At 42.8% G+C, this 71,932-nt stretch overlaps 2 protein-coding genes and 1 long non-coding RNA gene across 5 annotated transcripts in view; 2 read left to right on the top strand and 1 right to left on the bottom strand.

Moving 5' to 3' along the window:
• The window catches only part of LOC142450806 (uncharacterized), a 1,663-nt gene extending 1,540 nt beyond the window's left edge, over positions 1-123 (top strand). For all 3 annotated transcript variants that reach the window (XR_012784962.1, XR_012784960.1, XR_012784961.1), the window contains exon 3: positions 1-123. This exon is cut by the window's left edge. This is a non-coding gene — a long non-coding RNA (uncharacterized LOC142450806).
• A 16,636-nt stretch (positions 124-16,759) lies between these two features.
• Positions 16,760-41,396, bottom strand: CSRP2 (cysteine and glycine rich protein 2). The gene is made up of 6 exons (XM_075551250.1): positions 41,282-41,396; positions 28,995-29,107; positions 23,570-23,738; positions 19,561-19,690; positions 17,921-18,014; positions 16,760-17,462 (listed from the first exon to the last, which is right to left on the bottom strand). Exons 2-6 carry the CDS (start codon positions 29,104-29,106, stop codon positions 17,386-17,388), a joined length of 582 nt encoding a protein of 193 aa, XP_075407365.1. The 5' UTR covers position 29,107; positions 41,282-41,396; the 3' UTR covers positions 16,760-17,385.
• On the top strand, positions 31,490-33,435 carry LOC142451400 (translationally-controlled tumor protein-like). The gene is made up of 2 exons (XM_075553224.1): positions 31,490-31,553; positions 32,828-33,435. The coding sequence occupies exons 1-2, from the start codon at positions 31,490-31,492 to the stop codon at positions 33,433-33,435; spliced, it is 672 nt and encodes a 223-aa protein (XP_075409339.1).
• Positions 41,397-71,932: the final 30,536 nt, after the last annotated feature.

Below are 71,932 nucleotides of genomic sequence, written 5' to 3'. Positions count from 1 at the left end.
ATCAGCATGATGACAATGAGTTTGGGTTTTGGTTTGGTACTTTGTGTCATTTTCTAAATGATTTTTAATTGAAAAAAATCCTTGCCTCCCCATTTGTTTCTTAAGTTAATTTCTCTTCATGTAATAGAGCTCTATATAAAAGTTTTAATAAATTCTATCTTAAAAAATTCTAGCACTTTTCACAAGTCCAAAAAATGGAAACAGCCAAAATTTCCATCAACATATAATAAACAAAATATTATATAAATATACAGTGGAATACTTTTATCCATAAAAATAAGTGAAGTCCAAATTACTAATACTAGACTAAGAGATAAAAAACAAACAATATGACTTTTGTCTCTAGCGGGGTTACAGTCTGCGGAGAGGATAAGAGAATAGACTTATACCACAGTGTGATAAGGGTTTAAATATAGGTTGCTGGCTAGGTTGCCCAAAAAATATGCCAGCAGAAGGACACCTAACATACATGGAAAGTCAAAGTGAGGGAAGCTTTCTAAAGTGAAGCCCAGTTAGGCAGACCAGGAAGTCTGAGTGGCCCATGACTGGAGCAGCCAGCCAAAGAGAAAGGTGATCAGTGGTAAAAACTAAGAACTGTAAGAATCTGAAAGGTCAGCCAAGGTTGGGGCAGGAGGTTCTGAAGGAAGATGGAGAAAGAATAAGCAATAAAAGTAGATTATGACGAGTCATATTAAAACTGGATGGTGACGGTGATGGTTGTTAGATGTCATTGAGTCAGTTCTGACGCAAAATGACCCAACGTACAACAGAACAAAGCACTGCTGGTCCTGTGCCAACCTCACGAGTGTCATGTTTCAGCTCATTGTTGGAGCCACTGTGTTAATCAACCTTGTAAAGGTTCTTCTTTGTCACTATTTTACCAATCAGGAAGTTCTTCTCCAGAAATTGGTCTCTCCTGGCAGTATGTCCAAAGTGTGAGATGAAGTCTCACCATCTCTGCTTTTCGGGAGCATTCTTCCAATACAGATTTGTTTGATCTTTTGGAAGTCCATGGTACTTTAAATATTCTTCACCAACAACATAATTCAAATGCATTGATTCTTCTTTGGTCTTCCTTATTCAATGTCCACCTTTCACATGCATATGAGGCATTAAAACAGCAATGGCTCTGCAGTCCAGCCATTTTGAATCAGAAACTTACATGTTTTACCATGCCAGAATGACAGATCCAAGAAGAATGGGGTTGTATTCATCATCAAAAAGGACATTTCAAGATCTATGTTGAAGTACCATATATACTTGAATATAAACTGACCCAAATAGCCACGGAGGCACCTAATTTTGCCACGAAAAACTGCATAAAAGTGCTGAAAATTCAGCTTATACTCTAGTATGTACAGTACAGTGTTGTCTTTGGCAAGGTAATGTCTGTGCTCCTAAAAAGAAGCCCAGTCAATGCAATTATTATTCACATTTATGTACCAACCCCTGAAGCAAGTGATGAAGAACTTGAAGAACTCTACTAATGTCTTCAGTCTGAAATTAATCAAGCATCCAGTCAAGATGCATTGATAAATATTGGTGATTGGAATGCAAAAGTTGGAAACAAAAAGGAAAGAACAGTAGTTGGAAATTTTCCCCCAAATGTTTTAATATGCAGTCAAGGTTGAAAAGTAGTGCTGTAGGGGATGGGTGCCCAGCACTCACACGGCTCCTTAGGAGCAACGTTTCAACTTTGGAAAATAAGAAAGGTAGACATTGGGGCACAGGGGCTCCCTGCCCCTGTGTCAGGAACAAGAGAGTGAATGATTTTCCATTGGGTATATATAATGGGGCTTACAGATCTTTTTGAAAGGCATATGTGTCATACGACATACACATAATCAGTGAGTAATGTAATAAGTGGGTAACATAATGAACAGGCAATGAAAATGACTCAGTGACCTCAGATGCCCCTGAACCCTCCCCAGAGGAGCAATCTGATTAGTATCAGCAAGAGATGTCAGAAAAGAGTTTGTTCCATTTAGCAGTGGGTTGGGTTATAGAACCTGATTGCTCTTAGCTACCGATAACTTTCAGGCATAGTGACTAGCCACATGCAGGAATGAGACATTTTTTATGGTAGCCCCTTTATGACTGCTCCTTAGGAGGGCTATTACAGGGAGCACATTTTCAGCCTGGAGAGTGTGTATTTGAAAACATTTCTGTCTCAGAATGATAGAGCTCTTTCTCAAAATAGGGCTAGTTTTCCATATCCGTGGCTGTGAGTATAGACATAAGGCCAAACACTCATCCAACTCCGCAATTTACCGCATACTTTCAGCTTGATTAAGGGCTGGGCACCTAAAATGTAACCGTCTTCTGACAGCTACCCTGGGACTATAATTCCATATGAAGTACTTGGACTAGGAGAATAAGTAAAAAAATATTGCTATAAAATCATAAACACATTTAGTAAACAAAGTCTCAGTATGTGAAGCTATCGTTTCTTGACAAGTAGGTCTATGTACTTCTAAGGCCTGTTACCATCTCTATAAGCCCTCCCTGAAGTATTTGTACTCTTAGATTTGCACCATGTCACACGAACAGTTCTGACATCCTCAAAGGCCTTGAATGGTACTCTTTTTCAATGTTTGAGGGGTTTGGGTTTGTTTGTTTTTTAGTTTATAGCACAAAAATAAACCTGAAAAGAGAAACTCAGGGCTTTAAGGTAGGTAGTGCAGCTCTTGCAATCCCTGAAGAATGAGTAGCACACTGTCTTGATGAACAACAACAAAATATCTTTAGCAAGATTTACTTACTTTTTTCCAATTTCTTAAGATTTCTTCATAATAAGCTCACATGATTATCCTGTGTCCTTTGAAAAAATTCTATCAAGATTACACCTTTGGAATCCAAAAACCCACCAACATTATCTTCTGAGCTGACTTCTTTCCCTAGAGATCACCCTTGAATGGCCCATCCATCTAAAAACTGCTCTTTTCGTTTGGGTGTGGCATTCCCCTAAACCTGTTGCAAAGCTGCAAAGATTTGGAAAGATGTCCATCACTTGTATTTTGCTAAAAACTTGATATTAGCCCTTACCTCAGTTTTTTCCCCATGCACACAAAGTATCCTTTTCATTCTTTCTTTTTAAATAACTTTATTGTTGTGCGGGCACATGGCCCAGTGGATTCTTACCCACACACTGAGCTCAAAGTATCCTTTTGCTTTTTTGTGAACGCACCCTAATGAGAGTCAGACAAGCATATTACTGAGAGAACGTGTCTGCTGCCATCCACTGCTTACAGAGATCTCTTTAAACACATTTCATTTAGTTAGGAATAAACTCATGTATGTGTGAACTGAGACCCTAGTAGCAAAGAATTTCCGAAGATGTGGAGCAGCTGTCCTCACGTGTGCGGTGGTGCAGTTCCTCTTGAGCCTCATCTCATTACTCCAGTTGACATTGGAGCAGAGCTCATTCAGCTCAATCAAAATGGCCAGTTCTTTTTTCTGCTTGGATCATCAATCAACAAATTTACTGTTTGAGCCTTACATCTATTTCCATCAATACTTGAATGAGACCAACTCCTCAAGACACAAGTTTTCATTATGTTAGTGTACCTACTATGCAGTATTCCCATGTTCTGTTTGCACAACTGCCTCTTGATCCATGCACAAATTCCACATGAACACAAGGAGGTGTTCTGGAATTCCCATTCTTCTCAAGGCTATCCATAGTTTGCTGTGATCCACACAGTTAAATGCCTTGGTATAGTCAATAAAACATAAGTAAACATCTCTGATAGGGTTTATTGTGCCAACCTGGCCATGTCTTTCTGCTCTCTTTCTCTCTGATGGTCGGACAAGGGTGCAGCTGCCTTAGCTAGTTCCCTGCTTTAACTGCAAGACATCCCTGAGGAGAAGCCACATGGTCTTCCTCTGATGCAGCCCTGGGTGCTGGAGAGGCTACGTGGAGACCCCTGCCACCACTGAGATGCTTACACGCTCACTTATTTTGTTTTCCTCCTGCATTCAGTGTGATTGTGTGTGTTTTGTGAGTTTGAGGACTTTGTAGATTGGTGTTGGACATATGGGCTAATGTTGAACTTATGGACTTGGACTGGACTGGGCTGGGAAGCTTTCTTAATGTACACTTATCCTTTATATAAAACACTTATAAAATATGAGTGTCTATGAATTTTGTTTCTAGTCTTCCCAGACTAACACAAATCTTTCTAGTATTCTCTGCTTTCAATTAATATCCATCTGACATCAGTGATGATATCCCTTGGTCCATGTCCTCTTCTGAGTCCTCTTGAGAGTCTGAGATTTTGTCCTGTGCTCGTGCCCCAAAGACCCCAGGGCACTGATCTCTAATGAGCTTCCCTGATAGATAGCGGTTCACACATGTTGGCACAAACCATTGTAGGGGGCACAGAGCCCGTCTTCTGTGACTGCATTGGGAGAGGACTCTTGCAAGCTGGAGCTTTGTCTGATCTGGTTGTCCTCCCTTGCAGGTTTTGCTTTATAACCTTTCACTATAATGAAACACTCCGCGGGTACTACAATGTTCTGAGGCCAAGAGTCCTCCTAGTATGTTTTTTGATCTGGGAATGATCTAGGTGACCCCTATCACAGTTCATGTCAGAAATAGAATTTGCTAGGACAAGACCGATGTATTGAAATATGGTAAAAACCATTGTTTGGGAAAAGGAAGAATGGAGGGGTGACGTTCAGCAAAGCCTTGGTGCCCAGTGGCTGTGGCATCATCATGGGAAAAATGGCCGCAGGGCAGCTTTCTGTTGTGAGAGAGCAGAGTCCCTATAGAATGCGAAAATGGAAGATCCAACTGGAGAAGAGTTTCCTCACCGCATGTCCAGACTTGGCTGCCTAACAGGAAGGAGGCCTTCAAGGTACAGGGCGTGGCTCTGCCGGAGTCCCTGTGAGAGATAGTCTCAGACAGGAAGAAGGACACAGTTCTGGAGTTGGGCCGCCTAGACTGGAATCCCAGGCCCAGAGGACTGCCCCTTGGACAGCCTGGTGGTAAGAGTGACACGTGGACCTCAAGGAGTGACCACAGTTGGCTTTGTCTGCAGAGCACACAGTGAAGTTCCTGGGAGATGAGGGCAGCACAAGGGGGACTGAGTCATAGTAAGAGTTCAACAATGCCACTGCCGCCGTCTCTGCTGCCCATGACTGGGAGACCCTTGCCAATCCTCCTGCCCTGTTTTCCATTAACTTCACCTCTATTGTTATCATTGAGCAGACTGCTGCTCAGAGAGCTTGTCACTTGCCTTGGTCACCCAAGTCACCAATGGTGGTAACTGGCATGTGACACCACGTCTGTCCTCAGGTCACGTCCTCTCATAATGCCAAGACACTTTCCAAAATGATCTCACCTTTAAAGAAGACAGATGAACCTGCAGCTGAAACGTTCGAAAGGTTCATGCACAAGGTTTGCTCTGCGGGGCTATTGTGCATGGCCTGTATGCAGGGCAGTAGAGCCTGCGCTGCCGATGCAGTGGGGGAGAGACAGACAGAGCTCCCTGGCTGCAGCACCCTGCTCTGCCACCCACAGGCTGCTGACCAATGTCAGCACTCGAGAATGCCAAAAGCTGGGTGTCAGCTCAGCCTGACAGCTGCTGGCCACTCCCCTGGCATTCTCTTTCTCTGCAAAGCTCCCACGGGTATTGGGATCCTCCGAGGGGCACCGTCCCGCAGGGTAGCAGTAGAAAGGCTTCTGCACAGAGTGGCTCTGTGCCGGGCTCCCAGGGAGAGCCAGGGTTCTGACTCCAGCAGGCTTACTAGCCCAACCAAACCACTTGCTGGGTGGTCCAGGTGACAGGGACAGGTAGAGACACTCTGTGCAGAGAGCCTCAGCGATACGAGGCGTGGCCAGAGGGCCGCACTTCTGCCTGTAGTCAGTCATGGTGGAGAGGAGCTCCCAGCAGCAGACTGTGAGCCTGAGTTTAAAAAGGAGCACCCAGTGGAGTGGAGTGGTGCTAGGAACACCCAGAGTCTAGGAGCAAGTACGATGGAAAACCTCACCACATTCAGAGGCAGGGGGTGCTGGACCTCCCAAGATAACAAAGGTGACATGTTGTATGTCACACCGGTCAGATCTGGGAGGACACCAGCGTGCTCCAGCTGACCACGATCACATGGTGGTAGGGCAGTTCAAAACTGCCATTCACTCCACAGGAGAAAGAGGAGGCTTTCTGTCCTTGTAAAGAATTCCCACCTCCGAAGCCCCGAGGAGCAGTTCTGTGCTCTCTTATAAGGTCACTAAGAGTCAGAATCAACTTGATGGCAGTGGGTTTTTGAAGACCAACTCCTTTTGTTGAAGTTGATCAAAGATGCTATCAAGAAGCACTGGTAATTGTTGGCTATTGGAATGTGAAAGTTGAAAACAAAGGAAAAGATCGCTGGTGTTAGAAAAAGCTCCCAAATAAAAATCCATTTTCTAGAGACCCTTTATTATGTCTTAAACAGGCAAAGACAAATCATCCGAAGGGGCAGACCATTGCATGAGGGCATATAATGGTGCCCAAAGAATTCAAAGCCACGGAATCACTTAACTAGGGCCTGGAGACAAAGGAACTTGTCATAAAACCTACATTGGTATCAGATCAAGTCACTGACACAGATAGGACTAGAGAAGCCAGAAAGAGGCCCAAGTCAGATACATTCACTATTGCAGACTAGAAAAGTTCACAGGATCAGTTCTTTTACTCCCTGACCATTGAGATTGGGGTATGACTCCTGTCCACGAGAACCAGGAGCCCTCGTTTCCATGTGCGGAGTCCTAGGCCCAGGCTCTTGAGGGTGAGACTGTCCCTCCTTGGCTGGCAGGGGAAGCTCAGCAAGCACTGTGCTTGAGGGCAAAGCTTTTTACACAGTCGGGTCAGAGAGAGATCTCAATGGAGGCTGAATCCAGGTGGAGACTCAAAATGGGTTTCAGGCTCCGGCTGTAAACCATCGCCTTCTGCAAATCTAGTGCTCCAAATTTAAGCTCTAGTACAGAAGTCGGAAAAGAAGGTCTTGGCGACAGAAACGCAGCTGAGATGGCATGTGAGATGGCTAGCTTCTAGGTGAATAGCAGTCTAATTTGAATCACAGGAAGAGTCGTGATCCCTCAAATAGTTCCCAGCCTTGAGTCGGTTTACACTGCTGCAATCCCTTGAATGAAAGGGGGCCTTTGAGGAAGGACCCTACTACACACCAGCCTTCCCCAAAGAGATCTACAGCCGTTTACCAGAATGACTGTTCCTTGGGAAGTTGGAAGTATGATTTTTCAGGAATTACTGGACACTGACTCTGAATTGACATTTTAGCGTTACTAACTCAGTGACCATGATGTGTTTAGAGACCCATTCAAACATGTGCTCTTTTTCATAATAAATTCGTTTTCATCGAGGTTCAGAGGCTCATCTCTTAGAGCCGGTAGGCTGGAGTAAGTAGATTTCTTTGCTGAATTTAGTGCACTGACTGGTTTTCTCCAGGAGAGGGCAGCAGTGCCTCTGAGTTTAAGTTGGTTAACTCGTTGCCGCTTGATTGATTCCAACTCATACTGACCCTTGAGGCCAGGGGTGTCAAACTGGCGGCCCCCTGCTTTAGGCCATAGAACTGCCGGGAGAGCCCTGGTCGTGTGGTGATTATATGTTGGGCTGCAAATTCCAAGACCAGTCGTTTGAAACCACCAGTCACTCTAGGGGAGAAAGAGGAGGCTGCCTTTATCTTTTCAGGTAAAGAGTTAGAGTCTGGGAAACCCACAGGGGCAGTTCTACTCTGCCATCTGGGGGTGGGAGTGTTCCCTGGCTAACTTCTTACAGAAGCAGAAAGCTTCGTCTCTCTTCCGGGAAGGAGCTAGGGATTTTGAACTGTGGACCTTGAGCTTAAAATCCCAGCTCCTACCCCACTACACCACACCACTACACCACACCACTACACCACACCACTACACCACCAGGGCAGCTGTGAGTTATTCAGGAGAGAGGCCTAGAACTTAACCATTCTTCCCTCTGTCAGCCAACTAGTTAACCCGGTTCTAGGCTGGTCAGGACTGAGGGCAGAGTATACATGGTGATGGGTAAACTAAGGCTGAACTTGGCAGCATCTTCCAGGTGAAGACTGGTGGTAGTAATTGCTTGAAGGCCAGGAAGCCGTTTTAGGTCTCAGTGTCAAGGCCCTTCAAGAAGCAGGCCACTAGTCTTTTCCAGGGGCACAGCCGTTGAGTGAGGACCCTCAGATATGATGCCCTGCTTCTCAGGGACTATGCTTTTGACAGGTTTTGTCAGGTTGGAGAGCTTGAGCTTACTGATGGAACTCAAGAAAGCTGTCTGGCATTCCGGGGTGCTCAAAAGGGAAACGGTGCCTTTCTGGGGCCAAGGTTTGAAACTAGCTATGAGCCACAAATTCATTGAACGCAGTTTCACTTTTTCTCCTTTTATCACCACTCAGAGCAATGTTTGGATCTGATGGGCCAGGTAATTGGAGGTTGTAATCTTTGTCTCCTTTAAAAAAATATAATATGAATTTTTTTTATTTGTGGAGAAAAATACATATAAAGAAAAACACATGAATCGTGGTTGCACAGCCACCGCATAAGCACAACATCACAATAAATTCCCACCCATGCCATGCTTTCTTCTTCCTCGTCTTCTGTTCCCACCCACCCTCCTCGCTGCGTTCCTTCCCTCTCCTTCACCTCCACCCCTCCTCCACCAACTGCTGCCCACATCAGTCTTCAAAAGTTCTTTATTTTCATGTGAAAATATTTGTTCTTGGTTTTCTTCCCACCCCTTTATAACAACGGTGTCATGAAATAGCTATCTTTATGAGTTTGATTAACTTTGTTACACAAAGTGTCTTCCAACTTTGTCCAAATCATGAGGTGTTTGACAATCTCATAATTGCTTTTTTAGCAGTTTCCATCTTTTTGGAATCATGCAATAAACATGGGTGTGCATATATCTGTTCATTTTTTGTTGTTATTTCTTAGAGGTGTGTAGCGACTAGAGTGATTGTGGGATCGTATAGTACTTCTGTTCACATTTGTTTAAGGATATGTCGTTAGTGGGTTCTGACTTATAGAACCTCCTGGAAGGATGGATTCTCACGATTTTCCCCATGCTTGAGCCCATTTTTATAGCCCTGCAGGCAACCCATCTTGTCAAGGCCTTCCCAGGTTTCACTCTCCTGATACTTTACCAAGCTTGAAGTTTCACTGTCCTTGCCTCTAAGGAGAATTCTGCCTGTACTTCTCACAAGACAAATGTGTTCTTCTGGCAGTCCACGGTGCATCAGGTGTACTTCACCAGCATCATACTTCACATGCATCAGTTCTTGTTTGCCTTATACATTGGCGGACTTTCACATGCATATGAGGTCATTGAAAATACCATGGCTTCGGTCAGGCACACCTTGGTCCTGAAAGTAACACCCTTGCTTTTTAACACTTTAAAAGAGGTCTCGTGTAGCAACGTGCCATTTGATCTCAATTGCTGCTCCCATGAGCACCGATTGTGGGTCCAAGGAAGTTTAAAGAAGTCCCTCACTGTTTTAAACCATTCCACATGATCTCCAGCACTTAATATTTCCTGTTCTTTTGAATTTCCCTAGGACTATCGGGGTGTGTGGTAGTACCTCATCAGTTTTAATTTTTATTCCTCTAATAGCTAATGATCACCAGCATTTTTTCCTGATTGTTGGCCACCTGGATGTCATCTTAGTAAATTGTTTATTCATGTCTTGTGCCCATTTAAAAACTTGGGCTATTTGTGTTATTATGGTGGTGTAGTTTTCTATAGATTTTTGAAATTAGCCCTTATCTATCATTGCCAAATGCTCTTTCCAATTATGGATTGTCTTTTTACTCTTGATAAGGTCCTGTACTTATGCCTTGTAGTTTGTCTTTATTTTTTCGTTTGTATTTTTTTGGTTCTGAGGGTTATATTTAGATCTTTAATCCATCTTAAGTACATTTTTATACATGGCATTAGGTATCGGTTCTGTTTCATTCTTTTGCAGGTGATAATCCAGTTTTTCCAGGGATATTTATTGAAAGGGCTATTTCTTCTCCACTCGTTGTGTTTTATAGTTGCTTGGTTGTATTTCTGGATTGTCTGTTCTAATCCATTGGTCTACATATATATATTTTTGTAGCAATACCAGGCTGTTCGATTACCATGGCTATCAATGAGTCAGAGAGAGGCCCCTGCCTTTTTGGTTTTCAGTAGTATTTTGTTTATCCTGACTTTTCTTTCCATATAAAGTTGGTGATTCATTTTCTTTGAAGAGTTGTGCTGGTACTTGGATCTGAATTTCATTGAACTTATAGAATGCTTTTAGCATATTGGCATCTTCACTCTATCGTCTTCCTGTCCACAAGTACGGCACTCTTCATCAGCATAAGTCTCTTGGCATCAGTGTTTTCATCGTCTTCCTATAAGTCTTTTGCTTCTCTAGATTTATTTTTAAGTATTTTCTTTTGGGAAGTTATATAAATGGTATTGTTCTTTTAATTTCTTTTTTAGAGTCCCTTTTCTTCAATATACAAGAATCCAATTAATTTTTTATTATCTTACAGCCTGCTGTAGATTTGGCAATCTATAACATTGCCAAATGATTAGTTGCACTGTTTTTAATGGAATCCGATAAACACATGCGGGGTTAATTAAAGGGCGGAGGGATAAACGGCTCAGTGAGCCTCACCTTTTTAGTTCTAGGGTCTCTTGCTTTCTGGTGGCCGGACCAGGGTGCAGCTGCCTTAGCCAGTTCCCTTCAGCTGGCAAGGCTCACTTCCTGTGAGACATCCCTGAGGAGAAGCCACATGGACCTACCCTGATGCAGCCCTGGGTGCTGGAGGAGCCATGTGGAGATGCCTGCCAGCGCTGAGATGCTTACACATTCACTGACACAGCTTTCGGCATCATTGCATCTGTTTTGTGAGATGGAGGACTTTGTGGACTGGTGTTGGACATATGGGCTAATGTTGGACTTGTGGGCTTAAGCAGCACTGGGTTGGGATGTTTTCTTGATGCGCACTTAACCTTTATATAAAACTCTCTCTTATACATGGGTTTTTGTGGATGTGTTCCTCTAAAGTACCCAGACTAATACAGAATCTTTGGGATTTTCTATATTTAGAATTGTGTCACCAGCAAATAGAATTTTTTTTTTCCTGCGCCAACGATGCCTTTAATATCGTTCTGATGTCTTGCAGTTCTGGATAAGTCTTCCAAGACTATATTAAATAGGAGTGGTGAAAAAGTGCAACACTGTCTGGTTCCCCTTTGGAGGGGGAATTTTTTCCATTAAGTGTGATGTTAGCTGTCAGTTTTTTGCATATATGGGTTTTATTAGGCTGAAGACCTTCCTTTCTATTCTTATTTTATTAAATATTTTTTAAAATCAGGAATGAATGTTGAATTTCATCAAATTCCTTTTCTGCACTGATTGATATAACAAAGAGTCTTTTTGTATCATCTGTGTGGTAGATTACATCAACTTTTTCTAATATTGAACAATCCTTGTATACTTGGTATGAACCATGCTTATATTGTTTCAATGTTTTGTTGAATTTTTGGCTCTAATATTTTGAAAATTTTGGAGTGTATATTCATGAGGTGTTTTTCTACAATTTTTAATTCTGGTGATGTCTTTGCTGGGTTCAGGTATTAGGGTTATGCTTGCTTCATGAGTTTGATACTCTATTATCCTTTTTACATTCTGATATAGTTTGTGTAGGATTGGTTTTAACTATATTTTAAATGGTTACTCAGTAAAATAAGCTGGCCCCAAACATTTTGATGTTGAGAGATTTTTTAGTGACCAGATCTATTTCTGCTTGTTTTATAGGTTTGTCGAGGTTTTCTACCTCAGTCTGTGTTGCTTTAGGGAGGTTGTATGTGTCTCCACCCCTTGTCTGTAAGCTTGTACTGTTCTGGCTTGTGTGTTGCTGTGATGTTGGGGGTTGTGTCACTGGTGTTGCAAACACCAGTAGGGTCACACAAAGTGAATAGCTTCCAACTAAAAACAGATTAAAAAGAAAGAAATCAGCTATCGACCTTCATGGAATAAACAGATCGACTCATTGAATATTAAAGACAGAAGACCTGAGAAGCTGTGGATAACATCAAGAACATCATCCATGAAAAGGTCATTAAAGAGAGGAAAGAAATAAAAGATAAAAGTGGATGTCTAAAGAGACTCTGAAACATGCTTTTAGTCATAGAGCTGTTAAAGCAAATGAAAGAAATCATGAAAAGACACGAAGAGAAAATTTCAAAGAGTAGCTATAGAAGACAAATACAAATATTATAATGTAATATTCACAGGACTTGAGTTAGAAAATCAAAAGGAAATCTTAAACTGAAAGAATGAAAGAAAAAATTCAAGGCTTAGATTGCAATATTGAAAGCTTCTATGGGTACAATGATTTTATGGTCATATGAGCAAGAACCAGTGGTACCGAGAGAAGTAGTTCAAGCTGCACTATGCATTAAGCAAGAAACAAGGCACCAGGTTGATGGCATACCAACTGAAATGTAAGACTTGATCTTATTTACTTTGGACATACTGTCAGGAAAGACCTGTCCCTGGAAAAAGACATCATGCTTGGTGAAGTAGAGGAGCAGTGTAAAAGAGAAAAGCTCTCAATGAGATGGGTTGACACAGTACCACAACAATGGGCCCAAGTGTAGGACCAAACATGAGGATGGTGCAGGGCCAAGCAGTATTTAGTTCTGTTGAGCAGAGGTTCTACGGGTCAGAACCGGATCAACAGCACCTAACAAGAACAGCATGGGCTAAATACCAAAGAATACATCAAACTTAAAAGAAGATGGGAAAGAATACAGTCACTGTACCATAAAGAACTAATGGACTTTAACCACTTCAAGAGGTAGCATGTGATTCAGTACCAATGATAGATACTAAAGAAAGAAGTCCAAGCTCTGCTGAAGGCAGTAGCCGAACTCCAAGAATTGATAGAATACCAACGGAGTATTTCAACAAGCTGATGAAGCACTGGAAACATTGACTTGTCTATGCAAAGAAGTTTGGAAAGTTATTTGGCCAACTGACTGGAAGAGACCCGTATGTGTACCCATCCCAAAGAAAGGTGACTCAAGAGCATGCAAAAATTAGGGCAGCATCATCAACATCACTTGCAAGTAAAATTTTGCTGAAAAACATCCCACAATAGTTGCAGTAGTACAGTGACACAGACAGCTGCCAGAAATTCAGGTCAGATTCTGAAGATGAGAAAAAAGTGTTATCATTGCTAATGTCAGCTGGATCTTAACTGAAAATACCAGAAAGATGTTGCCTTGACTATACAAAGATACGACTGTGTGGACCATAACAAACTATAGGTAGCCTTGGGAAGAATGGCAGTTCCAGAGCACTTCATTTTGCTCATGTGGAACCTATAGATGAATCAAGAGGAACCGAGCCAGGGAATACTGCATGGTTTAAAATCAGGAAAGCTGTGCATTAGTTGTCTCCTCTCACCATACTTATTCAGTCAGAGGCTGGACTGTATGGAGAATGTGGCACCAGGGCTGGAGGCTTACTACAATCTGTGGTATGCAGGTGGCATAACCTTGCTCGCTGAAATTGGCCTAGGAGGTCCAAGCACGTGCTGACGATAATCAAGGTCTGCAGCCTTCAGTATGAATTGCAACCCAAGGTTGTACTTTATTATTGTAAATTGTTCGATGCTGTAAAACAAAATCTTCACAATTGGGCCAATAAGTTACATTGTAATAAATGGAGAAAACATTTGTAAAGGCTTTTGTCTTCCTTGGATCCACACTCAGTGCTCATGGAAACAGTTGAGTTCAAGACTCACTGCTTTGGGTAAATCTGCGGCACTGGACCTCTTTAGATTGTTGAAAAGCAAGGATGTTACTTTGAGAACCAAAGTGTGTCTGACCCAAGTCATATATTTAACATTGTTTCGTGTAATGTACAAGTTGGACACTGAATTAGAAAGACTGAAGAAGAATCAATGCATTTGAATTATTGTGCTGGAGAAGATTGAAAGTACTATGGACTGCCAAAAGAGCAAATAAATCTGTCCTGAAAGAAGTACAACCAGAAAGGTCCTTCGAGCTTTATTGAGAACATTTGACATTTCTAGGAGACCAGTTCTTGGAGAAAGACCTTACACATGCAGTGGCTGCATCAGTGGGCTCAGACATGGGAACAATTTTGAAGATGGTGCAGGACCTGGTGGGTTTTTCCCTAAGTTAGAACTGACTCGATGGTACCTGACAATAACATGTTCCTAGGAATTTATCCATTCCTCCTACATTTTCAAATTTGTTAGAATACAATTTTCATATCATGTAATTTTCTTAATTAGGATTAGTTCTGCTGTGATATTGTCCATTTCATTCTCTTTTCCTTTGTTGTTTTCTAGTGGTTTTTCAATTTTGTTAATCCTTTTTGACAACTTCCTGTCTTGATTTTTTCTATTTTATTTTGATTCATTTATTCTTGCTCTGATTTTAATTTTTTTTATGATCTGAGGGTGTTTTCTATGGCCTAAGGGTCTTGTTCTGATTGTAGTTGATATGTTAAGGGTTTTAATTCTTCCATTTTGATGTGTACATTTATTGGTATAAATTGTTGAGTACTGTTTTTCCTGGGTCTGAGATTTTTAGTATGTTGTAATTTCATTTGTTTCCATGAACTTTGTAATTGTGCTCTTTATATTTCCAATTACCCAGAATTTTTAAGTAATGTTTGTTCAATTTCCAATATTGATTTTTTAGTCTATAGTCCTATGATAGGTTCCTAATTTTATAGCATTATAATCTGAAATACCATATATACTAGTATAAACTGACCCAAATATCAGCTGAGGCACCTAATTTTACCACAAAAACTGCTTTAAAAATGTGCTGAAAAAATTCGGATTACTGGGGACCCAAAGCCCATCTATAGACAACTGGACACCCCCTTACAGAAGGGTTACAGAGAGGAGACAAGAGAGAGGAGACAAGCCAGTCAGGGTGCAGTGTAGCAACAATGAAACATGTTTCCTCTAGTTCTTAAATGCTTCCTCCCCCCACTATCATGATCCCAATTCTACCTTCCAAATCTGGCTAGAACAGAGGATGTACACTGGTACAGACAGGAACTGGAAACACAGGGAATCCAGGACAGATGATCCCTTCAGGACCAGTGGTGAGAATAGCGATACCAGGAGGGTGAAGGGAGGCGAGGGAGAAAGGGGGAACTGATTACAAGGATCTACATATAATCTCCTCCCCCTTGGGGATGGACAATAGAAAAGTAGGTGAAGGGAGATGCTGGACATTGTAAGATATGACCAAATACTTTGTAAATTATGAAGGGTTCATGAGGAAAGGGAAAGCGGGGAGGGAGGGAAACAATGAGGAGCTGATACCAAGGGCTCAGGTAGAAAGCACATGTTTGAGAATGATGATGGCAACATACGTACAAATGTGCTTGACACAATGGATGTATGTATGGATTGTGATGTAAGAGTTGTACAAGCTCCCAATAAAATGGTTTAAAATTAAAAAAAACTTGGCTTACACATGAGTATAATGGTAGTATCTTGATGTTTTAAGTTATTGATGCTTGCTTTAAGGCCTAATGTGTAATGTGTTCTAGAGTATGTTCCATATGCAGTAGGGGGAAAAAGAGCTTTAGTTGGGTAAATTGTTATTGTTCAGTATGCACCAAATTGATTCTGATAGCTGGTGATCCTATAGGACCAATTAGAACTGGCCCTGAGGGTTCCTGAGCCAGTAGCACTTTAAGGGACGAGAAAGGCTCGTCTTTCTTCAGTGGAGCAGCTGATGGTTTTGTATTGCTAAACTTGGGACTAGCAGCACAACCCATAACCCACTGCACTACGAGGATTCTCGTTTGTTGGGTGTTCTGTATATGTCTAGAGATAGCGTTGATTGTGTTGTTCAGTTTTTTGGTATCTTCATTGATTTTCTTTCGCGTTGCTCTGTCTTTGCTTGAAAGTGATGTATTGAAGCTTCCTCACTACCATCAAGTCAATTTTGATGCAGTGACCCCGTAGGTCAGGGTAGATCTCCTGTGGGTTTCTGAGACTCTAACTCTTTACGGGTGTAGAAAGCTTCATCCTTCTTCCTCTATCTCCCCAGGATTCCTTATAGTGATCTGTAAATGCCTGTTTATAATGACCATAGCTCCAGATAGAATAATTTAAGTGTTTTAAGAACTGTACCTAGGCTAAGCAGTGTGCCTCTTTGAGGATCTTCTTAAAGGGATTTTGTCCCCACATCTAGAGAATGTCTCTTGGGACTTAAAGTGGGGCCTCAGAACCCCTGGTGGCACAGCAATTACGTGTTTGGCTGCTATCTTTAAGGTCGGCAGTTCAAAACCACAAGCAACTCCTTTGAAGAATGATTGGGCTTTCTATTTTGTCAAGAGCTAGAGTCTCAGAAACTCACAGGAAGAGTTCTACCCTGTCCCATGGCAGTGAGTGAGAGGTGAAAGTCATACTTCATCTAACTGCCCCAGGCTACATGGAGCGAGCAGGCAGGAGATGTTGTCCTGCTGAGCTGCCAGGCTCGTTCTGAGGAGCTGAAATGGTGATGCCTTTTAGCTAAGAGGCCTCACTCTGGAGACACAGTTATCCCTGCCTACGGCTGAAATGTAAACGTTGACCTAGTGAGCCACCTGTGTAATTGGGTTGATTTCTCTTTAACAAATAAAAGAGGTAGGGAACCTAATTATTTTCCACTACATGAAATCACAGCAGTTACTCCAAAAGGTGAATTGAAACACATTGAACACCTACATGAAGCTCAGTTTTATTTAAACTGTAAAAGATGCCACAAGGACTGGAAACCGTGTAGAGGCCCCAGCAAGAGAGACGGTGTTGCCCATCCTACCACTGATCACAGGAGCACCTGTGCACTGCTGGGCAATAGTGGCTTTGTCAAGGGACATGCAGTCTCTGTGGGCACCATGCACAGAAATGAGGCCACGGGGTAGTAACAATTGCAGGATTCTCTATAGGCAGTTTGTGGGCACCTAAGATGATATACTCTCCCCATGGGGAAGGGTTCTCCAAGGATCTCATCCTGAAGTGATCTGTGAGAAGTTGTTGTCAGTAGAGACTTGGTGGCCAAAGAAGGGCAGGCCTAGTATGCACCAACTGTGGTTTATAAAGAATTAAACCTCTCAGCCTCTCTGAAACAGACAATCTGGAAATAGTTCTTCAAAATGCTAGCAAATAAAGCAAAAAGGGCACAATGCTATCTTCTCCCAAGTTAGCCAGTCTGTCTAAGTAGAGTATCATACAGCACTTCAATGCTGCCAGCATTTCACAGCAGTTTAGTGGTAAGAGAGCTTGAGAGATTATCTGTGCCTACATTATGAAGAGTCTCAGTGTGAGGCCCGGTAATGGGGGTTACACTTTTACTGCGCATGAACGAGGGCCCCTGCTCCTTGGCCGTAGCCAAATCCTTTGGGTCCAAAGTTCTTTGCGTAGCATCCTAAAAAAGAAAAAGAAGAGTATTAAGGGCTAGTCCACTAAGTTTTACTAGCTATACCCGACCACCATAAATTGAAAACCAAATTGTGCAATGTCTTTTAAGGTATCAACTGCCATGTGAAAACTTGTAAAAGCAATTTCAAGTGTTCTAGGGTTCCAGTGTTTAGCTTGTGGGTCCACTGAGTTGCAGGCATAAAAACTGGGCAAGATAAAATGTATATATTTTTAGATTATCTTTATGTGCTTTACTTAAAATAATAGGCTGAAAGAAAACATTTATTTTGTTTTGAAAGGAGTTTTTAGATGATCAAGAACTTTATTGTTTCATATAAAATGGTTCATGTTTACTAAAAGCCTGTTTTTGGAGTTCTTAATGAAAGAAAGGAAAGCTGATGATATTTCTATCACCAATATCTAGCATGGAATAGGTATATGGGTAAGCATTATGAATATTTTTACCTTTGCAATAAATTTCGCCATCCTTCTCAGTCAAAGTTGTGGAGTCAAGACTCTTCCCACACTTGGCACATCGGAAACAGTTTTTATGCCAGGGCTAGAAAAAGAGGTGAATTAATATACTTGAGAGGCCTGGGTTTTTTGGGGCAGTAATTTATATGAAGGGGTATACACGACCCCCTCAAAAAACCCCAAAAAAACAAAACACAGAAAAAAACTCCATTAGGTGGACCTTTCATAGTACGCATTTATCCCACTAAGTGAGCATCAAGCAACGCGCTGTTAGTGCACCCAGTGGAATCGCCTGGGAAGGTTCTCTCTGGTCACAGTGAATTTTTTTGTGAAAACACTTTTGCGCAAAGATGGGTTTTTTTATGATGGGAAATTTAGAACAGTGTGGGGCTGTGAAATGTTATTTCTTGCTTAGGAAAAATACCACAGAAACTGTTGTGATGTTGAACACAGCTTACAAGGACAGCACTATGGGAAAAACCCAAGTGTCCAAGTGGTTTTCTTGGTTCAAAATAGGTGAAATGTCAATTGATGACAAACCTTGTTCTGAACATTCACCTATTTCCCGAATGGATAAAAATGTCAACTCAAAGTGTGTTTGGAGTTTGTTTCATCAGGTCAGACTATTAATCAAGCTTTCTATTTAGAGGTTCTGAAAAGATGCCTAATAGTATCTGACCAAAGAGGCCTGATTTGTGGCAGACTGGGGATTGGCTTGCCACCACCCCAATGCATCTGCTCACACAGTCATCTTAGTGCAAACAGCATGTCTCTCTTGTGCCACGCACCCGCACTCACCTGACCGCACCCCACGTGAATGCAGAGGGACAAGACAGGAGCGATTTGATGATGTAGAAGAGATGAAGAAAAAACAAGGGAGGTGCTTTCAGTTTTCCAACACGAGTTTAAAAAATATTTCCAAGAATGGAATCGCACATTTGACAAATGGATTAAGTGTAATGGAGAGTACTTTGAAGGTGAAAAAGTTGTTTTGTAAAGAAAATTAAATATATAGCTTTGAAGGGGGTGTAAAAAATCTAGGTTTTTTGGGAGGTGTACCCCTCCTTATACTGTGGCAAAATAGAAGCGTAGGAAGATGAAATGTGACTGCTAGTTCCAGGTAGAAGGCTGAAATTAGCTGTCCCCCGTCTCTACATCTCTTGGCCACATACCCATTTGAATTCAAACTACCCACAGGAGCTGTGGGCTGGGGGATGTGCTTAAGAGTACTGCCAGTGCCCATTGCAAACCTAGTCCTACAAAGTGGCATGCTACCTTGTTGGGAAGACAGGCGCTCAAACTCCGCAGTTATAGCACCAGGTCTCCTGACTAGTTTACTGCTGGCTTCACTACATCGCACAGACTGCAGATTCCAGATTTGCTAACATCTGGCCTTTACAGTTGGCAGACTTCTGGAGCTCCCCCTATGAACACAGGTGTCGGGTTTTTTTTGAACATAGAAGATTTGTCAAATCATGGGAGTGACTTCACAAAGGAATTTTTTTTACAGCATTTAATCAAAGGCTCTTATTTATAGAACAGTGCATCTCAGAGAGTTGTGGTGATATTGGAGGGCATGGAAAGGGGACGAAGAGGAACCATCCCGTTATTAATTCAAAATTACACTTTACCTTCCCGGCACCAATGATCTTCTCAGCAGCATACACAGAATCCCCACATCTGGAACACTTCTCAGCACCTCCGTATTTCTGAGCGAACTTAGAAGGGTTTGGATTTGTTGTCGGACTGTGAGGCTGAACACTTGTGGAAAAGAGAAAAGGCTTAGGCATGAGTTTCCAACTACCCAAACTAAACCGACTGCTACGGAATCTACTCGACATATAGTTTCTGAGGCTGTAAATGTTCATAGGAATGGATTGCTTCATCTTTATCCCTTGGAGGGGCTGACAGGTTTGAACTGCTGACCTTGTGGCTATGACCTCCTGCCTATGAATCCACAAGGCAGGAAGTCTAGGGTATAATTGTCAGTGTCTCATGACCGGAGGCCTTCACAGGCCAGCACAGGGAAAGGAAAAAGGAGAAGGTAATCTTAGTGTAGGTGTTATTATGTAACCCAGAGTTATTATCTGACCTATTAGTGGTCTTATGATTACAAGACAGACAAGGTTTCAAGTTGATGTGCCTGTAATCCTGTTTACACACAGATATCTATCCATCCATGTCTGCAACAGTGGCTGCAACAATGCACTCAAGCATAGGAGCTAAGTGTTTCCTTCTGCGGTGCATGGCAGCTATGGGCCAAAACCAACCCAAGGGCACCTAACAGCAACATGTCTAAACCCCGCTAAATGTAGGCATCTTCAGTACGAGGTCTTCAACTAAATAATCATGCTATGCTTTGTAAGCTCCCTCCATTGTACTTATTTGTACCCCAGATAGACTGAACATCATTTGTACCACTGAAATCACACCTAGCTTTACTTTACATATAGTTAAATGCTAACATACAGTTAAAATTTCCTGAAACATGTCCTATTTTCTCAAGTAGGTTGTAATTACAACAGCTAAGCAGGTTTTAACAAATTAATTTCTCAAGATACATTCAGTAGGGTATAATGTGGGTAAATTAAGCTCTCCATTGGAAAATACTTTAGAAAATGTGTCCATTACTATGTAATATACTTCTACTTTTTCTCTGTTAAAAAATAAAAGCAGTTAAATTTTTAAAAAAATCACTAATGACAAGTCACTCGGTAAACTATATTGCTCTTTGTTCTCTGTAGATTACTTTACCATCCAATAAGGCGTCCCCACTATGTACAGAACACTCGGACTTTGAGGACATCTACAGAGCCTTATAAACTAGTTACAAGATACAAAAACAACATTTGACTCTCAGCAGGAGGCACTTAAGTGCCAATTACAGTTTACCTAGTTACATATTATTAAATAAGTTACGTACTTAAGAGCAAATAAAATGATAATTTTAAAATAGTGTATTTTCTTAAAACAATTCCATACTAACTGCATATATCTTCAATTGTCTCCATCTCCACTGTATCTATTTTTAGAATCATGCAAGTTTCCACAGAACATAATCTTCATTTTTACCTACTTAGTTAAAAATATTCACATTTGTTATAGCCACTGGAAATTTTATTCTAACAAATAATTCAGAGTAAGATTTCATAAAATTGCCTTCCTCAATTACCTGTAATTTCAGTATATACTTAATTCATAACTTATTGTAGTTTTAAAAGAGTTCTTTAAAAGATGACCCAGAATTAATTTATACTCACAAAAACAACTTCCAAATCTGCCTAGCATCGATACCTGTTAGCAAGGATTTGACACAGAGTCGCTTCTATCTGTTTTTTATAACTTTGTAAGCTCTGGGTATGCTCATCTCATTACTGTTATTATACAGTTAGACTGTTATTATACAAACAAAAGCAATGGATGCTAGATTACCTGATGAAGGATTAGAGAACTAGGAACTTGGTGAGCCTGAACTGAAGAATGCAGGTCTGTATGCATTCAATATTCCTGCCTACTTGGGTTTGTCTGTCTAGAGGTCCATGTAAAAATGTGTACTTCTCCTGACTAAATCATCCTGTTATGACCACCCATGCTTCATCTAGTTCAGAGTCACTAAGAGGCTTCCAGAGAAAGGAAGTCGATATACCTTTTCCTAAAGGCAAAGAAGGAGAAAAGGCAAGTCTAGCAGGCCAACATGTCTACTCACTCACTGCCACCCAGTCAATACTGATTGATGGTGACCCTATAGGTCGAGTAGAACTGTCCTTATGGGCTTCTAAGACTGTAACTCCTTCCAGAAGTAGAAAGCCTTCTCTCTTTCCCTTGGAGCTGCTGGTTTTGAATTGCCAACCTTGTGGTTAGCAGCCCAACACGTACCCACTATGCCACTTGGGCTCCTAGGCCAATACACAGGGCTCATTATGGGGGAAACAGATAAGTTGGATGTGGGTCTGACTGCAAATGGTCTCGGTTAAAATGCTTTGAATTTATGGTTACAATCATTAACTTACTCTAAGGTTAAGAATGAGTTAGTTTGGCTTGGATGACAGTATACAGGCCTAAATGTTTTTAAGGGGTTGAAAGACAATTTCAGAGACAAGTATTCATTTTAACAAGTTGGATAAATAAGAGTGTAACCAGAGACAATGAATCTTAGACAAAGGTAGCCAGAGCACCAGGGGGTAACTATAAGTTTGCTATTGATGAGTCAGCCCTTGGAAAACTGCTACACAAAGCACTAGGGCCCCAAATCTGTGTGCACAGAAATCCCCCAAAGCACAGAGAGGTGGGTCTTACTTAAACCCACCACACATTGGGAAAGCATAGGGCTGGAGGCAGATGGACATGCTTTCAAATCCTGCCCGTGCTAGTTACCTATGTGACATCTGAGCCTTAGTTTCCTTGGCTATTAAGTGGGGGAACAGAGTACCTATACTTCAGAGTTATGGTGGGAAATAAAGAAAATTTATTTAGCATCCAATAGACACTAAATACAAAATAACAGTTATTTCAGGCATGCCATATAGCATAGTGTTTTAAGATAGTTTAGAGTTAACAGTACCAGTTGCTAAGGAACTGATTCAAACTCATGGTGACCCTGTGGGTAGCTCCCTGGAGTTTCCAGTGGCTTTTTAAAAAGTAAATTGCCAGGCCTGTCTTACAAGGTACCTTGATGTGGACAAACACCTCTCACTTCCTCTTGAGCCGCCAAGCACACTGACAGGATTCAATGCTAGACTTCATCCTAGCACTAGATACAGTGATGCTATGCAAGTTACTTTTCTCTCATAGTCTTAATTTGTTCATGAGGAAGATGGAGAACTGAACCTTCTAAAGTATCAGGGAAGATGACACGAGTTAACATATGTTCACAGTACATGGAACCCAGACCCTTGTAAAGCACAATTAAGGGCTTGCCCAAGGAGAGACCTACCAGTTTCTCTACTGAGACCTTAAACCAATTTTGTCTTCTACAAAATAAATGGATGTGAAAGACGCAAAACTTAACTAGGGGACAAATGCATTAAAAGTAAAAAAAAATTTTTTACATCAGCATCAAGAGGAAATTCCAAAAGAAGAAATTATTTATTTAAAAGATGAAATAAGCACACTCATTTAACAAAAAATTTTAGCACCTTTCTACTTTGATACTAAAACCTTTGAAGTTTAATGCTAGTGTCATAAAAAATGAAAATAAATAATTTTAAGAATTTTTAAGTTCAGGAACATTTTTTTCCTTAGGAAACACTTACATAGCAGTGACTAGAAAATTTTTACAGCTTTAGCACATGAAAATACATGATATTGACTTAAAAAAATTCTCTATCATTTGTTTTCATGCATCTGTGTTCCAAAATGTAATGGTCAATGTAATTTTTTTTTGTTGAGAAAATCATGGCTCGTTGATCAACTCTAAGTGCTACGAAGCCAGGACTAGAAATCACTGGACATATCAGTAAGAACTGTGTTAGGGTCAGAACTATGGTTTGGGCATGAAAGATCAGTCACACTAGGAAACACAAGTCACCTTTTGCTTGTTTACTTTAAACGAAGAGTCCAGAAACTCCCAGGTTCCTGTTCCCCAGGCAACATTAACTGTTCCAAGTGATTTCCTCAAGGTAACACCCTCTCCTGACTCACCTCTCTGGCTTGATGCCCAGCCTCTCGCCGTGGTCCATGTTGAGTGTGCCAGCCCCCTGACCATAGCCATAGCCTTTGGGCCCATACTTCTTCCCATAGCAGGATTTGCAGTAGATCTCTTCATCGTGAATGGCCACGGTTGTACTATCTAAATTTTTCCTGCAAACCACTGAAGGGAAAAAAGTTAATACTTCAGGGTCTTTCAAAGAAAAAAATGTTTGAAAGATGTTGGCTTTCTTAAAACCCATGGTGGCAGTGACACGAAGTCTACAAATATGAAGACATAAGTCCTTTCCCAAAGGCCATCAGGGCCGCCGCATCTTAGCTGCTTCCTGGTTATCTTTGTTTCACAAATGCATTGGAGCTTGAACACCCAGACGCCTCACGCTTTTCAATATGATTTGCAAGAGTGAGAAGTTGCAGAGATGACCATAATTAAATGAATAAATGGAATGTCCTATCAACGCCTTGCTACCAGGGCTTCAACATTCCCTGTCAATCTCCTCGACCTTTGTTTTTTCTCCTTTTATTGGGGGCTCTTACAGTTCTTATAACATTCCATACATTAATTGTATCAAGCATATTTGTACATATGTTGCCATCATTTTCTAAACATTTACTTTCTATTTGAGCCCTTGGTATCAGCTCCTCCCCCCCCTTGTGATCCCTTGATAAATTAGTGTTTTCATATATTACACCAACTGCTGTCTCTCTTCACCTACATTTCTGTTGTTCATTCCCCCTGCGGCAGGGGCTGGGGGTGGGGGATGGGGTGGGTTGTTAATGGGCTAGTTCCCTCTTCCTCCCCTTCTCCCCACTCCTTCCCTCTTCCCTCCTGGTATTGCTACTCCCAATTCTGTTCCTGAGGGGTTTATCTGACCTGGATTCTGTGTGTCGTGAGCTCTTATCTGTACCAGTGCACATGCTCCAGCCTAGCTTCAAAGTGAAAGAAAGGCAGGACTGGAGTCATGATAGTGGGGGGTGAGGAAGCCTCAGAGAACCAGAGGAATATTGTGTTGCATCAGTGTTATTCTGAGCCCTGGTTGACTCATCCCTTCCTTGTGACATTCTGGGAGGGGATGTCCTATTGTCTACAGTTGGGTTTTGGGTCTGTGCTCCGACCTCCCTCATTCTCAACATGTTTGTTTTGGGTCTTCTGGTGCCTGTTACCTGTTTCCAATGACACCCCATGATCGCACCAGTTGGTATGCTTCTTCTATATGAGCTTGTTGCTTCTCTGCTAGATGGCTACTTATTTAATTTAAAGCCTTTAACACTCCAGATGCTATATTTTTTGATAGCTGGGCACCTTCAGCTTTCTTCACCACAATTTTTTTATGCACCCATTTTATCTTCAGTGATCGTGTTGGGAAGGTGAGCATCACAAAATGCCAGATTGTTAGAACAAAGTGTTCTTGCGTTGAGGGAGGGCTTAAGCAGAGGCCCAAAGTCCATCCATTTCCTCAATGTATTGTCATAGAAATATATGTCAATACCTCTATTTTTATGAATTAATGTTTACATAAGTGCACACATATGTTTATACCTCTATCCACAGCTTTGCTTCCTAGATCTTTCCTCTATTTCCTTTTACCTTCCTCCTGTCCCGCCATCACGCTTGCCCTTCTTGTGCCTCTTGGTAATTCTTCTCAGCTAGACTGCTGTTGCTCCAACACCACTGGAATCTCTAGGTCCTCCTCATTGTTGCTGTTAATTCCTTAGTTGTTCCTTTATCTATGGTGTTGTTTGCTCACCACTCCTCCCCCCACTCTCCCCACGGCCCCCCCAGACCCATCATCCTGCCGCTTCCTCCTCGGGCTTGCTTCCCATGCCTATCTTATATTGGTAGGCAAAACATCAATAACAGAGACAAAACAAAGAGAAAACAAAAGATTTAATAAAAGAGAAAAAAACAAAAAACTAGCAACCCCCCCCCCCCAAACATATATATCATATATACTCAAGTGTAAGATGATCCGGATATCAGCCAAGGCATCTAATTTTACCACAAAAACTACATTAAAAGTGTGCTGAAAAATTCAGTTTATACATGAGTATATACTATAATTCCAGGTCTGTCCACGGACATTTATGACTATTTCCTCACTGGTCCTGGGGGTTCCAGGAACTTCCCCTCCTAGCCTAAAGTCTATTTATGAGGCTCTTCAGGGGGTTGTGCTTTTGCTTTGCTCCCATTGGTGATCTGTTCCCTTCTTGGTTCGCCCCATTGTGGGGGTAGTTCAGATAGGACTCATTCCCCAGCTGTGTGTCCCCAGTGTTGCCCTCTGTCCTGGTATGCTCCAGTGAGGGGACATCATGCCTCAAGCTGCTGTCAGCCCTACAAGCCTCTCTGTGCTTTAGCAGCTCCATGCAGGGCCGTCATCCTCAGGGTGTGGTGTGTCAGTATGGGAAGAGAGCCCCTCGCTCTCTTTTTCCTTCTTGGTTTGTTTCTGTATGGCCGGCCCCTCTCCCCAACCTGTAGGTTTAGTGTTGTCCTCTGTAGCACAGACCAAGTGTTGTTAAATCACAACCTAATGAAGAACAGAAGGGTAGCTGGGTGCCTCTGGGGGAGCTGCTGCTGTAACCCTTCCTCCCTGAAAAGCACTCTCCCCAGAAAATAAAAACAGTTTTAAATCTAGAACTCTAGTTTTCATCACTAGTCCACAATGGGGAAAAGCATGATTCCGTCAGCCCTGCAGCACCCCCTCCAGCAGTGACCCGTGTGTCTGAGGAGCGCCTGCATTTGTTTCCCCTTGTCCCAGAGGAGAACGCATTCCTTCTCGATGGATTTCTTGCCACGAGACATTTCCACATATCCCACTTCATAAAACTGCCAGATGTCATCATGTTTTATTCAGACATTATTTCACTTTCTGAAACTTCAATTGGGGGAAAAATAAATTCAGAGGGAGCTCATTGGTAGCACAACAGGACAACTGGAAATCCCTCGCTTGGAAATAAAGATGAGTGGAAAGGGTATTTCTTCCTTCCTTATTTAAAAGAGGGAGGAAAGATGCAAAGGAAGGACTGAAGGAAGGCAAGGCTGGATTAACTGGCTGGTTTAAAATCAAATTAAAATTATGAAGCTTCTAAGATTTCAGATGAAAATCATCTTTATTTGTTTAAAGAGAAAGTTAAGCTAAAACCATACATTGATTGTTGGCAGGGGCAGTGAATTATTTAATGTGGCTCTTCTAGCCAGCATCTCTAACTCCTCCCACCAAACCATCTGTTTTTCCAAGGGTAAAATGCTGATGGAAAGACTGTGATAGGATTCATTGGAATGCCGCCCTGCTGGGTATCAAAGGAGCCCTCTGAGAGCAAGAGGGGAGAATCTCCTCCAAGAGACAGGAGTGGCCATATCCTCTGGATCCTGTGATCCCTGCAGAGTAAATCTCCTGGATTCAGTAGACAGCTGTGATGTCAGAGGAGCAGCATATCAGCATGTAGACAGCATGTGATGTCAGAAGCGGTAGCATGAAACAGAGTGGTGCTCTGGGGCATGAGGTTGGCTTGTGGAGCCTTTGCCTCTGGCCAGTTAATTCAGGGAGTGGGTTTGCTGATCCCTGGAGCTTGAGCTGAAGGACTTCAAAGGCTTGCAACAGAGAGGCGTCTCTTCACACATTTATTAGCAGCCCTACGGGAACTTTGTAATGTACCCTGAGCATTTCTCATGTACATTACACATTGCAATCTGTCGATTTCCTTAATAAACCCTTTAATCATGAATATTTTGAGTTCTGGGTGACTACTGCAATGAATATTAGAACATAACTGAAAAAGTAAATACTGTTGAGACAACTCATGGTTGAAGAATAGCAAGTGCCCTCAACAGCCAGATCAAATACAAAACTGACATTTTGGGAAACAGACCTCTTAACCAAAGCAAGTGGAGGTATGTGAAAATGATCGCAAAACCACCCTCCAACCCCTAGTTCTCACCCCTTTCGAGAAACTAAAGTTCACAGTGGTTTCTAACTACTGAGTTATTTCCTTAAGAGGCTTACGTCACGAGACAACTGTTTAGAGGCAGGAGTAGGAAAAATGATCAGGGAGTGCTGGCGGCCCAGTGGTTAAGGCTTACTCAGCGGCTAACCCAGGGCTGCAGTTCAAACCCATCAGCCGCTCTGCAGACGCAGCCGTCCAGCGACCCTAGAGGGTTATGAGTCGAAATCAACTTGATTACAGTGGGCTTGGTTTGGATTTAGTAAAGATGACCAGTAAAGAACTCGACATACAGCACATGCTACCTTTATGATATAACCTAAAAGGATCTAAGAACAATTCTTTTTAAAAAACCCTTTCATTTCCTCTTTGATGATGCTCTCCTGGTTACAAACTTGGCAATGCACTCCTTAAAAAAAGATCAGTAACTTCTACGTGCAGAAAAGATTCACCCAACTCTGAGAAGAGGCAAAAGCAGCCAACATCCGCTTCATTTCACTCTGTGATTGGAAATTTTTGTTGTCTGTGAGGTAGTAATGCTAGGGAGGTGTCTGGGAGTGCTGCTTCCTAGGGAGAAGGGACCATTCGAATTAGGAGAGTTTTCTGAAGACTACTCACAAATGTAACGACATTGACTTTTAACATTCCTAGTTTCTTACAATAATGTCCACTGCATAAGTATTATAGTGTGGCAAGTACCTACAGATAGAGTGGTAGGCCCTTTTCCTCATTAAGGAAAAACTTATCATTTGAATCAAGAGTAAGGTTAATGAAAGCTTTCTTAAACTGCTGCTCTACCGGTTTAAATTGGAAGCATTAGCTGTCATTAGTGTCTTGGGCTTTTTTTAAACTTGGGGGCTTGCTGTTTCTCTCCTTCCCTGGTATTTACTGTCCTTAGAGCATCGTGGCATGCTGTTTTATGTCTGACTTCCTGTCTAAGGCAGACTCTGCGATGTGATACCAATAGGAACTCCTAACTTGGCTAGCTGGGATTTTCAGCCCACACTAAGTTCCTCAGCCTCAAGTTTAGAATATCAGTAGCCACAAAGTACCTCGGCATATTCACTATGAGAGAAGGCCAGAGTTGGCGCTTCCAGGAAATTAATCTTTCCAACCTCGATCCCTAGCGTGGTAGAAAGCAAGAGCGTAGGTTTCCAGGCGGTGCCCGGCTAGCTGGGAAAAGCTAGGCTGGATGAGGAGCTTCACTCCCGTTAGCAAAGGCGTGCCAGAAACGGGCACCGGACCACACAACAGACAGGCGCTCAGAGCAGCTCTGCGGGGACGCCCCAAACACAGCCCAGAGAGGGTAGAAGGCAGCGTAGGGTTGTGGGGCCCCCACGGAGACAGAAGTGCGCCGAGTCACTCGCTCTACTGTCCTCGCTGCTAGGCTGCGCACTTACACCATCTTAAAAACCACAACCTTTGTTCGCAAGTTTTCCCCGCAAATCCGGTCACACGCCAAGCCCCGGGAGATACTTACTGCACAGAAAGCAGCAGCGGTGGAAGCTTCTCCCATCACACTGCACCTCTTCCGCGTGGTACACGGTCCTCCCACAGGCGCCACACTTGTTTCCTCCTCCCCACACGGGCATCCTAGAGGGGAAAGGGCTTTGTTAACTGTGCGAGGTCCGTGACAGGCTCCCCAGATGGAAGGTTAAACTGGGGGGCCGCTGCCGCGTTCCTTTTAGAGGGCCTGCACTCCTCCAAAAGAGCCTCATCTCTTTTCCCAAATGACGCCTTCCCTAGAAAACTCTGACTTCTCTTGTACACATTGCCTCTGTGCACCCCCCCACCCCCTCAAACAGAGGACCTGCATTTAATAGAAAACTGGAGTTACAATTCCACAGCAACAATCCAAACAATTCAATCAGCATCAGAGAGGTCTGGGGAAGTGTAGAGGCAAACAATGCCGGCCCCGCCCAACCCTCAGTCTCTACCGCTATTAGGAAAAACAAAAACAAAACACCTGGTGTTTGGGTGGAAGTTTTCATTATGTTTAATGCACTGTAACAGCGCATTACACTCTTAGCATTTAACATACACAAGCTATGACACACTTTCTAGGGGAAAAGCAAGTGCTAGATTGCCCTTCAGGAATAAGATTTATATTTGTCTGCCGGAGTTATGTGAGACTGTAGCAGACTAGTACAATTAATTGCATGCATGGGCGCTGGCTGTAACCACAGCAAATACCCCCCAGATGGCTATGATTTAAATGTCAATGCCCCACTAGTCCCAGGGTCTCCCCTCCAGTGGAACACAGCTAGCCAGCCTAAAGTAGGATTTCCCTCTTTGACCGAGCGGACAGTCCACACGTAAAATGTCGTGAATTGTTGTGTAGGTCTGAAGGAAACCTGAACAGGACCTGACATGATGGTGGAGCTAGCAGCTAAATCCTGGGCTGTGGAATAGCTGTGATCTAGGGCCCACATTCTCAGGTTGGTCTGCCTGCACACGGTCAACGTACATTGATGCCCTAGTCAGTAAAGAAAGCTGTCCTCCTACGAAGGCCTATTGTTATGTCTGCCCTACCCGGGGTGTTATCTGAAAATACAGTGAAATAGTTCTATTTTCCCACTCCCCTTTTCAGACTTTCTGTCTCTGTGTTATTATTTTCAGACCTTACCTGCTGAGTCCTCTCAAATGAGCTGCATGTCTCTCTATGAAACAGTTGGTAAAGAAAGCTGAACCCTCTTTCCTAACCCAAACGAGGCTTGATAGGAAAAGGCAAAGGAGGGCAGCTGAGCAGAAAAGACCTCTGAGGAACCTTCGTTCTTTAATATAAAAATGGGGGATGGTGGGAATTCTCATCCTGGTTATTGGGCACCATACAGATCCATAAGGGACAGTCTAATGGATTCACAGACAACTCAAGCACCATTCTCATGGCCTGAGACCAAAAGGCTAACCACCTCCACTGCTCTGAAAGGAAGCCTATTAGAAAGTCCTGGGCAGAGGGGAGGAAAGTGTGGAATAAACTCAGGACCATAAAAGAGACCAGCCTTACTGGTCAGAGACTGCTAAAATCCTCAAGACTATGGCCTTGAGCTACTCTGCAGGTCTGGAAACAAACTCACGCACATGGCTCAATTTTCAGCCTTAAAATAGATGTGTAAGGAGTGTAATTACACCAGTGAACTAGGCACACCTCAGAAAAATCAACCCCCTGAGACCAAAAGGGCGGTGTTTAGTCAAGTACAAGATGCAAAGGTTTAAGAAAGGAGGAAGAGCAGAAACACAGAAAGGATGGGGACACATCATTTTACATTGGGGGGATTGTCATCAATGACATGAAACAATGACATGTTGAATGGAAAGCTGATTAGTTCTGTAAACCTCCATCCAATTCATGATAAAAACGTTTGGTTTTCTTAAAAAAAGGAAGAAGACCCACAAGCCAATAATTTTCCAAAGATAGACCTTTCTGAAAACAAAAATTACAATAGAACCCCGGTACTCGACCACATCAGTACTCGACATAATTGAATTTTGATGCAAAATGTGGAGAAAATTTTGCTTTGGAGCTCGAACAAAACATCAGAATCCATTCCAATGCACGTGATTTTTATCAACAAAAGAAGTTTGTGGTTTGGTCACATGGCGTTAGTTGGTGGTGTTAATATGCCTTGTTTAAACCTTTTGTGGCTGTATTCCAAGCATTTTGCTGTTTAATTTTCTTGGTTTTGTGGCTTTTTGTACTGTTTTTAGATAAAAAACGGGTTCCAAGAGTTTTTTGTTTTTTTAAAGAATCATCATGATAAGGAACTGGCTAACTGTGTTATCTATATTGTTGATGATTATTTAGCAAACCCTTTTAGAAAACAGTTAAGGAAACACCAATGGCAGACCACATTAAACACATTTCTTTTAGAGAAAGCTAGCCGCCAGGTCCTAGTGAAAAAAGGCAAAGAAGGGGAAAAAAAACTCCTAAAAAGCAGCTACCAGTTGATTTTATGGAAGGGGATTCTGCAAACAATGACTCTCTCTCCACACCTACTCTCCATATCCGTGTCTGCAGATCCAGATCCTCAATTTCAAGGTATGTTGTTGTTAAAAACTTTATAAATGTTTCATATTTAAATTATATAATTTAACTCTGGACTTATTTACTTTGAAATTTCTGTGTAATGTTTTTTATAAAAAGGCAAGGTTAGGGTGAAAACTTAAGTGGTCAGGAACGGGATTAATCCATTTTCAGTTATTATGGGAAAGATTGATTCAGAACGCTATAGCATTGCATCTTGACGATCCGTCTAGAATGGATTAGTGTTGAGGTCCGGCTTCCACTGTATTGAATTACATATGGTGGGCATTTTTCCAGCTTCCTTCCTCTTGCTGTTTTCCAGGCAGTATCTCCCCTAGATTTTCTTCTGGAGAAGCACTCATTCCTTTCTTGGTCCATATCACTTAGCAAAGTACTTACCAAAGGGTAACTGTCTACAAGGTGATGGCTTATCATGCTTAGTGCCTATTCATAACAAACTTCAGAGCAAGCATTTAGAAAATTGTCATACAGTTTTATACAACAACCAGGAGCTTGCTTAGCAAACCATCTTACTGAGCAGGGTATACAAATTCAAAACCCTAGAATTTTTGGAGATTAAAACAAAAATAATGGCTTTATGTTTTTTTACTTTTTACCACAAAAGGAGCTCTGATAAGGTAGTGGGTTATGTGCTTGGTGCTAGCACGAGGTTAGCAGTTCAGTCATCTTTCACAGTAGCGAGATATAAACAAAGTGAACCCAAGAGTCCACACGTATTACTAGGGTGCTGTACAGGCATCCACACAGGCTCAATAGCTAGCAGCAGAGCATATTTGCCGCAAGCTTTCCTTTTGTAGTTTCTTACACTGCTGTCCTCGGAGACAGGTGCTCCATTGTTTAAATCTGGAATGAAATTTGAGCCACGCTGTAAAACTAAGACCTAAAACTGGCTTCTGCAACCTGTGCTGGCTTGAGTTTGGAGGGCAATTAGTGATAGTGACTTTTCTCCAAAGTTATCAATGTTCTGGGATGCTCATTGGTTTTAACAAATATCTCTCAAAATTTCTATAGAAACCAAAGGCCAACTCTAGGCCTGTGGACAATGATACCCCAATTACTTAAAATGAAATCCCAAGCTCCAATAGCTCAGTTGGCTTTTAAGATTCTGAGCTTATTGTTCAGACATTTTTCATCGTGTTTGAAAGTGCACTGCTGAATACTAACTTGGTATCTCATGTTTTTACACATAATTACTTTGGCACAATCACCAAGGAGCTAGATTTTAATCAAGGTTAAGGTTAGGCTTTCCGCCTGCTCCCTGCTCCCAGGAGCACCACTCCGGCCAGCTGTGCTGGGCTCGCTCAGAGCTCCAGCTCCTCCTAAGCTAGCGCCCCCGCTGTCTCCCTCTAGCCGCCACCGTGATCATCTACCAGGACCTCATCAGCATGATGAGATGTTCTCCGACATCTACAAGATCTGGGAGATCGCAGACAGGCTGTGTCTGGAAGTGGAGGGGAAGCTGGTCAGTGGGATCGAAGGTAACATCGGTGACTCCCTCATTGGTGGTAACACCTCAGCTGAAGGCCCTGATGGTGATGCAGCAGAAAGCACTGTGGTCACTGGTGTTGACATTATCATGAACCACCAACCGCAGGAAACCAGATTCACAAAAGAAGCTTACAAGAAGTACATCAAAGACTACATGAAATCAATCAAATGCAAACTTGAAGAGCAGAAACCAGAAAGAGTGAAGCCTTTTATGACAGGGGCTGCAGAGCAAACCAAGCACATCCTTGCAAATTTCAAAAACTACCAGTACTTTCTTGGTGAGAACATGAATCCAGATGGCATGGTTGCTCCGCTGGACTACCGTCAAAATGGTGGGACCCCGTACATGAACTTCTTTCAGGATGGCTTAGAGATGGAGACATGTTAACACAGTGGGCAACTCACAACCGATGCCTCTCATCCTAACCGGCTGCTGTTCATCCACATGACACCAGGACTTAGACAAACGGATGTCATCATGAGCTCTTCATTTACCTTTGACCTTGATTTATTTAGTTTGGAGGGTTGTTTTTTTTTTAAAGAAAAAAAAAACATGTGTAGGTGGTCTAAAAATTGCATTTAAACTCCAAGAGAGAGAGAGAGAGAGAGAGAGAGAGAGAGAGAGAGAGAGAGAGAGAGAGAGAGAGAGAGAGAGAGAGAGAGAGAGATTGATTCAGGTTAGACTGGGTAGTCTTTGGAGTTTTGGGTGGTACAAATGTTGCTATGCTCAGCTGCTCACCAAAGGCTGGTGGTTCCAGTCCACTCAGAAGTACCTTGTAGAAGTACCTGGAAATCGACTTCTGAAAAATGAACAACCGAAAGCTTTGTGGATCAGGGTGCTATACTCTGGCCCAGTCAGTCACCTTGAGTCAGTCTCTACTTAAATGGCCACTAGTTTTGTTTTGTATTTTGAGGAGGGGTGGTGGTGGTGGTAGTTGTTGTCTTTGAATACAACTTAAAAAAACTATTTCATAATGTTCATTCTCTCCTATGCCATCAATAAGCAGGCTTGCTATAGGTTTTTTGTTTTTTAAATAGGAAATATCTCCTTTAAAATATAATTCAGGATTACCTTAAATGTACTCATTTTAAGTCTTGTCTAATTTTTATAGTACATGGCACACTAGCCAAATGGGCTGTGTCACTTTTTCAGGAAACACCTATCAAAACAACTTCCAAATGACTCTATTACAAGCTTTTCTCTTCAAGGAGGGGACCCTAACTTTCTATTCCCCAAGCAATAACTAAACTATTGTTCTCAGTAACCTCTCCTTTTTCCTGCTGCTTATATAATCCCCAATTATCATGACAAAAGCTACAGTGTTCTAAAACCTTTGTGACATCTTCAGATTCTAAGTTAAATTTCTAAGTCACCAGACTTTTAAAAAGTCCACCCAGTTGAAATGCTTTTCAAGGGATTTTTTTGGGGGGAGGGGGTGACTTTCTCTGGAATATAGGCAGAAAATGTATGTGAAAGAGCCTCCTCTCGGAAGGCTTCGCCCTAGGTTTGCCATGTTTGATTGTCTAAGATGGATGGGGGCTGCACTGCCACAGAGTTGGTTCTGACTGATAGCAACCCTACAGGACAGGGCAGAACTGCCCCTGTATATTTCTGAGACTGTAACTCTTTACAAGAGTCAAAAATTAGTCTATCTCCTGAGGAGTAGCTGGTGGTTTCGAACTGCTGGCCTCGCGATTTTAGCAGCACAATGCATAATCACTATGCACCAGGGTTCCTGTGTGTGTGTGAGGGGTGGTGGTGGTGGTGGTGGTGCCAATACTTCTATTATTTTCTATTTCATTTATCTGAAATAATAGAAGTCATACAGGAAGGTCGGCAGGCTGGAAACCCAGTGGAACTCTGTGGAAACCTTTGGCTTAGGTTTCTCATCTTTAAAGAAGGGAAAACCGCTCTCTACCTCAGCAGTAATGAAGACAAAACAAGGTAAATAAATGGCCTGGCTTGAGGATGGAAAGGACAGCTCAGATTATCCATCCTGTGATCAGCATCCAAGGAGGAGAAAAACAAAGACTCCTAACGAACAGAGCTGCACGACAACAGGGTAGGAGAAACTTGTCTGATTCGTCACGCAAAAACCACAAGTATTAAAAAAATTCTGCCTTCTCTTACTGGGACACAGAAACAGATGGCAAATATAGCAACTCCACGTAGACAGTAGCAATTGCCTGAGGAATGCAGCTCAAATTTACACTTCTAGGCTTAGTGTCTGTGACCCTATTCTGCATTGATTTGGTAGGTGGAAGTGTGAGGCACTGCTGGGCATATAAGAAAAAAAAAAAATCCAGGCTTCATTCTCCCTGGAGGCCTCGTGGTTGCACTAGCTCACACAGCTGATAGCAGGCACAGCAAACTGTAGTTGCACCGAGCAATCTGCGCTCAATGCTTTCCTCCAACCCCATGCACTACTTTACAAAAAGGGAGAGGAGAAAAGAAATTTCACTCTCCATACATCTCACAGGAGCCCCAGTGGTACAGTGGTTATGTGTTGGACTGGCAAGGTAAGCTGTTCAAAGCCACCAGCTGCTCCGAGGGAGAAAGAGGAGGCTTTCTAATTCTGAAGAGTTACACTCTCGGAAACTCACAAGCGCCGTTCTACCCTGTTCTATACTGTCACTATGAGTCAATATTTGGCAGTGAGTTTGAGTCCTTTAAAAATACAACTCACAAAATAGGCCCTGTAGAGGCTTATTCTCTGCCTTCATCTTGTGCTTGGTTTCCAGTGTATGGAAACAGTTCCAGCACTGGGATTTGTTCCCCTGCATACATTTGAAAAGTTTGGCTTACATCTGAATCAACAGTTTCTCTTTGTTGCTTCTTCCCAATCTAAGACACTACATCAAATTCCCAAGACTTAACCCTCGGGAAAATGTCTGTGGTCTAAATGTGAGTCACCTTATGGTAAAGTTAGCCGTTCTTCTAAGAATCACAGAATGACCACACGGGTCATTTTCATACCACCTGTCTTTCATTTACCATCTCATTTTAGACTCTTAACGACAGAAACCCACAAGTCTCAGGTCTACATTTTACCACCCACAAGATCTGGTGTGCATCTGTCTGTAAATCTTTTAAATGCTTCCAGAAGCTGACATTTTATTACTACAGACAGGGCTGTCTTACTATACTAGACCCAAGTCATAATTCTGTATCGCAAAGTGGAGAATTTCTGATAAGGCAGCCTAATTTTGAATGAAATCCAAGGAACTCACTTGCTAAAGCATTATCCCTGATTGCAACCACTTTGAGCAAGGCCAGGGATTGAGTGCTGTCAATAAATGGAAATTACATTTAGTCGGTGCCTGTTCACGTTTTTTTCCTTCTGTTACCCAAACTTCTTGTTTAGTCTACTTCTTCACCTAAGTGATAACCAGTGATCCACGGATTAAAACAAAACAAAAAAAATAACCCACTGCCATTAAGTTCATTCTGATTTATGGAGACCCGATAAGGTAGGGCAGAATTGCTCCTGGCGGGTTCCGAGACTAGCGTTTCATGTCGAGTAGAAAGTCTCACTGTTCTCTCACAGATCAGCTGGTGGTTTCAAGCTGTTGACCTTGTGGTTAGCAGCCCAAGACTGCTACATCATCAGGGCTCCTACTGATCTGAAGATAGACTTCATATCTTAGTGATTAGCCAGGTGATTCCATTTGGCTGCTTCTATCAAAGCTAAATCCTCAACCTGGTCTTTCTTAAAGAGTTTTGATAATTAAATGAAATACTGTAGCTCTTATCTAGAGTGGACACTCAGTATGGTAGCCTTTGTCCATATTTAGCCATGGCTATTAATGATCACCTTCCCTTGCTCCATCTCCTATCTTCACTCCTCATGGTATCCCTAACTTCTCCATCAAGGCAACTAACTTCCCTCCACTCCTCCCTTATCTAGCTAACTCCTGACTTCACTTCTTTATGTCAAGTGATTGCTGTAGAATAGGGCAGCCTTGTAAACACTGGACGTGTACAACTATTGATGAAGTCCTTAAATAAATGTATTAATTTAAAAACGTTTCATAAGCCATGTGGTAGTACAGGACCTAGTTTTACCCTAAGTAAGGTTGGCCTTCGTCCTTGGCTCTGGAGAAGCAACCAGTGGAGCAAATGCAGTGCCTGGGTCTGGGACGTTGAGGCCACAGCTACGAATGGGTGAGTGGAGGCTGACGAGACCAGCAGAGTTCCACCTGAGGAGGCCAAGATCAGTGAGTCTAAGGAGGCATGATTTAGCACATCAGCAGGACTGGCCAAGAAAAGGTTTCAAGTGTTTTCTAGTCAACAAGAACTTCTGCTTTCTATATCCTTGTGAAAAGGATACAGGAACTCCACAAGGGAATCTGTAGCCATAAGTATGCTTGCTTTAAGTAAATTTTGGAGTCATTCCTGCAAACTAAACATAAAAAGATTCAGCAGTTCAGAAAGTAAGGGTGTTGGATGGCTTTCCCAAGCAGGTGACTCGTGACTTTGGCAGTAAATTCCAAGATCTGACCTATCTTTGAGAATTGGATTCACACAGAGTGGCCCAGGGGTGGCTAGCAACAGGAAAGAAAAACAATGGGAATGTGAACACTAGATTTCCATATTTTGAGGTCCGGACTTATGCTGACTTATACCATACATACTAGCTAAGAGGTGAGGGGAAAAGATGCAAGGGAAGGTACTTGTTTCTCAGAGAGTTCTACTCTGGTGATAGAGATACAGAAACAAATACTAGAGAGACAACATAACAATGACCAGGAGGCACCAGAAGGCTGGATGGTTTGCTTACACAGCAGGTTTCAATTGGCAGATTAATAGTGAGAACCCATAAATAGGTGGAAAAGGATTCTGAAATTCCACCAGATTCCAGTAAGGATTATTGTGATCAATAATGTTTGCTATGGAAATTACAGTACACGTGCCATATCTTAAAACACTCTTGATATATAATAGGAAGAGCAGGAAACTTGGAATCATAGTTTGAAAACTAGCCATCAGCTCTATGATCTTGGCCAAGTTTCTTCACCTCCAAGCTTCAAATTCTCAGCTGTAACTTGGAAATGGATGAGCTCATCTCACAGAGAGTTGTAAAGATTTAATGAGATGTTTGTAAAACTCACCTCAATCAAATCAATTGTGGCTCACGGTAACCCTATAGGCTAGAGTACAACTACCCCCGTGGATTTCCACAGTTGTACGTCACTCTACAAGCAAAAAGCCCGATCTTTCTCTCCTCGAGCACAGAGAGGTTCTGAATCACTAACACTGAGGTTAGCAATCCAACATATGACCGACACGGGCATCTAATGTGTGTAAAGTACCTGGCAAAGAGCCAGTACTTCACAAACACTGCCTTCCTTTTCCTTTGGGCGCACCTAAAACTCTGTCATTAAGTGAATTGCTGAGGTCATGAATCCCCAAAGAAGCAAATCTGGGGCAACCCATTCATATTTTAACTCTAGATACACTAGGAGTCCCCCAAGCAATCCAGTTTCAGATTTTCGACAAAAAACACTATGGGTGGAGACCAAGTCATCTAAGAATGATCCATCAATGAATACTTATATTAACAAAATTCTCTGTTTTCCTGAAATAAGACCACTGCTAGCAACACATACATAGTGTTAACCTTCAAAGTCAGGGCAGAAGATCTTTTAAAGTTGGTTATTTCTGGTCCTGCATACCTCCTGAGGCTGTGATCTTTGAGGGAGCAGACATCATTGTCGTCCCCTCACAGGACTGCTGGTGGGTTCCAACTGCCACCCTTTCAGTTAGCAACTAGCATGTGACCACTGCGCCACCAAGGCTCCTACCTTCTTGTTAGCCAGTCAGCAGTAATACTGGTACAGTGAGATGGCTTAAAAATGCTATAGCCTTTGTAGTGATTCACAATATACTTCCACTACTGTTCCCACATGGTCTTAAAATGTACAATTAAAACAACTGTAAATGATGTACCACCCTTCCACAATCTAGTCTCAAAGATACTGCCATAAATCCAGGGCTCCTAACGCAGGGTCCACAGATTCCTTGGAATGTTTGGGATCAGTGGACTTGGTACCATGTACTTTTCTGCCTTTACAAATGTTTTTGAGATAGCATCAAGGCTTCATTCGAGTGGCAAAGGGGTCCCGGCACAACAAGAGTTGGGGATCCTCATCCAGGCAATCAAAGTTCCAAGGCAGTCTGGGATTCAGCATGCAAAAATGCTCAGAATAGACTCCAAGGAAAAGATTCTCCAACAGGACCCAAACAAGGCTGTACAAACACTAGCCCAATACCCGAGGAAACCTGTGAACATCTGCAATGGGAAGAGAGCTGGCCCTCAGGTAGGGCTTTGGAGGTAAAATTTCAGTCTGAGCTACTAGCTCTCTGTTGGGGGCGGGCTGGTGGTAGGAAAGGCTTCAGAAATTTTCAATTACCAAGAAGCTCTCCCTGGCCAGGCTGGGCTCTGTACAAGCAGAAGCATGCCTCACAGGAAGGTTTGTGCCATCCAACCCGTTTTATAAGATGACATCACTGAGGGCAGAGTAAAGTAGCCTGCCCAAGGTGATTAACCCAATGGATGTTCAAGTTGTGACTTTGGGCCCAATTTTAGTCTAAGGAACCCTGGTGGCGTAGTTGGTCTACTAACTGCAAGGTCAGTAAGTCAAATGCACCAGCTACTCGGAGGAACAGATGAGGCGCTTTTGCTTCCATAAAGATTCACAGCCCTGGAAACCCCAACAAGCAGTTCTACTGTCCTATAAGGTCACTGAGAGTCGGAATTGCCTCCATGTGGGTTTTTGGTTTGTGACTTTGGCTTTGCCCTTCCTGCCATGCTCTGCTTCCTATACCTGGCTTATCTGAATGATCTCATTTTTGATGAAGAAAAACTATGAGGACAGATTTACACAGCGATTTAGTGGCAGGACTGGCTTTTAATTACATCCCATCCCCACCCCCACCCCCACACACAAAACCCACACTTACTGCCCTTGCGTGGTACTGAATCAATGTCGACTTAAAGCGACCTTATAAGGCAGGGTAGAACTGCTCCTGTCCGTTTCTGAAACTGTCACTCTTTAAGAGAGTAGACCGTCGTTCTCCCAAAATCTAAGTGATTTTGATTTTCTTCTAGTTGGGATTCCGATCAAGTATACTCTCAGCACAGGCTCATCAGGGGCTCCATCAATATTTGCAGAATACATTTTTGAGCATTCCATTAATTCAACATAGAAACGTTTAGGTAGAAGCTGTTGGCAAGATCTATTGAGTTAAATTTAAATTCCTTCAGTTAGACCAATGTTTGGTTCAGGTCCAACCACACTCACAACACCCAGGGCAACTCGAGTCTTCAAAGTCTGAAGGAATGCAGATCTTGCCTCTCCAGTAACGGCCCTCTGAAAGATCCGAAGGTACTCGAATGCAGAGGAGAAAGAATACTAAGAAGCACTGATAAAGTATCAGTGACAACCTGAGAGAGAGCTAAGACCCAGTAGTCGGGCCTGCAGGGGCTGCCAACGTGAATCTCCGGATAGGATGTGATTTTCGGAACCTGTTGCAGAATTTCACAAACAGGCACTCTGGTTTCCCGGTTTGTTCCCGAATCGTAGAACGTTCAGGAAAAGGCTGGGATCGAAAGGCTTGGCGTTCACTGCTTTTCTTTCAACATTGAAGGTTCGGTGCCTGGTGGGCAGGGACCACCGAACAATAGGGATGCCTGAGCGCTACAGCACGCACAGCGGCAGGATCCCGAGACGTGCGGGTGGTGAACACCCCACCACCCCCGAGGCCGCGCATCAGCCCCCAGAAAGGGCGCCCTAGGTTCTCGGTGATACGGGGCCAGAGGGGTCCCAGCCTCAGACTTCTGTCCCTCCTCCCCCATCTGCGGATAGCGAACCCACGCCGGTGGGGCGGGAGCCCTGGGCTACTTTCTCACGTCTCCTAAAGGGCGGATTAGCCGCAACATGACACTCGGGAGCCCGCCTTTCTTCCTGAGGAGCAGGTATTGGAAAATCAAAAGGTCACGCGCGGTTATAATCTGCCCCCAGGGGCCGAGGAAGCGAGAGCGGGGCCGGGGCGCATTTTTGGCGGGGCGGGGGATGGCCCAGGCAGGTGTGTGCGGTGACAGGGACGCAGGGAGAGGCGGGCGCTAGGACCCTCCGGCGGGCCGGAGGGCGACATCAGAGGGCTCGGGACGCTATGGCGACGAGGCCACTTCTCTGCGGTCCGCGGAGACACGACACGGGGCCATACTCACGCGAGTCTCGGGCTGGAGCCGGCACGGCAGGACCAGGGGCGCGCAGCGAGTCTTGGGACGGTGGCCGAGCCCGAGCGCGCCGGCGCTTTTTAAGGGCTCCCGGTGGGCGTGGCCGACAAACCCCGCCCCCGCGGCTCCGCCCAGATTCCGAAACTCTCGCTATGGGGGTCCGGGACTCGTGGACGCCGCCGGGCGCCCCGCAGCGCGCCCGGAGACAAAAGGCCGCCCTCCCGCCCCTTCCTGCAGCAGCCCGCCCGCGCTTCTTCCCCGCTCGGGGCTGCTTTGTCCCCAATGGGCCCCAGCTCGGCCTCCCCCACCAGGGGCGAGGGGAGGCTAAAGGGAGCTCTTCCCCACCCGGAGCTCGCTCGCGTCACGCGCCGTCCGCCAGGGACCTCTCCCACCCCGGCCACTGTCCCTCCTCCTCGGAGCCTCCTTCCAGGGGCAGAGAGGCGGCAGCGGTGCAAGGTCGCTCGCCCTCCCCGCCCTCCTCCTCGTTAGGAACCATTCACTGATAACCTCCCTGGTGGACAAGTACGCTGTCTCGGGTCTGACTGCCAGCTCCTCGGAACCCGCCGCCGTCGTGTTCTTACAGAGTGAAAATACTCGTGCGGCCCAAACAACGCCGTTGTAAAGAATGCAGTGCCGAAGGCTTCGGAGCTGCCGCGGGAAAAGAAGTCCGAGGCCCAGCAGGAAGGGCACCAAAGGACCCTGGGTCTCTGTTGTGTCAGAAAAACCAAGGGAGGTCCGTGAAAACTGAAGGGACCTAAACAGCCGCCCATCCCACCCACTGTCGTCAAGTCCTTTCAAACTCAAAACCACCCTGCAGGACGGAGTAGAACTTGAAACACCTCTGTCTGCGCCTCGTCTTCCACGACCGCACCCAGCCTCATCCTCATCCCCATCGGCATCCCAACAGGTCTCCAGGCATTACCAAAGGCCCCTGGGGAGGGCCAGTGGTTGAAAGCCACTGATGTGTTATTATCTGTAAGACAAAGTACAGAACCGCCTTCTATGTCCACTGCTTTATTTCAACTTCTGGTGTTCATCCTCAATCAACTCATAATTCCCTTATTCTCTGTCTGGCTCGCTCTCTCTCTCTCTCTCTCTCTCTCTGTCTCTGTCTCTCTCTCTCTCCCCCCCTCTCCCTCTCCCTTTCTCCCTTCCTCCCTCCCTGATAAACTGTGACAGGAAAGGAAGTATTCCCACCTGCTATGCGTTTTTCTAAATATGAGCAATCCTTATTTTCATGACAGAAGGTAAGGTGACTGGACTCAGGACTGGCATACCAATTCTGTCCCTCAGATGTTACATTTGTATTTAGCTCTGCCGCTGCACGGAGCTGGGTGCTTTTCTTACTGAATAGGGCACCTGTAGCGGTATATTTCACAGCAGTGTGGGTGGGCAACACTGTCTTCTGCCTACTACCCTTGAGTTCTTAATGCGGCTCTGTGGAAGGGACCCCCCTGGCCTGTTTGCTGCTCACCATATTGTCCCTAAAGCTCACAGCCACGTCCTCTTGTTTGAAGTTGTGCTTACTGCTGACTGACCCAAAGTATTCCTGAAATGCTATCTGTCCTTATTAGCGACAGCTTAGTGCCATCTGACCTCAGGTCAAGGGATCCTGCTGGCATTGTCAAGTGTTGGATTACTAACTACCAGGTTCTCTGTTCAAGCTCATCAGTCAGTACTTGGGAGAAAGATGAGGCTGTCTGTTCACTTAAAAGTTTATAGCGTTGGAAATCCTATATCGGGTCGCTATGAGTCAGAATCTACTTGAGGGCAGTGGGTTTGGTTTGGTTGGTAGGTCCTCATTTCAGTGAGTCGGTTACAGTACAACATTTAATTTGCGATAAGTTGATATTACTTATGAACATTCAAAAATTTTATTTATTTTGTTGGGAAATATACAGAGAAACACACACCCATGCATCCAATCCAACCATTTCTGATTGGACAACGAGGGCTTCAAAAAGTTGCTAGAAAAGTGGAGTTCAAAGATAATGGAAAATTTTCACAAACGTTTTAAAACCCAATTCAGTGATCACATTCTCCATCCAAGTTGTGCGTGATGCCTGAAGCATGAATAGACACTACATAAACGAGTGTTGCTTTGTTAAGCAAGGATTCTTGATCTCTTCTGTCTATTGAGAAAGAAATAGAAACTGTGTGTTGTGAATTACTAGTCTTTTGTTGCCTTCAGAAAGGTAGAAAACTCTATTTTCCACTTTAAAATACATTTTTTAGTATGCCTAGGGCCTACCAGCAACTAAAATGTCAATTTATAGATGCTGCTTTTTCTTCAGTTTCATTCTAACTCTTCTCATACATCTTCGACTGTCCCCATCTCCACTATATCTGCTTTTTAAGAAGCATTTAACAGTTTCCATAGACATAATCTTCACTTCTTTAAAAAAATATTAATTGTGACTTAATACATATCATATCTCCCATAAGTTCAATCACATAAAGCAGAATTGTACAAATGTTACCATCATCAGTTTCCAAATATTCTTTTTATTCCTGGACTCATTGACATTGTCTCCCTTTTAACACCGCCCCCCACCCCCACCACCCTGAAACTTTTATTCTGTTTGCCGTCTCTAGGTTCATCAATCCTGGGTTTCATTTACCAAAACACATAACAACTTCATGAGCATGACCACCAATGACATCAAACCTCTGAGATATACTCTAATACAAAGTACAGAAGATGTTGGAAACCAGGTCAGGTCTGCTGTGCATCAGAGAAGGGATCAACTGACAAAGTTTTAAATATCCAAGTGAGATCTATGCCTTTAATCTTCTATACTCATCCCTCCAATTCACCCTGTTTAGTAATTGTGGATAGAGGAAATTCACTGGAGGATTATTTCCTATGGAGTTCCCACTGTCACCCACAGCCTTCTGCAAAGCAGATGATCACAATTTAGGCTCTGATATTAATCCATCCTTCAATTTCGGATACCATAATTTACAGTCTTTGCTGACTGATGATGATGTGCTTCTTCCATGTAGACTTACTTGACAGACTCTCACTTAGATGGCTGCTTTTTTGGAGACAAACCTTTAAGACCACAGACACTATTTTACCTGACAGCCATCTAATTTCTTCACCACACTTTGCTATAGCACCCGTGTCTTCTGTGTTCCCTTCCTGAGGGTGAGTATCAAGCAGGGCGTGATGTAAGAACAGATTGTTCTGACATTGGAGCTAGGATTTAGTGCCAGCCCCATTCCTGGATCTATGTTGTTGTTTTTTTAAATTTATTATTGGGCGTTAATATATCATTCGATAGTTCAATCAGGTCAAGCAGAGTTATACAATTGCTCCCACAGTCTCCAAACATATTTTTCCTTCCTGTGCTCCTTTACCTTGTCTCCCTGTACCCTACCACCACCCTTACCTCTCCCTGCTCCAAACCTTTCTTCTACTTGCGGTCCCTATAGGTTCATCAATCCTGGGTTTCATTTACTGAAAAACAAAAACATAACACTTCAAGAGGGGGACCCCAATGACATAACACCTCTGAGATACATACTAATATGAACAAAATAAAACAGAATGTCTGTCACAGGTTTGCCAGAATAACACATATCTTAATACAGTATATAGGGCATTGATGTAGCAGGACCATGTTTGTCTGCCTCCCAACAAACAGCTCAACAGTCTTGGCATAGCTGTCTTCTGCTTCCACAGACAGCGTGTATTTTCCGACTTAAGTCCCCGGGTGACAGGTGTTGGGGGAAGAGTCCAGCTCACCCAGCGGCGTTTTGGCATGGGACCTCACTGGTGCAGCCTCTGGAGCATGCTGTGCGCCTTGAGGATCAGGATTCAGTGTCCCAGCATTCCACAGCACCCAGCCTGGCTCCCCAGAATGCACCCAGAAGCCCAGGTCAATGTGGCCCATTCGGGGCATACCACCAAAGACACTCCTGCACTACGATCCCCAAAGCATTTTCAGTCTCCTCCCTGCCCCAAACTGGAGGTCGGTCCTCCCTCTTTCTCTACCAACACACATGCATTTGTGTTTCCCCAGATGTGTTTGCTCCCTTTCTCCTCTCCTGCATTGTTGTTTTCTTCATTGGTTTCCTTCATCCCTCTGCTGGGGCTGTCACCTGTCCGGGGGATCTCATCATAGATTTACCTGGCAGCCACTCAGTAACTAACTCCCCTTTCCCTCCCTTGACCATTTGATCCCAGCTGTTGTGAGGCACCCTTCAGCCACGTGACCTTGAAAATGCTTACCTAGAGTGGATAATGTATGGTTAATTGGCACCAGTCAGACTCTCTACCAGACTCTCTACCCCCCAACTAGCAGACTGGGTGCCCTCCAAGCCTGAGCTTGTGCCCGTCCTGTCCTGCTGCTTGCTCCTGCCACAGTAGGTGTCCTTTTGTGATCGATTAACTGCACTCAGCAGAATGTCTTCCAGATCTTGTCACGTATTGAGACGTTTCATGGCTTCATCGCTGCTTTTTAGGGATGTGTAGTATTCCATTGTGTGTATGTACCACAGTTGTTTCTATCCAGTCTCCTAGTGATGGAATTTAAGCTGTTTCCAGCTTCTTGCTATTGTGAACTGTGCTGCAGTGAGCATGGCGGAGCAAACGTCTGTTCATGATCTGTCTCTTATTTCTTTTGGATCATATGGTAGTTCAATTGTCCTCTGTTTCATGTATCGCCATATCGCTTTCCACCGTGGCTGTGCGTATTTACAAGCCCACCACTAGTATATAAGAGTTCCAATCTCACCACACCCTTTCCAACATTTGTTGTTTTAAGTTATTAAAAATTGGGCTACAGTTATGGGTGTTAGATGGTATGTCATGGTTGTTTTCACTTGCATTTCCTGGATGGCTAGTGACATGCTTATTATCCATTTGAGCGCCATCTTTTGTGAATCATCTGTTCAGGTCTTTGCCCACCTTTTTGGGGCTATCAGTTTTTTCTTATCGGCTTGTAAAATTCCGTAGGTTTTAGTAATTAGTCCTTTGTTGTGTCACTACTAAATACATTTTCCCAGTCCGCGGGCTCTCTTTTGACTCTTTTAATGAAGTCTTTTGGTGCATACAGTGGTTTTCTTTTTAATAGGTCCCCCTCATCTATTTTGTCTTCCACGGAGTATGTTTCCTTTGCCATCTCTGATAGTCCACGTATTGCCTGTACTAGGGCTCCCAGCTTTGTCCCAATTTTCCCATCACTTGGGGTTTTAGCAAAGTGGTCTTTGATCCACCTTGAGTTTGCGTTTGTGCATGGGGTGAGCTACGGGTCTTGTTTCATCCGTCTGCAGCTGGCATAATCTACACTTTGAGTAAATTGCTTAATACATCGCTTTTTTCTTTTTTGATTCACATTTGATATAGGCCTTTTCTTCTGAGTCACAAATATTAATTCAGCATAAGAATTCACAAAATTGTCTTCTTCAATTATCTATGATGTTGGCATTTTTAAAAAACATTTTATTAGGGGCTCATATAACTCTTATCACAATCCATGCATATACATACATCAATTGTATAAAACACATCTGTACATTCTTTGCCCTAATCATTTTCTTTTTTTTTTTTTTACATTTTATTAGGGGCTCATACAACTCTTATCACAATCCACACATATACATACATCGATTGTATAAAGCACATCTGTACATTCTTTGCCCTAATCACTCTCAAAGCATTTGCTCTCCACTTAAGCCCTCTGCATCAGGCCCTCTTTTTTATCCCCCTCCCTCCCCGCTCCCCCCGATGTTGGCATTTTTTAAATCTACAACTTATTGTATTTAAAAAATACTTAAGAGATTATTCAGAATTCATTCATACTCATAAAACCAACGTCCAAATATGCCTAGCACAGATGAGGGCTAGTAAGAACAATATGCCCTCGTGAAGAAGAATCAACCCTTTAAAATTTTACTTGGCTCTGCTCTGTTTCACCCCTTCAGCCTTGTAACAGACACGTGTAAAGGTTAAATGTGACTAGCAGCGTGTCTCTTTTTCTTACATTAAATGCACATTCCTTGGTTCTCTGGAACTCACAGGCCAGCTTCCAGTGAAGCCCTTGGTCAAGGTCACTGTCCTAAGGCAAGTTGAATCAACCCCGCCTCTCTTCATGACCTTCTGCTCCACAGTCAGATTTTTCAAATATTTTTACTATTTTCCTTTCATACCATTTTTTCTTAACAAAACTCTGAGTCAGATGTGTGTGACTACGAACACAGGACTCTTTCTTTTATGCTAAGCTAGGGATTCCTTCCCAGAAGCCAGCAAGGCCAATGACAGAGAAAGTTTTTGGTGTATATTAAAAAAAGAAAAATAATTTATCACATTGCTAGTTTGCATGCTCACGAATACAAAAAGCAGCTGCTTCACTGTACTTCTTAGCCAAGATTTAGCAGCAGCATTGGGAATTCAAAATGATTCGTATTCAACCCTAATACTCTGATGCATTTTCTGGCACAGAAAATGTTGCATATCCTTAAATTTTGAAAGGAAGATTAGAGCTATATCTTACTCTTGATAAGACTTGAGTCACTTTTTACATAACCTGCCATAAAGTCTTACTCTATGTAACTTGTTTTATTTCTCTGCTTTTCAACAATAGGTACTATTTCCTCTAAAATGCTATTATTATCTTCTATTACAACATGTTTTATGATTTCTTTACTACTAAAGTTTTCTAGTTTGTCCAACTTTGCCTATACACTCTTATTATACCAGAGTTTTTCCAGCTCTATGAAAGCTCTATTAATTTTAGCCTCCAAGATAGTTCCTTCCATTTAGCCCCTTAAATTCCCTCTTTCTCTTTTCCCATGTATTCTCAGCTGGTGACCCTGCCTTTCCCTTGATGGGCATTCCCAACCACTAGCCAGCATTTTGTCAGCCTCCCTGCACTTTGCTTCTAAAGAGCCCTATTTTCTCCCCAGTTTGTACTTCTCCCTTATCTTCAAGGAACCAGTGGTTCTCTAACTACTTCACAAAGCGATCTACTCCACTATGCTTTTGATAGGTTCTTTATGCTTCCACTTTCCTCAGAGATAAACATACATAATACATACATACATATATAATCATTTTATTGGGAGCTTGTACAATTCTTATCACAATCCATACATCCATCCATGGTGTCAAGCACATTTGTACATATGTTGCCATCATCATTCTCAAAATATTTTCTTACTACTTGAGCCCTTAGCTCCTCATTTCCCCCCCTCCCTCCCCATTCCCTCATGAATCCTTGATAATTTATAATTTATTATTATTTTTTCTTATCTTACACTGTCCAATGTCTCACTTCACCCACTTTTCTGTTGTCCATCCCCTAGGGAGGAGGTTATATGTAGATCCTTGTAATCAGTTCCCCCTTTCTTCTCCCACCTTCCCTCTACCCTCCAGGTATCACCACTCTCACCACTGGTCCTGAAGGGATTATCTGTCCTGAATTCCCTATATTTCCAGTTCCTATCTGTACCAGTGTACATCCTCTGGTCTAGCCAGATTTTTAAAAAAACATTTTATTAGGGGCTCATGCCACTTTTATCACAATCCATACATACAACAATTGTGTAAAGCACATCTGTACATTCTTTGCCTTCATCATTTTCAAAGCATTTGCTCTCCACTTAAGCCCTTTGCATCAGGTCTTCTTTTTTTCCCCCTCCCTCCCACTCCCCCTCCCTCATGAGCCCTTTATAATTTATAAATCATTATTTTGTCATATCTTGCCCTGTCTGATGTCTCCCTTCACCCCCTTTTCTGTTGTCCATCCCCCAGGGAGGAGGTCACCTGTAGATCCTTGTAAACGTTTCCCTCTTTCCAACCCCCTCTCCCTCTACCCTCCCAGTACTGCCACTCACACCCTGATCCTGAAGGAATCATCTGCCCTGGATTCCTTGTGCCTCCAGCTCCTATCTGCACCAGTGTACATCCTCTGCTCTATCCAGACTTCTAAGGTAGAATTCGGTTCATGATAGTGGGGGTGGGGAGGGGGGAAGGAAGCATTTAGGAACTAGAGGAAAGCTGTATTCTTCATCGGTGCTACATCGTACCCTGACTGACTCATCTCCCCTAGACCCCTCTGTGAGGGGATCTCCAGTGGCCGACAAATGGGCTTTGGGTCTCCACTCTGTACTTCCCCCTTCATTCACTCTGGTAAGATTTTTTTTCCTGATGATGTCTTATACCTGATCCTTTTGACACCTTGTGATCGCACAGGCTGGTGTGCTTCTTCCATGTGGGCTTTGTTGCTTCTGAGCTAGATTCTAGCTAGATTTTTAAGATAGAATTGAGATCATGGATAGTAGGGAAAGGAAGCATTAAGAACTAGAGGAAAGTTGTATTTTTCATCGTTGCTACACTGCAACCTGACTGGCTCGTCTCCTCCCCGCAACCCTTCTGTAAGGGGGTGTTCAGTTGCCTACAGATGGGCTTTGGGTCTCCACTCTGCACTCAACCTCATTGAGATTACAAATATTATCTATCCTATATTTTAAAAAGCTGATGAAGTAACGTCTCTCTCTTGTGTAGTAAGTATTTTTAGTTGCCTCTCTAGCATCCATTCCTCTCTTCCCAGGAGACCTTGGTTTCCCCTTGAGTTCCCTGTGGTTTCAGAGACACTGACCCTGTACCCTAGTTCAGGGGACCTAGTTGGCTAAGCCAATCAAGGCTGTCCATCTCCTGGCTTGAATGGGGACTGGGACTGGCCTATGACCTAAAATCCATCTAGTCAGAGTGCAACTCAGAATCCTGCTGGTGTCTTGAGACAGATCCGTGTTCTCCTGTTTGGTAGGGACTGTGTGCCTACATGAGACCTAGCATTGCTGCAGGCAATTCTGCTAGTAGAATTTTAGACTCAGGGCGATTCAATACAGAGAAGAAACCCCAAACTAAACTCACTGAAATCGAGTCAATTCTGATTCATAGCTACTGCATAGGACAGAGTAGACCTGCCCCTTGCGTTTCCAAGGCTGTGAATCTTTACAGGTCAGAAAGTCCCATCTTCCTCGCACCAAGTGCTGACCTTGATGTTAGCAAGCCAACATGCAGCCAGTTATTGCCGCCAGGACTCCTAATAGAGAGGAAAACCCAGAAAGAAAGGACCCCTCGTGTAGTCTCTGCAGGTGGAATTCCTGTGTGCAGCTACTTTCATTGTTGGGGCAAATAAATGCCCACTGACGTTGAATCCATTTTGAGATGGATTTTCTATTACTTTCAGGTAGCTTAAAAAAGATGTCCATCAGTATAAGATATGAAAAAATAATAATTTATAAATTATCAAGGGTTCGTGGGGGGAGGGAGAGTTGACGAAGGAGAGGGAAAAATGAGGAGCTGATACCAAGGACTCAAGTAGAAGGAACATGTTTTGAGAATGATGATGGCAACAAATGTACAAATGTGCTTGACACAGTGTATGTATGTATGAATTGTGATAAGAGTTGTATGAGCCTCCAATAATATGATTTAAAAACAAACAAACAAAACACCCAAACAGAAAGATGTCCACCAATGCTTAGAGACCCCTCTCCTCCAGTGTGCCCTGGATTGGGTGACTTGTTTCCAGTAAATGTTGTTGTTGGGTGTCATTGAGTTGCCTTCAACTGAGAGAGACCCAGTGAATCCTAACAAGTGTGAGACTAAGTCAAAAGTTGGCCGCTTGCTTGGGGGAAGTCAGCTGCCACATGAGGAGGACTCTCAAGCCAACTGGCGAGCCCACCTGGTGAGGATCAGAGGTCTCTGGCGAACAGCCCAGAGAAGCTGAAGCCTTCTGCCAGCAAAAATAGGAGTGGGCTCAGGAGTGAATACTCTAGCCCCGTCGAGCTTGAAATAATTACATCTTCGTAAGGAACCCTGAGACTCTATTAGTGTTGTCATCGGGGACTTCCTAATTGCCAAATGAATTACCATTGTTCAGTCCTGACCCTGTTTGACCCATGGTTATTATGCAAACTGGCACACATACATGACGGTGTGTGTGTGTGCAGAGAGGGTTCTCCTGAGAAAGTTCAATTATACCTAAAGATATCTTGTGGGATGAGAAATGGGAATATTTATTCATATTAAATTCTGAAAGCCACAACTACAAGGAAACTTATTTCTCCCCCTTCTCCACCTTACCCCCACCCCAAAGACAAAAGGAAAAATGAAAACCTTACAATTTGAGGAACATAGGAGAGTATTTAAAAAAAATGCTTTCATTAAGGCGATGTCAACTTATAACAACCCAATAAGACAAGGTAGAACTGCCCCTGTTAGTTTCTGAATTTTTTACTCTTTTTGGGAGTAGAAAGCCCCATCTTTCTTCCATGGGGAGGCTGGTGCTTTTAAACTTCTGACCTTTTGGTTAGCTGCCCAAAGCATAACCACCACACCACCGGGTTCCTCAGAGGATACTATAGGGCGTATTAAATATTTATTCTTATATTCCTTCATTTGTGATAAGCAACTTCATATCTTCCAGAGAAATGCGTGTGTGTATACTTTCTTTCTTTTACATAGCATATATTTTCTTAAATCATGCCCAGTATGATATAGAAAATAAATGTATATTTATCCTACTAAGTATCAAAGGAACTCTGGGGGTAAAGAGTGCCACCCACTGAACTACTAACCACAACCTCAGTGGCTGGAACCGACTAGCCACCCTGAGGAAGGGAGATGAGGCTACCTGCCTAAAGATTTAAAGTCTTCGAAAGCCAAGAAGTTTCTACTCTGCCTACAGGGTCACTGTGAGTCAGAATCAGCTTAATGGCAGTGAGAGTACTAAGTATCAAGGGGAAAAAATTAGAATTTGCAATGATCTTTATCAAAGAATTTGAGTTAGAATTCCCCTCCAAGTTGTTCAGAAATATTAACTAGAAAACTGCCCTTAACCTGAGATTTAAAAGTTAACATTGAGACATATATTTCATTCTTTACTGTAAGATTTTGTCAGCTATTTTGGTCCTTAAAATTCTAAAGAAAAATCTCATAAAAATGTCTCACTGAAAACTATAAGAAAAAAAGGCATCTCTGAGAAGGTTAACTATATTTTAGAAACAATACACAGTGCTATAACCGATAGGCACTTACTTGCTTAGTGTGTATGCCTGCAAATTTTTTTGTGTAAATTTCACATATGGGATTAAAAGTCATTTGCAAAACAAACCCTTCTTGTAAAGAAAGTTAAAACTGCCATTATTTCTGCAGCTCTCACCTCATAAGAGAAGTGTTGAGCTATTTAAAAAAAGTTAATGTTATTTTAAAAAGCTTCTATAAATGCATAGCTATATTTTTATAAGGAGAATTGCCTTAGGTTTTGCTTTAAACACTATTGACTTAAAATGTTCCAAAAAGACTGAGACTCTCTAATTCCCAGTTCTAATTCTTAAATAATATCGTGTGGTGATATTTTTTACAGACTTTTGGTTTATTTGTCCCTATAGCATGTCAGTATAAACTGGGGTGCTGCAAAAAAAGCCAAGATCTATTTAATTGTTAGCAGCAGGGGATTAGCTCAAATGTGCGTTTACATGGATCTGCCAAACTCTCTGGACCCTGTGTGAAGGGACCCTGGGCTACCCTCGGACCATAGTACTTTTCGGTGCAAATTCAGCTTTTCAGTTATAAATGGAGAAGAACCAAAGTACATACCATTTGCTGTTCCTCATACCAAGTAGCATGCATTTCAATCCTAACAGCAGTACTATTTTTCGAATGTCCCTCACGTGTCAAACATCATAGTAATATTATTTTCTGGTCTGAGTAACAGCCTTATTAAGTCATTATCTTTCTAATACTCCTAAGGGGCGTGGGGGTAGGGAGGTACAAGACCAAACAGTTAATAAGTAGCAGAGCTGAGATTCAAATCCAATGTGACCCCACAATTCATACTTTCCCTACTACTGAGTGGAGCTTTTCAGCAGTGACAATTTGCTATCATACTTACAAATCCACAGCCACCGAGTCATCCCAATTCATAGTGACCTTTGAGGAGAGAGTTAAACTACCTAGAGAAGCAAAAATTGTACCTTTGCTCTAAGACAATATTGTTGTCAGTTATTCTTGAACCATTCCGACTCAGTGGCCTTTTGTAAAAGCCCTGCCTGGTCCTGGGCCATTTTCACAGCATCGTTACTTGAGTCTGTTGTAGCCACTGTGATGCCCATTTCACTGGGCATCTAGAACAGCGGTTCTCAATCTGTGGGTTGCGACCCTTTTGGGGTTCAAACAACCCTTTCACAGGGGTCTCCTGATCCATAACAGTAGCAAAATTAGAGTGATGAAGCAGCAACGAAAAGGATTTTATGCTTGGGGTCACCACAACATAACATAAGAATTGTATGAAAGGGTCACGGCATTAGGAAGGTTGAGAACCACTGGTCTAGAGGCTCAACAAAGCAAAAGAGCCCCCCTGCTAACAAGTCTATTTCCACTCAGAGTGACCCTATAGTGCAGGTCAAACCTGCTCCCTGTGTTTTTCAAGGCTATACATCTCTACAGGGGCAAAAAGCCTCATCTTTCTACCACAGAGCACCTAGTGGATTTGAACCACTGCTCTTGCTAAGTTATCAGCCCAACACGTAACCCACTAGACCACCAGGACGCCTTCCAGTTATTAATTCCTTTGGCCAAATCAAACCTAAACCTTTGCAGTCTGTAGAAATGCTCCACACCATGGCTGTTTGAAATGAAGGGTGAGATAAAAATCATTACCACGCAAACACTTAGCTGTGCATCAACCAGAAGAGCAAGCTGGGGAGGAGGCCTGACTAATGGCCTGGGGCTGCATTTTGATTACTCTTTGTGCTGAGGCCTGCCCCAGAAGAACATGTCACAGTGTGCTCACATGTGAGAACAGCAGTACTCAGTTTAACTTGGAGTACAGCCAGGGAGTCATTTTGTACCCTCTCCATGCTCTACCTTCCACTTTTGTCCCATTTTTCTCATACCTTCTACGTTTGTCCCAGAGTTTGGTAGAAAGTAGGTTCCAAGAACTGCAATGGGATCTTGGATAAACATTTCATTTGTGATTAGCAACACCAGATACGTCCAGGAAAAGGGCATGTGTGTGTGTATGTGTTCTATCTTTTATATAAAAGAGATTTTCTTGAATCTTGCTAAAGATTGTATAGAAAATAAAATTTCTATATAGTAGATACTGAGGTAGCTAGCTTATTTTCTATATAGTAGATACTGAGGCAGTTAGCTATATATAGTAGATGTAGTAGATACTGAGGTAGTTAGCTTATTGCACCAACCTGGCCTATAGACACATGTGGGGTTAATAGAAGGCCAAGAGTTAAATGGCTCAGTGAGCCTCACCTTTCTAGTTCTCAGGTAGCTTGCTTTCTAATGGTTGGACCAGGGTTCAGTTGCCTTAACCAGTTCCCTGCATTTAAAATTTTTTTTATTTTATTGGGGACTCTTACAGCTCTTATCAAAATCCATACATATATCCATTGTGTCAAACAAATCTGCACATATGTTATCATCTTTTAAAAAATATTTTCTTTCTACTTGAGCCCCTGGCATCAGAAGCTCTTCCTTCTCCCCTCCCTTTGCCATCCTCCCTCCTTCCCTCATGAACCCTTGATAATTTATAATTTTTTTTTTTCATTTCTTAAGCTGACCAAAGTTTCCCTTCACTCACTTTTCTGTTGTCTGTCCCCCTGGGAGGGGATTATATGTAGATCATTGTGATCAGTTCCCTCTTTCTCCCCCCACCTTACCTCCTGGTATCACTACTCTCATTATTGGTCCAGAGGGGTTTATCTGTCCTGGATTCAATGTGTTTCCAGCTCTTTTATGTACCCATGTACAAGTCTAGCTAGATTTGTAAGGTAGAATTGGGGTCATGATAGTGGGGGGAAGGAAGCATTAAAGAACTACAGGAAAAATGTATGTTTCATCGGTGCTATACTGCATCTTAGCTGGCTTGTGTCTTCCTTGTGACCCTTCTGTAAGGGGATGTCTAGTTGTCTACAGATGGGCTTTGGGTTTCCACTCCACATGCCCCCTTCATTCATGTTGATATGATTTTTTGTTCTGGATCTTTGATGCCTGGTATCTGATCCCATTAACACCTCATGATCACACAGGCTGATGTGCTTCTTCCATGTGGAGTTTGTTGCTTCTCAGCTAGATGGCTGCTTGTTTATCTTCAAGTCTTTAAGACCCCAGTCACTATATCTTTTGATAGCCAGGCACCATCAGCTTTTTTAAATCACATTTGCTTATGCACCCATTTTTCTTCAGCGATCCTCTTGGGAAGCTAAGCATCATGGAATGCCAGGTTATTAGAACAAAGTATTCTTGCATTGAGGGAGTAATTGAGTAGAAACCAATGTCTGTATGCTACCTTAATACTTAACATATAAATATATGTACATAGATTTACTTTCCTATCGTTATATACATATTTACATATGTACATGCCAGTATTTAGACCTCTATAAGTGCCCTTTGCCTCCTAGTTCTTTCCTCTGTTTCCTTTGACTCTCCTCTAAGAGGCCATTTCTAATGTTAGACAGAGTCCTCAGAGAGACACATGTCAGTTGGTTGGCGTTGGGCATTACTGTTGGAAGTTCACTTGCCCAGAGTCGGTCAATGGCAAAGAAGGAACTTGGCTTCAGTAAAGACTACTGTTTTGGAAACCCTCTGGAGCAGTCCTACTCTGCCCTGTAGGGTCATGTTGAGTCATCATCTACTTGATGGCAATATATTCATTTTGGGGAGCTTTGTTTTGTTTTATCAAGTGTAGAGGGTATGGTCCCCAAGACTGCCCTACAGTCTTGGGGATACCAGCAACAAGTTCAGAAGATTCCCCGAACCAGGCTCAAGCTCAACAATTCCCTAGAATTTACAGAACTCACTGACAGCTATGGATTCCACTCATGCCATTTATTTATTTATGTTTATTGTCCAGTCAATATCAGCCCAGGGTGAAGGCTGGAAGAGTTTCCACTTGAAGCTCTGTCATCCTCTCCTGTTGGGTCAGGATGCACTACTCTCCCATGATCAATGTATGAGAGACAATACATGAAGAGGATTGCCAACCAGGCAGCTTGCCAAGGTCTCTGTACTCATGAGTTTTTATTGGGCTCCATTGTGTACATGATTGATTGATTGACTGGTTGAGTGATTGATTGGATTACTTACATTATTGAATTTGGCCTCTAGATTGACTGATGCAGTGTGACCCAAAGCTTCCACCCTGTCTTCTGCTTGATCTTTCTGGGATGGCCAGCTCCTACCCTAAAGCTATCAAGTATGACTGGCTGCCCTCAGCACAAGAGCCCCAGTGACCAATCTCCTCTTTCCCAAACAAAGACACTCTTTTTCAGTATGTGTAGATATCCTCCCAGAAGCTTAGGGAAAAGCCCAAATTCTTTATTAAATAATATCTGTGAGCAATTAAGGATCCTGAGCACATGGTGGGTTACAAATTGGGCTGCTAGTGGCAAGGCCAGGAGTTTGAAAACACCAGCCACTCTGAAGGAGAAAGATGAGGCTGTCTGTTCCCATAAAACTTGATTTTACCAGCTGTACTTAGGCTGGAATGTAACACCTTCTTATTAGCTCTCTCTTTGAACCCATTTTGAATTCTAATTTTTTTTTAATATTCTCCATAGATTGAGGTCTTACTCTGTTTTATATGGTCCTTGTTGCTGAGTCCTTTTAAAAGTTTGATTCTAGTTTTGTGTGTTTATCTGTATAGAGAAGCCAGGAAGGGTGATTTCTGAGGACAGTAAGGACATTAATCTGAGGATTAATGATTGCCTGGGGCACAAAAAAGGAGGGCGGAGGAACTAGGGAGTCAACACTACTGGTTCAAGATGGAAGAAAAGGTTCCCACACTGATTGTGGTGATGTTTGCACACCATTCTGGAAATGATTGGACTATTGAATTGTGTGGTATGTTAATCATAGCGCAATAGAACTATTTTTTTTTAAGTTGCAGTCTAGGAAATGAACTAGAGAAAAGACTTGGGAAGGCACAATTCAGGACGGTTAGAGAAATAAAACAATTGGCATAACTATCCTGTTTTATTTTCTCCCCATCATTCTTCTTATTGCTTTGCAGCATTGCATTGTGCCATCCTACCTTGCTTCACCATCCCTCTGCTCTTGAATATCCCCATGGTTTTCCAACTTTATTGTGAATGTTGGTGTTGTTAGGTGCCAAGGAGTCTGTCCCAGCTCACAGCAGTCCTGTGCACAGCAGGTGGAAGCACTGCTTCTGGGCCAGCCTCACGTGTGTTTTTAGATTGGAGCCCATTGTTGCAGCCACTGTGTCAATTCATCTTGTCGAGGGCCTGCCCCTTTTTCACAAACCCTTCACTTTTCCAAGCAGGATGTCCTTCTCCAGGGACTGGTCTCTCCTGACAAATGTTCAAAGTCTGTCAGACAAAGTCTAGTCATGTTAGTAGCTTGCCTTTACAGACCTTTATGGCTATACTTCTTCCAAAACAAATTTGTTTGTCCTTTTGACAGTTCATGGTACTTTCAAGATTCTTTGATGACTCCATAATTCAAATGAATTGATTCTTCTTCAGTCTTTGTTATTCACTGTCTGACTTTCAAAGGCATATGAGGCCACTGAAAATACCATGGCTTATTTCAGGCACATCTTAGTCCTCAAAGTAACATCCTTGTTTTTCAAAACTTGAAAGACATCATATGCAACAGAGTTACCCAATGCAGTGCATCTTTTGATCTCTTGATGGCTGCTTCTGTGAGCACTGATTGTGGATCCAAGCAAGATGAAATCCTTGACAACTTCAATCAATTCTCCATTTATCATGGTAATATCTATTGGTCTAGTTGTGAGGATTTTGGTCTTCTCTATATTGAGTTGTAATCCATATTGTAGACTGCAATCCTTGATCTTCATCAGTCAGTGCTTCAAGTCCTCCTCACTTTCAGCAAGCAAGTTGTCATCTTCATATTGCAGGTTGTTAATAAACTTCATCTTTCTCTCAGAGTGAAGGTGGGTTTGAACCAGTGACCTTGCAGGTAACAGCCAAATGCTTAGCCAACTGCACCATTTGGTACCCAAATATAACCTCTATTTCTTTACACACTCTCACTTCCATTGAGTCAATGCTGACTCATAGAGATCATATAGGACAGGGTAGAACTTCCACTGTAAATTTCTGAGGCTATAACTGATTATAGGAGTAGAAAGACCAGTCTTGTTTTGAATGGTATAGTATAACCTCTACAACACATTGTGTCACATTATTACTGTAGTAATAACCAACAATAGATAGAATATGTAAAATCCAAGTAGTAGACATGAATACATGTGGTAGCTATTAGTGTGCTTTAACTTTAAAAGGTATTGAAAGGCAGCTGTAGCTTATTTCATAAGCTCTCTCCATGGTTGGGAGAAGTGGTGAGGGATTCAGGTAACTGACTATAAGCTCCTTGTAGACAAGGTACTGGCTTCTTTATAGTCTGGATCAGTGGTAGGATTCTCACTTTTGACAGGGAAGGAACGGGGCCAATTTCCAGCTAATATACCTCATGTTTACCCACCATCCATCTGTCATTGGTGGCTAGTGTATTGAAATGATGCTCAACAAGTTTCAAGGGAGTTTCCAAATGAAGATGAACTATAGAGGAAGGCCTGATGATTCTGCTCCTGAAAACCCCTATTAAAAACCCTGTGGATGACATTGGCTCAATCCACAACCTATCTCGGGGGGTGGCCCGGGGGGCAGTGCGATAGTTCTGTGAGGCACAGCCAGCATGTTAGCCGCTAACGACAACCTGGGCCCCACCACCTCGCATGTAGTACGTGCCAGGGAGAAGTTATTAAGTTTGGGGAGAGAACCCCTGCGTGTAAATGAGGTAACAGGAGGAGTTTCAAAAAATATATATTTTAAATCAACATTGTGATTTGGCAGGACTTCTTCTCTACAAATGTTTGCATGTCCCAAGACATAACATGTATTTCTTCAGCTCAGAAGGAGCCATTTCCTTGCAATACGATCGGCCAAGAAAAGTGCCTCTTTAAATTCTAGAAGCAAGCTACTTCCCACCTGGGGTTCACAGAAACATGGACCCAGGTTCTGGAGTTACATCTCAGTCAACAGTTGCATCTGAAATCTTTTGTCTTGCTGTAGTTTTGCCTCCCAATGAAACGGTTCACGAGTCATTTTTATGGTCTCAATGTAGTCTATAGGATAAGCTCATATCGAGTTTAGGAGATGGCCTTTAAAATTTATCTTAAACTTTTTTTTTCTTGCTGATTCTCCTTTTTAACATTTTCTTTGTGAAGAAAAAAAAGAAAAAGAAACTTCTTTTCATCACCCAAACCAGCCGCTGATAATATTTTTGAGAGTTGTTTTCACAAACAGAGCAAATATTTGTCACTACAAAAGTTACTGCAGCAGCAAACTTCAAAGCTACATTGGAGTGTATATTCTGAGGCGGAGCAGGGCTTGCTTCCTGTGCCATCTTGCTCTACAGGTAAAGACCCTCTGCTGGCAAACAGATGGCATTCACTGTGTTAAACGAACAACATGCAAGCATCTCGTCGTTAGGTGCTGTCGAGTGGACTCTTACTCACAGCAATCCTGTGTAGACCAGGTGGCTGAACGAAACACTGAAGCTCTGCCAGGTCCCAGGCTATGCTTATAATCGGCTGGGTTTGTTTTTGTAAAGCTCGTTGTTGCAGCCACTGTGTCAATCCATCTTGTTGAGTTCCTTCTTTTATGCCGACCCTTGCCTTTACCAAGCGTGATATCTTTTCCCAGGGGAGGATAGATGGTCAAAGTAGTGAGACATATCTCACCTTCCTTGACTCTAAGGCGAATCCTGGCTGTGCTTCCTCCAAGTCGGATTGACTTGTTCTTCTGGCAGTCCATGGTAATTTCAGTATTCTTCACCAACACCATCATTCAAATGCATCAGTTCTGTCCTGTCGGGTTCCTTACTCATGGTTCAACTCTCACAGGGGCACGTTAGTCCTCACAATCATATCTTTGTTTTCTAACACAGGTCTTTTGTAATCCATCATTGATTTCTTGACTACTCTTTGCATGAGCATTGATCGTAGCATTGATTTCAAGCAAGACAAAATGCTTGGCAACTCTAATCTTTTCTCTGTTTATCTTGGTGTTATCTATTGGTTCTCTTGCGAGGATTTTGGCTGTCTTCAAATGGAGGTGTTATCCATACTGAAGGCCCTAGTCATTGATCTTCATCCTTAAGTGCTAAGTCCACTTGGCTTTCAGCAAACAAAGTTGTGTCATTTGCATATCAGTAGTTAATGTGCCTTCCTCCAATCCTGATACCATGTTCTTCCCCGTATGGTCCAGCTTCCCGGATTACTTGCTCAGCATAATGACTGAATAAGTATGGTAAGAGGATACAACTGTAACAAACTTTTTTCCTGATTTTAAAGCATTCAGTATCCCCTTATTATCTTTGAAAAAGCTACTTTTGGGTCTATATCCAGGTTCCACCTGAACATAATTAAGTGTTCTGGGTTTGCTGTTCTTTTCAATGTTACCCAAAGTGTGTTATGATCCACACAGTTGAATGATTTTGCAGTCATAAAACAAACATATTTCTGGCATTCTCTACTCCCAGCCAAGATCCATCTGATAGCAGTAATGTCAAGCTCCTCAAATTGCTAGCAGGTATTTTGAAAAATAAAATGGCTCAATGGTCAAATAACATTGGGAAGTTGGTGTGCACTGAGTCACTTTTATATATCCTTCTTAGCTATGATCTTGTAACGCCCACAAAATGTTTGAGTGGGACTATGGGAATAATGTGCCTACAACTCTTCTAGGGATTGGACAGTCGACTAATGCAAATAAGGCATGCAAATAAGGCACATGAAACCCTTGTAGATCTGGGTTTATTTGTGGTCTCACTGGAGAGCAGAGTACACCTTGGACCTACTAAGGAACTTTCTGTATCGTCTGCTTCCCTGACTGAAGTTTTAGACACAGACACAGACACACACATACACATACACACACACGCACGTGCACACACAGAGGAAGGAGCCACAACACTGAAGACAGTGAGAGCTGGCTTGGCACAACAAAAATGACAAGCAGTTATGAAGGGGCTTGCCCACCTGTGTAGCTAAGAGTGGTAACACAGGCCATGAGTAGGTCACAGCAGCAGCAGCAATGACGAAGCTGTCCTGATTAAAGAACTATATCCTAACTCGGTTGTATTACTACTGAGTTGACCCAGATCCTGTGTTATACCCTGTTACTTCCCTAGTATACCCCATGACCATAAGTATGATTTGAGAGGTCTGTGAGATGTTACAGTGAATTAGCAAGCCCACAGTTAGAGATAAATTACCAAGGGAGGAGGGAGGAATTGGTGCTAGAGGTGATGGAGTTTGAAAAAGCTGGGCATTTAGGCCGGCTTTAATCTCCACTTCATAGGAGCCAGCTTTGGGCTGATTCTTAGAAACTGCTCCTTTGAAAGTGCTTACCGTATATACTTGAGTATAAGCTAACTTGAATATTAGCCGAGGCACCTAATTTTACCACACAAATGGCATTAAAAATGTGCTGGAAAAGCTTAGCTTATACATGAATAGATACGGTATATTCTATCTTCTTGGAAGGGTTATAAAACTCATTAACATTACAGCTTTTTAACTCAGGTTTATTGTAGAAAACTTCTTTCACAAAGTACTCTATTTACAGCTCACAGAGCACTGGTTTTCTAAGAAATATCATTTGGGCAAGATTGGTCTACATGATTTCTATGGAATTGTTTTTACCTCTGATCGATCAGAGCAAAGAGCATTAGCAAGTTTTGGGTTCTTTTTGTATGTGTTATTTTACCTGGTGACATAGTGGGTTATGAGTTCGGTAGGTTGCTAATTGCAATTTCAGCAGTTCAAAACCACTATCCTCTTGCATGAGATAGATGAGGCTTTCTACTCCTGCAAAGAGTTATAATCTCAGAAACCCACAGGGAGAGTTCTAGCCTGTCCTACAGGGTCACTGTGAGTCAGAATCAGCTCGATGGCAGTAAATTATATTAGTCTTCCAATGGATTCAGACAAGTACGTATGATTTTTTTCTATTATTGACAGGCTTTTGCCTTTACTAACCATGAGGTTCGCACTCTATTGATGATCTATTGATGAGCATTATCTGAGATACTCTTTTCGGAATAGTTTAACAATTTCTTGTATTGAAAGTCTACTGATTATTAATCCTTTAAACTTTTGTATGTCTAAAGAAATCTTATTTCAAGCTTCATATGAGTATTTGAAAGATTATTTTCATTGGCTTTAGAATTCTAGATTGAGTGACATTTCTTTTAGTATTTTAAAATGACGGCTTCACTATCTTGTGGCTTGCATCATTTCTGTTGCATGTACTCTAATCCTGATCATTTTCTTCTGCATGTTATTGTTGTTGTTAGGTGCCATCGCATTGGTTCCAGCTCATAGTGACCCTGCACACAACAGAAAGAAACACTGCCTGGTCCTGCGCCGTCCTCACAGATGGTCCAGTGCCTGAGCCTGTGGTTGCAGCCACTGTGTCAGTCCATCTCATTGAGGGCTTTCCCTTCTTTTCCTGCCCTGCAGTTTACCAAGCATGCTGTCCTTTTCCAGGCACCGGAGATAGCACATTAGTTAACTTTTAAAGGTGTTTTCTCCTTATTAACAAAATATTTTAAGATAATTGTTTAAAAAGAAAACAATATGTTTAGAGATTTATATAGTATGTAGATTCAAAATGTATAACAATAACAGCACAGAGACCTGGAGGTGGAATAAAAGTGTATGACTTTGAGGAACTCCGGTGGCACTGTGAGATAAGCAACTGTTGGGCTGCCAATCTTAAGGTTGGTGGTTCAAAACCACTACTTACACTGCAGCAGAAAGACAAGGCTGTTTGCTCCATTGACATTTACAGGCTCAGGAACTCTATGTAGGGTCGTTGGAATTGATTCGATGACAGTGGGCTTTGTTTTGCTTTTATTGTAAGGTGGTTTGTGTATGACTGTGGGATGAAAGCTATGACGGTCGACAGGTCTCTGTGGGGTTTTCAGATGAAAACAGACTAAGAAGAAGGAAGAGGTGGTCTGTTTCTAAGAAAGTAGCCACGGAAAACGTTACAATTAGTAGCAGAATATAGTCTGATAGAGTGCTTAAAGATGAACCTCTTGGGTTGGAAAATGCTCAAAATAAGGCTAAGGAGCAAAGATGTCACTCTGAGGGTGAAGGTGCCTGAGCCCAGTCACTGTGTCTTCAATAGCCTCACACGCATGCGAAAGCTGGAGAGGGATGGAGAAAGGCCAAAGAACGGATGCCTCTGAATGATGGCGCTGGCTAAAGATACTGAAGTGACCATCGACTGCCAGACGAAAAACCCTGGTGCCAATGTCAAGTTAGTGTTGGACCGCTGTCCACAAGGCCAGTGATTCAAAACCACCAGGAACTCCGTGGGAGAAAGACGAGCGACCTGCTCCCATAAAGGTTTATAGGCCCAGGAGCCCTAAAGATGCCTATCAAGATAAAGAAATGACTAAATGACATTGTATTATTGTTGTTGTTGTTCTTTTTGCCAGAAGAATAAACATATCTCTCTTAAAAGAAACAGCCAAAATGCTCCTTAGAAGCAAGGAAGGTGAGTCTAATCTCAAGTGCTCTGGACATTTTATCAGCAGGGCCAGTTCCCTGGCAAATACCTCATGCTTAGCCAGGTGACGGCCAGTGAGAAAGAAGAATATCCTCGCCAAAATAGTGCACCGATGAGCTCCACACGGACACGTCCGAGGGCGTGCAGCACCGAGCAGTGGTCCAGTCCGAGGGCATGCGGCACCGAGCAGTGGCCCAGTCCGTTCTCGGCAGAGTTGCTCTCCCTCAGGACTGATTCAGTGGCACCGAACAAGAAAAAAACTCAAGTTCTTGTGAAGTGGTATATTATTACTTGAAGGTAGAGTGTGTTTGGTTAAAATATATATACTGTAAATCCTAAAGTGACAACTAAATCCAGACAAAGCAAATAATTGCAATGACTAAGCCAATAAAGGAAAATCAACCTTTAAAAAATCATCCATCTGAAAGATAAAAAAGGAAACAAAAAAAATGATGGAACAAATTCAAATGAAAATTGCAAGATGGTAGATTTAAGCCCAACCACGAAAATAAATACTTAGTTTATGTTCTTAGGTCAATAAGCAAGTTAACTGCGATCTATCTGATTTAAATTTCTCTTAATAGTTGTGCAACGCAAGATTAGAAACTTGAGGTAATCATAGTCCTAATCGTAGCAGCAGATGATCTTGCCAGGAATTCTTTTTCTGATTCACACATATCAGACACCAAGTTCAGCCAAGAGACATTGTGAGGAAGCACTTTCATTTCTTCGCAGAACACTTATGTAACTTGATTGCTACAATGTTTCTGTGAGCCGGTGTAGAAACAATGTTCCCTTTCTCACAAGTTGAAGCTTAGGAACATGCTTCCAAGTACCTACTCTCTAGACCAGCGGTTCTCAACCTGTGGGTTGTGACCCCTTTATGGGTAAAATGACCCTTTCACAGGGATCACCCAATTCATAACAGTAGTGATGAAGTGGCAACGAAAATAATTGTATGGTTGGGGTCACCACAACAGGAGGAACTGCATGAAAGGGTCGCATTAGGAAGGTTGAGAACCACTGCTTTAGACCTTATGCTTCAAACTCAGGCTTCCGTTGGTTCTTCTGTGGTTTCTTGCGGAGAATTACCTCGGCTGACCCCTCAACCTCATTCTCTGAACACACTTGCTTCATGCGGAGTCCTCTGAATTGGAGCTAACCCAGCAATTCAGTTGGTTGGTCTTGGATCACTGGCTCCTTCCCTGTCTGAGGTAGGTAGTTTATTGTGCCAGCCTGGCTGATAAACACATGCAGGGTTAATTGAAGGGCCGAGGGATAAATGGCCAGTGAGCCTTGACTTTCTATTTCTCGGGTTTCTTGCTTTGTGATGGTTGGACCAGGGTGCAGCTGTCTTAGCCAGTTCCCTGCTTCAGCTGGCAAGGCTCACTTCCTGCAAGACATCCCCAAGAAGAGCCACATGGGTGCTGGAGCACCTGTGTGGAGACCCCTGCCAGTGCTGAGATGCTTACATGTTGACTGATTCGGCTTTCCTCCTGCAGTTGGCATCATTGTATGTGTTTTGTGAGACGGAGGAGGACTTTGTGGATTGGTGTCGTACATATGGGTTAATGTTGAACTTGTAGGCTTAGGCAGCACTGGGTTGGGATGTTTTCTTGATGTGCATTTACCCTTTATATAAAACTCTCACTTATACATATGAACTTCTGTGGATTTGCTTTTCTAAAGTATCCAGACTAACGCACTGTCCCTTTTTTCAAGGGCATCTCTGAACCTTAGTATGCAAGTGTGAGTAACTTCCAGAACAAAGACTCGGGTCTGAACAATGATGTGCTCTTCTTCCTTGAGCACTGTCTCACCTGCTGGTTCTATTCACTTCGGAGCTTCCTCTTCGTGTTTTAGGCCTTGATTCAGAGGGACAGTCACTGTTCTTCGACCCCCAGCCCAGATTCATCACGCACCGCTCGTGCACTTATCCTGTAGATTGAGGGGTAATTTGGGGTGGTGAAGATGCAAGAATGACTCAGTACATGTTTTTGTTTTTTATCTTCCCCTCTGATTGTCTGAAAGGCAAGAAGTTAAAAGCCACACAAAGACACTTTGGGGGGAAATAGGCCTATGATGTACTTGTAGACCTTATAGCAAAAAGTTCTACTCTGACACTTCAAGAGGATTATGAGTGAAGGGGTAGAGTCTAGTCTGTCAATCAGATCATAGCCAATGAGGCCTCTTTGTGGGCATGGCCTTCTCCTGAGAATTCTGGAAAATCCGGTATTTCCACCTTGGATGTGGGAGACTCTCTGCTCATACCCTGGGAGACACTTCTCTTTCTGACACACCCCAAGAGACATAGCAGCTGACAAGACACATGGACCCCCCCTGATGCAGAGACCCCTGCCAGCGCTGAGATGTTTCCAATGCCACTGGATCCAAAGGATTTTTTTAAACCACTGGCCTGTGATCTTGTACATTCAGCATCATTGCATGTGTTTCGTGAGTCTGAAGAAGACCTTATAGATTGGTATTGGACATATGGGCTAATATCGGATTTATGGACTTGATCTGGACTGGGCTGGGATGTTTCTCAATGTTCACTTGCTCTTGTATATAAATCTCTTTCTCACATACATATGTGTGTCCATGGATTTGTTTCTCTAGTCTGCCCAGACTAACACTCCCATCAATGCAGCCACTGTGTCAATCCATCTTGTTGAAGGTCTTCCTCTATTTTGCTGCCCCAATACTTTACCAAGCGTGATGTCCTTCTCCAGAAACGGGTCTCTGGAGACATCACTTCCAAAGTACATTAGACAAATCTTGCCATCCTTGCCTCTAAGGAGCATGGTGGGTGTACTTCTTCGAAGGTAGATTTGTTTGTTTGTTTTGGCAGTTCATGGTACTTTCGATATTCTTTGCCAGAATCATAATTCAAATTCATTAATTCTTCTGTCTCCTTATTTAATGGCCAACTTTCACATGCATATGAAGAGATTGAAAATTGAGTCAGGTGCACCTTAGTCCTCAATGTAACATGCTTGCTTTTCCACATTTTGACGAGGTCTAGTGCAGCAGATTCATCCAATGAGGTGCATCCTTTATTTTTTTGACTGCCGCTTCTCTCAGCTTTGATTGTGGATCCAAGCAAGATGAAATCTTTGACAGCTTCAATCTCTCCTCCATTTATTACCATGGTACCTACTATTCCAATTGTGAGGATTTGGTTCTCTTTATATTTACTTACAATCCATACTTTAGGCTGAAATCCTTGATCTTCACCAGCCACTGCTTCAAGTCCTCACTTTCAGCAGGCAAGGTGGTGGTATCTGTGTACTTCAGGTTGCTAATAATTCTTCCTCCAATCCTTAGGCTGCATTCTTCTTCATATAATCCAGCTTCCCTGATGATTTGCTTGCAGAATCAAAACATTAACACATAGAGGCCAGGACTTACAGCACACAATACAGAAACTAATCAGATAGTTATATCAGTTCATAAGTGGAGGATCCTAGCCAGATTGACACATGTTTTGGGGGAACACAACCTATGAAATTCATTCCACCTTTTGTCCTCCAAAAATGATGTCCTTGCCACATGGAGAACTTCACATCATCCCCAAAGTCTTAAAACTTGCACCAGTAGTGAAGCTTGTTCACAACAGATTATTAAGCAAGTACAGGTAAGCTCTTGCTTACCTTGCTTACTGGGCATGCCAACTCTGTCAGTGATTGTACATTTAGAAAGAGATTTAGATTCTGTAGGAAGGTGGTAAGGGGGTGAGAGTCTGTTTTCAGTCATACCTAGAAATAGAATCTTTGATGTGGTGGGGAAAAATGTGAAAATGTTCACTATAGATTACTAAGTACAAGTAAGCTCATGTTTATCTTCGTTATTGGGTAATCAGACACTGATCCATGTTAGGAAAAGCCATGGGAAAACCATGGGTGGGAGCTCAGTGGCTGAGGAAGTTAGTTTATTATGCCAATATGGCCGATAGACACATGTGGGGTTAATTGAAGGGCGGGGGGATAAATGGTTCAGTGAGCCTCACCTTTCTAGTTCTGGGAGTCTCTTGCTTTGTGATGGTCGGACTAGGGTGCAGCTGCCTTAGCCAGTTCCCTGCTTTAGCTGGAAATACTCGCTTCCTGCAAGACATCCTTAAGGAGAAGCCACATGGACCTATTCTGATGCAGCCCCGGGTGCTGGAGCACCAATATGGAGACCCCTGCCAGCGCTGAGATGCTTACATATTCACTGACTCGGCTTTCCTCCTGCAGTCAGAGTCATAGTGTGTGTTTTGTGAGATGGAGGAGGACTTTGTGGATTGTTGTTGAACATACGGGTTAATGTTGGACTTGTGGGCTTGGGAAGCACTGGGCTGGGATGTTTTCTTGATGTGCACTTAACCTTTATATAAAATTGTCTCTTATACATGAGTTTTTGTGGATTTGTTTCTCTAAAGTTCCCAGACTAAAACAGTGACTATCTCAAATGCTAGTCAGAATCAAGGAAGCCTATTAGTGAGCAAGCCTTCAAGGTGACGCCAGCCCTGGCCATTGGGCATCTTCTGAACCCAGTAAACCTACAGACCTGTGGGATTCGACACTAAATGGTTATTGTTTTAGCCACTAAGTGATTCATTATGAAGCATTATGTAACTGTTCCAAGGTAGAATGGAGTCCTCTTCAATCCCATTAGTAACCTTTTTGTGGTCGAAAGAACTCACAGCATTTTCTCTATTTCAGGAGATGTCTTCCTTCTGATCATAGACGTTGAAAAGGGAAATGTGCCTGATATGTACACCAATCAATGCTCATCTGAGTTCTTAGTCAAGATTTATAGGAAACCTTGATAAGCCTGATGAAATAGGTGAGATATTAAAAAAAAACAGCACATAGAAAAAAGCCAGTTGAAAACAATATCAATCTGATAGCACTTTTAAATATTTAAAATATGTATTTTTGTGCATGATGGAGCTTTTAATGTGTAGAGATTTGTTTTATTCATGCTGTACTCCAAAGCCTAAAATAATATTTAATCCTTGAAGCTCCATAAATGCATTATAATGGTTGAATGACTGCAAACATCTCTGGCAGCCAAAGCAATAACTAACGAATAAACTCACCTGCTAGTTAATTATAATGTGGCAGGGTGCATGTCGCTGTGGTGCTGGAAGCTGTGCCACAGGTATTTCAAGTGCCAGCAGGGTCACCCATGGGGAATAGGCTCCAGTAGGGCTTCCAGCCTGTGAGAGATTCGGAAGCAGGAATCTGAGGCAGTCCGGAACAAAACAAAAAGATCCCATTGTTCTGACTCATAGTGATCCTTTATCAGGTTCCTAAGACTGCAAACCATTTTTGAACAGTCAGTACCTTCTGTCTCCCAAGGAGAAACTGCTTTTGAACTAACAACCTTGTGGTTAATGACTGCACCACCACAATCATTCACTCCCATAGAGTCAATTCTGACTCATGGAAACCCTGTGGGTTTCCAAGGCAGCAACTCTTTATGGGCATAGAAAGCCTTCCCTTGCTCCCACATGGTGCCTGGTGGTTTCTAAGTCTAACCTCCTGATTAGCAGCCCAATGGGCCACCAGGCTCCTTCATTAGCCACTGAAAATTTGTGAAGCGTGTAGAAGGTCAATGGAAAAAGAGGAAGAACCACAGTGAGCTGGGTTGACACAGCATTGTAACAATGAACTCAAACATCACAGTTGTGAGGGTGCCACAGGCCCGGCTGTGTTTCCCTTCTGTTGTATACACAGTTGCTATGAGTCGAAACTGGTTTGTCACAACCCAGCAACAGCAGCAATATACAAGCTAGTGATTCTGATTAGCTCTGCAGGTTGAATATAAGGTGGCAGGCCCCCTGATCTGATGGCCACCCCAAAGACTCTGAGAAACCAAACTCACTGCCATCAAGTTGATGCTGACTCATAGCAACCCTCTGGGGGTTTTTTGAGACTAAAACTCTGTATGGGAGCAGAAAGCCCATTTATCCGTGGAGCTGCTGGTGGTTTTGAACTGCCATCCATGAGGATCCCAGCCCAGTGGGTAACCACTACATCAGCAGGGCTCTGACGACATCCACAGCTTGATCCCTATAACCTGTGACTCTGTTATACCGCGTGGCAAGGGCAGCGGATGGCATAGGTTTGCTAATCAGCTGAACGGAAAGTAAGGAGATCATCGGGTTTCCCAGGAGGTCCACTGTCCTCACATATTTGTATATGTGTGCATGAACACTTCACTCACAATTAGTCCAATGCCATCAATTTCTGTACATTCTTCATGTGTATCACTAGTACATGTTTACAGAAAGTCTGTGTTTCTAGTCTGTTGCTATTACTGACATTAAAGGCAAATGTACAGAAGCAGGAAAACCTTTAAAAACGTACTGTAAATAAAGGAAATCCAGACAAAGACTCTACCAGTCTTGTGCTCTGAGTTCTTACAGAAGTGCTATAAAACTCGGATCCCAAAGGGGCCAGGCAGGAAATCTAAATAAGTAAAATGGAGCAGTGTTTTTTGAAAGAGAATTCAAGAGAGAACAGAGAAGGTTGCCAGACCTTTCAGTATTTCAAGGGAAGCTAGATCGACTGTTGTCTTTTTAGCTGTCTCTCTTTATTTTAAACATCCGGACAAGCATCTCAGGACCCTGCTATTCACATAAAGCATTTACATGCCCGGGGCTGGGCCCACTGGTCTTCATTGGTAGCAGTATAAGCACAAGCCCTATGTTGGGGAACCCAGGGACCTCACCACACCAGATTCCTCATTAGAGTCTCTGTGGAATCGACCTAATTAGAATGAGAGAAGATGGTGCAACACTAACACCTTCATCCATTTATTACCCTAGAGATAAGACAGCAGTCATAAATATAAAGGTTATTTTGCGTGAACTGCATTAGAGTGTGATGGAATACACATTTTTGTTTGTTTCAAGCATAACTTTGTTCTCATGACCAGATTTATACAATAATGTTCTTTAGTGCTTTAAGCACTACTAAAGAGTGCTGGTACCTTCTGTGTACCTGAACAAAACACTTTGTGATCCTGTGATCTCTTTATGATTGTAGGAGTGTGTGTGTCCATTGTGTTCAGCATGCTGTTAAGTGCCATCCAGTTGGTCTGACGCTCAGCACCACTATGCCCAACAGAAGGAGACCCCTCCTGGTCCTGCACCGTTCCCCCACCGCACACCCCCAATTGTTATGTCTGAGCCCATCATTATCCACCCATCTTAGTAAAGGCCTGCCACCTTTTCCCTGCCTCTGTACATGGCCAAGCAACATGACCTCCTCCATCTCACTGCGACCCTACAGGGCAGAGTAGAATTGCCCGGTGGGTTTCCAAGACCCTAAGTCTAGGGGGTAGAAAACCTCATCTTTTCCCCTCAGAAGAGTTGGTGGTTTCAAACTGTTGACCTTTTGGTTAGCAGTCCAATAAGTAGCCACTCCTCCAGCGGAGCTCCTTTGGTTCTGTCGAGCCAATCCTCATTAATAGCAGAATTGGCCAGTAAAGAATTAAAACTGGCCCAGGTTAGGAGTGAGCTCATGGGGACTTGTGAGAAGCACCAGTGTTGACAGATGGGGTTCATGAGGGAATCAAGGGATGAGAAATCAAGAAAATTATGTTCAAATGTTTTTGTGGGAAAATACAATGATTTACCTTACAGAGGCTTTGCTAAAGGTGGGAGGAATGAAAAAAAATAGGTGGGAGAAGAGTAGCATTCCATTTTTACAAGCATTTTTTATCACTTGTTTTTTTCTAGTCATTGTCTATCAAATTCAAAGCAGAGAGCCCTTTTTTCTTTGTTGATTCATTATGTGCCTCGCACGGATAGGCCAAGTTCATGGTTTCTCGGACATTCTTCCCCATTCCCTTTCAGCTCTCATTTCCTTTGTGCTACACACTTTGAATTACGTGCGACAGTCCAGCCGGGTTACATCGGATTAGTTCTGAAGTTTTGCAGTGTTGGCGACGAGTCCCCTGTGGCTCACAGTGGCTAGAAGCATAAAGAATCTTTTCTTTTAAAAAATTTTTGCTGAGCCACGGACGTGCAAGATGTGACTTATT

Source organism: Tenrec ecaudatus, chromosome 6 (assembly GCF_050624435.1).
Source record: "Tenrec ecaudatus isolate mTenEca1 chromosome 6, mTenEca1.hap1, whole genome shotgun sequence".
In the NCBI taxonomy this organism is placed as follows: domain Eukaryota; kingdom Metazoa; phylum Chordata; class Mammalia; order Afrosoricida; family Tenrecidae; genus Tenrec; species Tenrec ecaudatus.
Note: the sequence above shows the minus strand (reverse complement) of the source record. Positions and strands in the feature narration are given on the sequence as shown.

Coding starts and splice junctions, on each gene's coding strand:
- CSRP2 (XM_075551250.1), bottom strand. CDS start 29,106: ATGCCCGTGTGGGGAGGAGGAAACAAGTGTGGCGCCTGTGGGAGGACC. Junction 19,691..23,569: donor CTGGGCATCAAGCCAGAGAG/GTGAGTCAGGAG, acceptor CTTTTCCACAAG/TGTTCAGCCTCACAGTCCGA. Junction 17,463..17,920: donor TGGCGAAATTTATTGCAAAG/GTAAAAATATTC, acceptor TTTCTTTTTTAG/GATGCTACGCAAAGAACTTT.
- LOC142451400 (XM_075553224.1), top strand. CDS start 31,490: ATGACTCTCTCTCCACACCTACTCTCCATATCCGTGTCTGCAGATCCA. Junction 31,554..32,827: donor TCCAGATCCTCAATTTCAAG/GTATGTTGTTGT, acceptor CCCTGCTCCCAG/GAGCACCACTCCGGCCAGCT.